Genomic DNA, 72,089 nt, shown 5'->3' with positions numbered 1-72,089 from the left:
AAATCACCATGATAGTAAATGGAGGTGGTGCGACTTGTGTGGAAGCATTTATTGCTACTGATCATCTATTGTACTGAAGCACTGAGAGCCCTGACAATATGCAAAACAACTCCATAAAAAAAAACCAGCTAACCACAATTCCAACATAAAAAGATATTGTATAGGCAGTAGAGATTATTGTAATATTTCATGAACAGAAACATACATATAAGTCAATTTCATGCTGCCCACTTCAATAGGCAGTTCTCAATACAAAAAGGATTTCAGGCATTCTGGCTCATAGGTGCCTTTTGCCAGTATTGTTTCTGCGACTTTATGCAAATGCTGCTACAAGCCCTGCCCTGGTGTAATCCGTGCGTCTGACTATGCGAAGATTGAGACACCTACTTCCAGCTTCTTTAGACATTCGACTACCGCTTGGTGCATCTAGGCGCTATCAGCGGTCACACCATTGAAAGTTTCTAGGTGCAGCTTGCCTGTTAGGGTATGGCTATCCACATAGCCACCTGTCACCTTGCAGGAATGCCCCATACATTTTCAAGACCTTTCTAAACCATGCGTCACAATTGCAACTATGCACACAGGCTCTGAATGCATGCACAGTGCGACTTGGACGCATGCGCAGTAGAAAAAAAACGCTCAGCTGCGTCCAAAATCTGCATTGCATGTGACTCAGAATCAGGCAAATAGTTTTGTTTTTTCTTTTCTGATACTCTATATGCTGTTACAGCTAACGTAGGTTCCAGCTGCATTGACTTTGAAGGCTTAAGGTGGGTGCACACTTAGCAGATACAGTCAGGTGCATAAATATTGGGACATTGACAGAAAATTCATATTTTGGCCTCTATTCACCACCACAATGGCTTTGAAATGAAACAAACAAGATGTGCTTTAACTGCAGACTTTCAGATTTAATTTGAGGGTAATTACATCCAAATCAGTTGAACGGTGTAGGAATTACAATGGTTTCTATATGTGCCTCACACTTTTTAAGGGGCCAAAAGTAATGGGACTAACTAAACAATCCTAAATCTAACTTTCACTTTTTAATACTTTGTTGCAAATCCTTTGCAGGCAATTACAGCCTGAAGTCTGGAACGCATAGACATCACCAGACGCTGGGTTTCATCCCTGGTGATGCTCTGCCAGGCCTCTACTGCAAATGTCTTCAGTTCCTGCTTGTTCTTGGGGCATTTTCCATTCAGTTTTGTCTTCATCAAGTGAAATGCATGCTCAATCGGATTCAGGTCAGGGGATTGACTTGGCCATTACATAACATTCCACTTTTTAGCCTTAAAAAACTCTTACTTGCTTTTGCAGTATGCTTCGGGTCATTGTCCATCTGCACTGTGAAGCGCCGTCCAATGATTTCTGAAGCATTTGACTGAATATGAGCATATAATATTGCCCGAAACACTTCAGCATTCATTCTGCTGCTTTTGTCAGCAGTCACATCATCAATAAATACAAGGGAACCAGTTCCATTGGCAGCCATACATGCCCACGCCATGACACTACCACCACCATGCTTCACTGATGAGGTGGTATGTTTTGGATCATGAGTAGTTCCTTTCCTTATCCATACTCTTCTCTTCCCATCACTCTGGTACAAGTTGATCTTTGTCTCATCTGTCCATAGGATGCTGTTCCAGAACTGTAATGGCTTTTTTAGATGTTGTCTGGCAAACTCTAATCTGGTCTTTCTGTTTTTGAGGCTCACCAATGGTTTACATCTTGTGATGAACCCTCTATATTCACTCTTGTGAAGTCTTCTCTTGATTGTTGACTTTGACACATATACACCTACCTCCTGGAGAGTGTTCTTGATTTGGCCAACTGTTGTGAAGGGGTTTTCTTCACCAGGGAAATAATTCTTCTGTCATCCACCACAGTTGTTTTCCGTGGTCTTCCGGGTCTTTTGGTGTTGCTGAGCTCTCTGTGCGTTCTTTCTTTTTAAGAATGTTCCAAACAGTTGATTTGGCCACACCTAATGTTTTTGCTACCTCTCAGATGGGTTTGTTTTGATTTTTCAATTGATTGATTTGGCTTGCTTCACTGATAGTGACAGCTCTTTGGATCTCATATTGAGAGTCGACAGCAACTGATTCCAAATGCAAATGTCACACCTAGAATCAACTCCAGACCTTTTACCTGCTTAATTGATAATGAAATAACGAGGGAATAGCTCACACCTGTCCATGAAATAGCTTTTGAGTTGATAGTCCCATTACTTTTGGCCCCTTAAAAAGTGGGAGGCACATATAGAAACCGTTGTAATTCCTACACCGTTCACCTGATTTGGATGTAATTACCCTCAAATTAAATCTGAAAGTCTGCAGTTAAAGAACATCTTGTTTGTTTCATTTCAAAGCCATTGTGGTGGTGAATAGAGGCCAAAATATGAACATTCTGTCAATGTCCCAATATTTATGCACCTGACTGTATATCTGTAGATGATGGTCATTCATATACACTGAATGACAATCATCTTCCAGGCAACCATGGGTCCTGCTGGCCGGGCGGTGGGTCATTGTCGTTCACAGACATATCGCTGGTACACACTGGCCAATGGGCACCAGATATATCAATTGATTGGCCAATTTATCTGTCAGTTGTACCCAGCTTTACTCTGCAACTTTATCTGATCCATTAAAAGAAAAACTAGTCCTATAAAAAGTTGTTGGCTTCTATATATAAAATACATCTAACCTTATCACAAATTAGGATATGCACAGCAGACTTTTTGCAAGACTCCATATTGATGGCTAATTTTATTTTTAGCCTTTATTTACGGTGCCACAAGGGGCTTACAAAGTGCACACATCCTGTGGCGGTTCTAGGGGCGGGCTAACAGGGCCGGCGCCCGGAGCGCCAGCCCCTAGAGGGCTCCACTGAGTTCCCAGAAGTAAAAAAAAATAAAAAAATTCCCAGCGCCGGTCCCCCCCGCGTTGCCGGGCGCCCGCTGATATATGTTATCAGCGGGCACCCGGCTCCCTCCCTGCAACGGCAGCCGAAGCTCACTCCAGAGCTCCGGCTCCCGCATAGAGCACTATGGGAGGGATGTCATGGCGTCTAGCCCATAGATCCGTTGAGCCGGAGCTCACTCCAGAGCTCCGGCTCCAGCAGAGAGCACTATGGGAGGGACGTCATGACGTCTCTCCCATAGATCCGTGGTGGAGCTGCAATTGGACCGGATGGCAGCGGATGCAGGAGCGGGGTCTAAGGTAAGCATTGTGTTTGTATTTTTAATTTTTCAGAAGGGAGGCATGGGGGCATTACTACTGGGGGGATGTCTATAAGGGGGCATGTCTATAAGGGGGCATTACTACTGGGGGCATGTCTATAGGGGGCATTACTACTGGGAGCATGTCTATAAGGGGCATTACTACTGGGGGCATGTCTATAAGGGGGCATTACTTCTGGGGGCATGTGTATAAGGGGGCACTACTACTTTGGGCACTACTATAGGGGGCATTATTACTGGGGGCACTACTATAGGGGGCACTACCACTGTGGGCATTGTATTAGGGGCACTACTACTCAGTACTGTGGGCCTTGTGTATAAGGAGCACTAATTTGGGCATTGTGTAAAAGGGGCACCACTGTGTGTCATAACATGAATAAGGGACTAATGTGTGGTGTAATTTGAATTGGGGATACTGTATTATAAAGGGAATTACTGTGTGTGGCACAATGTATTATACAGGGCATTACTGCGTATGGCATAATGTGTTATACAGGGCATTACTGCATGTGGCATAATGTGTTATAAAAGCCATTACTGCATGTGGCATAATGTGTTATACAGGGCATTACTGCATGTGGCATAATGTGTTATACAGGGCATTACTGCGTGTGGCATAATGTGTTATACAGGGCATTACTGCGTGTGGCATAATGTGTTATACAGGGCATTACTGCGTGTGGCATAATGTGTTATACAGGGCATTACTGCGTGTGGCATAATGTGTTATACAGGGCATTACTGCGTGTGGCATAATGTGTTATACAGGGCATTACTGCGTGTGGCATAATGTGTTATACAGGGCATTACTGCGTGTGGCATAATGTGTTATACAGGACATTACTGCATGTGGCATAATGTGTTATAAAGGCCATTACTGTGTGTGGCATAATGTGTTATACAGGACATTACTGCGTGTGGCATAATGTGTTTATAAAGGGCATTACTGCATGTGGCATAATATATTTGTAAAGGGCATTACTGTGCAAGGCGCATTACTGCACATGGCAATTATTCGTCACGAGCGGAGAGCTTGGGGGCAGCCCAGCACCTTCATAAGTGCTGGGCACGTCCCACAGTGTGGTGATTTGGGGGTGTTCCGCAAGGACACGCCCCCTTTCAGCGCGCACAGAGGGGCGTCATCTACAAAAAGTAGTTTGTTTTATTATTTTTTTTGGGCGCAACTGTGAACTTTCGCCCTCAGCTCCACAATGTCTAGAACCGGCCCTGCACACATCATATAGTATACAGAAAGTACAGTAAATACATAAACTTGTAAAGAAAATACATATATCACAGCTAATAATTACACATCTATGCCAATACAGTAAATGTAGCTAGAAAGTCAGTGCTGGTTCAGTCTGTGCCCCAGTTGAGAGCCACTAATAGCGAAAAAACAAACAAATTACTATGGGGGAAGAGATGATGGCGTAGGTAAGGAAAGGAAGAGTACATGAAGGAAGAGGCCCTGCTCATGTAAGCTTACAATCTATAGCGTGCACAAGGGCAAATCATACATAGATGACACAGATGAGTGAATTAGTTTGCTGGGACAAAAAGGGTGGGTTAGGTGCAGGGGCATTTCTAGAGAGGAGGGGGCCCCTGTGCAGTCTCCGACACAGGCCCCCTCCTCTCCGCCCGGCTGCCAGCAGCGCACTGAGCTGTGCGCGGCCAGCGCCGGAGTTATAGACTCTGGGCACTAGAGTGTGCCCAGAGTCTATAGTGTATGCACAGATCACCGGGAAAATGGCCACGGCTGCCTTTTTCCCTGTACTGCGCATGCGCAAACGATGGGAAAATGGCCACCGTGGCCATTTTCCAGCGCCGGACGCCCGCGCCAACGTGGGACTCTGGAGAGGTAAGTAATATTATGGGTGCAGGGTGTGCGGTGCGGGGCCCCCCTGGACACAGGGGCACGTGTTCCCCGCACACCCTGCACCCATTATAGATACCCATTACCAATTGGCAGGCTGCCTAGCACTGAGCATACAGTATTAGGCCTTTCTAGTAGGAGATCTAGTAAGATAAAACTGTACAGGCTGTTGGACACTACAAATCAGTGTCACAATACAGATAAATCACACTTTTATAGCATTACATTGTTCTGGGCAGCTTCACTCATCAACAGTTCTTCTAATAATACAATTTCACTGTAGAGTGGAAATGGGAAGTTACAAGCCAGGCGGAAATGATGTCATTAATAAGTTTGTATTCCATTACACTGAAACAATAGGTACAAAGGTTAATTAGCTGAGAAGCAGAGTTAAACCCATGGAAGACAAACAAGCCCAAGCCAATTATTTCATCCATAAAACAATTTACTAATGTGCTCAGACACTGAAAAATAACACAAAGCAAATCTAGTTTATTTCTCAGTGTTTAATTAGGAAGACTTATGCAAAGTCAAAGGGCTGCTGGAATTGTTTCACAGATCTCCTGTTGTTTCCAGTGTGCCATTGTGAATAAGCAGCACTGCCTGACCGTTCATACACTGCAGAACTTTATGTCAGACTTAGAGGAATTCAGTCAGAGTTGGACGCTTCTGGGAGAAAAGGTTGCAGTTTGCACCCTTTTCTGATCATTTCTACTTATGTGACAAATCCGCTTCCCTCCCCATGCAGTAGATGCAGGTAGGTCCAAGCAGTGGCGTAACAAAAGGAGGGCATGTGCCCTGAGCGCCATAACAGGCCCGGCAGAGGGCGGTGTCGCTGGCAAGGGCAAAGTACAGTGTGGAGATGTGTGTGATCCAGGTGCCGGAAGTCCTGCAGCCCAGTGAGATATGTCCTCAGCGGGACACAGCAGTGCCGGGACAGTGTGTCTGTTCCTAGCGGCAGTCAAGAAGCAGCGGTGGATGACATTTGGCATCGGCCGCGAGTTGCACTGGCTCAGGAGCGGATCAAAGGTATCATATCAGGCGCTGATCACCGGGAAATTGGCTGCGGCGGCCATTTTTCCTGTACTGCGCATGCGTCTGGAAAATGGCCGCGGCGGACATTTTCCAGTCGTTTATACAGCGCCGGACCCCAGCACCGACGTGGGACTCCAGAGAGGTAAGTAATTCTATGGGTGTGCAGGGTGTGCGGTGTGGGGCCTCCCTGGACCCAGGGGCCCGTGTTCCCCGCACACCCTGCACCCATTATAGATTCGCCCCTGCCTTCTTATTATCGTGACAGATTTTCCAGCATTTATTTCTTATAATATACCAGTTTGCAAAATATAACCAGTGACTTTCTTTCCGTGAATCAGGAACTGGCTGGCAGGATAAGTGCATATAATATTGCCTTTATCAATTTATAAAGGGACAAGTGTCAAATGATTTCAATTATATCATGATCTTATCTCTTTAGATTATATAGTTAGATACTTAGTTATTAAATTGTATGTTACAAATTTTACTAAATTTTTAAGTGGATTTGTATTTGGAGATACAGGGCCGTATTCAATTAGCCGCGATAAGTCAGAATCCGCGGAAAAGTATCGCGGATGATGTCATTTTGCAAGCGGAAACTTATCCCCGTATTCAATTCCAAAAGCTTTTCGCCGGTGCGGAAACTTATCCCCGTATTCAATTCCAAAAGCTTTTCGCCGGTGCGGAAACTCAATGCATTGTAACCGGCGAAAAAGATTAGCCTATGAATAGCAAAATGCAGAATTGGGGTTTTGGGGTGCAAACTTTGGAAAAGCTCCCCTGCACCCTTGACACAGTCCCCCAGAGGTAAACTACGTAAAAAAAAAAAAAGTTTTAAAAAAACTTTATCACCCCAAAAAACTACTTTCATTTTGGGGGCGAAAAAGTCCAAAGCTGGGGGACAAACTGAAAAACTAGCGAAATAGACTCCAGGGGGTCCCCAAGTATACCCCAGGTGTTTTTAAGTTTGCAGGTGGTTGTGGCAGGTGGATTTATTATGTTTTTTAAAACTTCACTTTAGCAACTTTAAAACATGCTAGCACCCATTTTCATGTACCCCAAATTTGCTGGGACTACTTATTTTCACCAAAAAAACTGCTAAATGCTATTCTTCACCACTAATGCAAAGATGCTAAATAGCAGCTATTGAGATCAATTAAGTACCCCAAATACTTTCAGCAGGGCTATTCGGGAGTATCTGTAGTGATCCCCAATGTCAGAGCATCTTTTGGAGAGTGTCAGGCTGATTTCCCCAAATCTGACAGTACTTTTCGCATGTTACAGTTTCGCCGAGTCCCGTTTTCGCAGATTTCTTATTGAATACTGGGATAAGCGGGGACGCGAGCGATACTTTTGAAAACCAGTGATGTCGGCGAAAAGTGCACCATGCGAAAACTACGGGACTTTTTGCGGCTAATTGAATACGGCCCTTAATGTTTGACAGATACTTTAAATGTGTATAATTTGTTTTAAATCGAGTTCTGACTGATTGCTTTCTGCCATTTCACATTAATTGTATAGTTATTAAGCGCAGAGTTTATTGTTGTTGTTTTATATTGTTTTAATATTTATGTAGCTTTTCACAAGCTCATAGAGAGATTCTGCAGCTAGAGTTATACTATTGCTCTATAAATATAAGATCTATAGAGATTAACTACCAAACAGCGCTGAAGCTAATTTTCAGTTTTCATTTATACCATTGAAGAGCACAGCAATTTGAATTTGGAGCTGGCCACATGCCAATCACGGCTCACAGGCCGGTAGCCAATAGAAAGTGGCTGCGGCGTGTCATGGCTGGCCCCCCTCACAGTTTCTGACGTCAGATGCCACTAGGCAGAACAGCCAGTTCGGCAGCAGGCGAAGGAGAAGGACATCACCTGTAGAGCTCTGGCTAGAAGATACCAGGCTCAAGAAGAGCTCCGGCGGTGGCACATCTGGCCAGTTCGGGCCAGCGGCAGAAGAATGCGACTGAGGACCAGAGAGTGCTGCCGTGGTGGGCAGCTCCCCACTGCAGCCTCTCCCATCGGAAAGGTTGGCCTTCTGAGGCTTTTCTGTCATTAACCCCTCCCTAGACCACAAGGCACTAGGCCCGTGGGAGTAATTAGGCCCGTGGCACTGATAGCTGATAGGCAGGCATTAGGCCCGAGCTCTTGTAAGTTACCCTGGGCAATAGGCTCAGGTCACAAATTATGAGGGGGGTGCACAGGATTTCAATTTGCCCTGGGCACCAAAACCCCTACTTATGCCCCTGAGCCCAAGTCCAACCTCCCAGTCTCTCCCCAGAGTACAGGAGGTGGTGCGGCACAAACTTCCTCCAATCCTCAAATAGATCTTGTCCAGAGCTTGACATGGCACTCTGCAAAAGGGCAGGATGGTTTACAAAATGGGCAAGCAATCTAGGATGAACACAGGCCTGATTGCATTAGCAGTTGTTTGGATATCCCTGCTCCGGAGTCTGCAACAGAGTGAACGGTACAAGAAATACCATTCGGGGGAGACTGACTACTAGCAAATCTCGTGTGGAGAGACAATAAGCATACACAAAGTCAGGATTATTTAATTACATGATGCTATGTGCACAATGCAATCAGCAAGTCATTTGGTTTCATTTCCTGAATTGTGCTATGGAACACAAAACAAGGTCATCAATTAAGGTAGACCTAGATAACATGGTGTTCAAGTCTAGATTGAAGAGGACCTCTGATGCCTTATTGTCTGGGTGGAACTTTCTTAAAAGGTTACAGTCCTCAAATTCTACTTTTCTGTTATATATTATAACCCATTTCCCTCTCCTCCCCCATATCTCTCGGCTATGTTACCCCTTCCCATCTCTCTTATTTGAGCCCACAAATTAGAGAAATGGGGGGTGCCACGAGTGTGTGTGTGAGGGTTGCATTGAGAGGGGGACCGCAAGTTGGCAGGAGAGACAGTCCTGTTTATCCAGGCTGAGTCTGTGTGCAGGTTGCAGGACTGCACTGTATGTCAGACATTATGAAGAGATGAATGTACAGCCATTTGTCTAGCGTATTTTACATTAATTCGTTGTTCGCATGCTCAGAAAATAAGCATATGCAGCTCATGTCACTCCCAGAGATCAGCTTAGTAGTGCTCAGGAGGGAACTAGATGCCTGATTCACTACGGATCGCTATTGCGATAGCAGCTGTGATTACGCACGCAGTTCAATTGCGATAGTATGCTAATCCATTGCGATCGCTATGCCGTCACAGCATAACACAAGGACACCCACTTTACCTTACATACTGTACATCCGTAATATTTAGCAAAACTGTGTAACCATTGGTAACATCGAGTGCCATCGCAGCCTCACACACACTTGCACAAGCTCTGACCTTACTTAGAAATTGCTAACTTCAGCACACTCTGGGGCCTATTCATCAACACTAAAATAACGATTTTAAGGACATTTTCCTTAAATAACGTTATTTTGGTATTCATGAACAGACTTAACACAGGAGATATCACAGATATCTCCTTGCTAAGTTCCCCTGCGTTATTTCCACACTCCCCATACATTAGTATGGGGATGTGGAAATTATGGGGGGGGTACAAAACTTAACGCATCTGTAGGCAGTGCTGCGCATGCGCTGGTTTTACAGATGTAACAGAGCATGTGCAGCACTGTTTCCAGATGCGATAAGGTAGTGTAGAGAGGGAAAAGTATCTATTTACCGAAAAGCTGTCATCGCAAAAATGACAGCTTTTCGGAATAGATACTTATGGAGAGGGAATGATGAATTCCACCTATAATTAGGTAGAACTCCATGAGAGTTCTAAAGCTAATTATCTCCATTGAATTTTTACGTTTAATGAATAGGCCCCTCTGAGTCCTCAAGCTGCGTACGGCATTGAAGTGGCTAATTTATGCACGCCCCTGCACGGCATTGAAACGCACTAGCACGCCTGTGTTTCACCGACCACCCACAAATGGCACTTCCTATCAAAAACACTGCGATGTGTCTGCTTAGTCACTGTGATCGCAGTCCCGATCGCAGTGGCAAGTTTGCGAATGTGCACTGCATGCGCAGAACGCAACAATCGGCCGATTGCAAGAGTAATCGCAGTTGTGATCGGTAATGAATCAGGCCCTAAGTTCCTCTTCTTGCACTTTTGGTACAGATGCATGTGCCCCAAAATGCCCTTCATACAGCATTCTGGGGTGCAAATTTGTTATTGAAGTCACCGCTCATAGGGACTTATTCAGATATTTACACTAATGCAATCGCAACTGCAAGCTCTCATGATCGCAATTGCAAAAATATGCTAATGTCTTACCTGAGCATAGGGACACATGCTGCTACCTTCTCATATCTGTCTGACAACATGCAACAGCATAAATATCGGGAACATTGATGCAGATTGGACGTCCACGCAGCTTCAAGTCTAACCAGCTGCAAACACTGCAGCTATCCTGACATGCAGAGAGCTCTCATGCTACATAAGAGATCGCAATGGCTAATTTATGCATGCCCAGGAAAAAGAGTTTAAACGGTCAGACACGTCTGCATTTCCGTAGTCACTTTCCGTTACCTCCCCCAACGCTAACTACCTGTCAGTCACTTTGCGAGTGAATCCTTTGTGTGAGTGTAATCGCAAACCAATCGCTGCACGTGCGCATACGGTTTTCACGCATGCAAAATGGCTAAAAATTGCTCAATCTGCGTAAATATCGGCATTGCGTAAATCTCTGAATCAGGCCCATAGACTGCTGAGAGTGGCGTGAGCAGCAAGCATATATCCATTCTGCACATATGAGATTCCTCACTGACAACCTGGGGATGGATGCGGACGGCACGTGTCACAAAACACTTCCAGCTTCCCTGCCGCAAGACCAGTTACCTGCCTCTCTGCTCTGGTCCTTGGCGCTTCAGCAGACTCTCAGCTCTCCCATTTGCCTCCATTACTTCTGCGGCCTACATAGCACCATTACCTGGGTCCATCCTGGGTCTGACACTGGTAGCTACATGGGTTGGATTCCTGGGTCACTTGACCTGGGTTATTTTTCAGGCACACTTCTCCACTGAGCCATGACCCGGGTAGACCTGGCAATAACCCGGGTTATTGCAGCAGTGGAAAAGGGGTATAAATAGAGGTGCATTTTCCAACCAGTAGTGTACCATAAATCAAATTTATTAGATTGATGATATAGTACAAAGCACAACAATTATAAAATTGAATCCACAATAGGAAACATACATGGATTGGTAATAAATCCAGACCCACCAACATGACCCCTTCCATCAGGAAGAAAGTGCTCTGCTCCTGGACTTCCCACCTACTTTATGATTGCAGTCACCTGTGTTGAACTAGGTAATTGATGAGACAAGTGTTTCAACACAGGTGACTGCAATCATAAATTAGGTGGGAAGTCCAGGAGCATAATATTTTGTACCAGATGAAATGGGTTATGTTGGAGGGTCTTTGAAAGCAACTGTGTGGAAACAAAGTGATTATTAGTAACTAAAGTAGCATGGGCTTAATTTCTGTTGACTGTTCCAAAGTAGCAGAGTTCATGTATCAGATGATGGCCAGATGGCCCACGTCTCTGAAGCTGGCCACACACATAGCGATATTTTACCCGATCTGGCCGATTCCGACACATTGGAACGACAGATCGTGTAAAATATGGTCAAATCCTGAGTAAATCGTGAGTCCCCACTAACGATCAAGATGCGATGCGCGTCCCCGCTGGTCGCACATCGCATCGTCATATCTGCCGTGCAGTAGGGCAGATCTGACAATCTAGGAGGCGATGCACTGTGAGAGTCTGGGTGCAGGAGAGATCGTATGAAGATTGAACACCAGATTGTGTGCAGATCATGTGGAGATCGTGTGCAGAGCTGCCGGGGAGAGTTTCAAGAGAAATCGTACACATAGGCTCATCGTGTGCAGATTGCTGTGTCTGTGGCCAGCTTTAGCAGTGTATAAGCCAAATGCATAAAGGAGATCAGTATACTGTACTGTCATTTTGTGTCTTTGTTAAAGGCTTCGAAATCTTCTGCTGATGTTGAAAACACCCGGCTATTGGACTGTTGTCAGCAGTGGTCACAGCCGTGTTTTGCAAAATATCTCCTGAGGAAGGAAGCCAATTGAGGGTTGCTGACATATGCCACAGTCAGAGACTCTCAGAGATTTGCCGTCAGAAATGTCTCCTATAACCTGTTGCAAAGGTTAGCCGGTGGAGCACTAAATGGTCCTGATTCTCATATGAGGCCAGCTGGCAATAGTGCTTGTTAGAGGGCGGACTAGGTGAAGTGAGGCACAACAGTCAGGTAACCTACAGGAGAGGTCGCAGAGTGGATCCAATGTATGGTGGCAGAGAGCAGCAATTCACAGAGGTTTGAACTGGAAAGAAAGCTGGAGAGATGCAAGAGTACCGTGCTGGAGAGATGCAGAAGGATGGCTCACAGCCATGCATCTCTCCAGATCAAACTTCTACGTCTCTAAGATCACATCCCTGTTTCTCTCCAGCACACACCCCTGTGTCACTTCAGTTCACACCCCTGCGTCTCTCCAGATTACACCACTGCATCTCTCCAGCTCATACCCGTGTCTCTCTAGCTCACACCCATGCATGTCTCCAGCTCAGCCCCCTACATCTCTCCTCTCAGTCCTCAAATCCCCAACGTCTCTTCACTACCTTCAACTCCCTCATCCACCCACCCTCTCCTCGCCTCCCCTCCTCGCTCTCTGCCCTTGACTTTGCTACCTACTTTACATCTAAAATTGACTCCATATGTCAGGACATCATATCCCACCAGTCCCCCTGCTATCCACCTCCTTTCCCAGATCACCCCTCTCCTTCCATTTTACTGACTCTAACTTTCTTCTCCCCTGTATCTGGAGAGGAAGTCATGTCCCTCATTCGGTCCCTCCCCTTCCACCTCCCCCCTTGACCTTATCCCTTCATGTCGCCTCCGCTACCTCTCTCATTCTGCCTGCTCCCATCTTGCCCGACTCCTTAATCTCTCCCTATAATCAGCAGAGTCGGCCCTAGCCAATTTGGTTTCCTAGGCAAAATTTTGAGTGTTTCCCCCTAGCAGATAATCCCACCACCAATCTAAGGCCCCCATTTATCAACGAAGCATAACCCCTTTAGCAATTGTTAAAGGAATTATGCCTTCTTTTCTGGATTTAACAAACAGCGGTAATCAAAGATTAGCGCTGTTTGTCATAGCTCTTGCTTTTAGATGGCGAGTGTAATGCGGTCAGCATTGCCTGCAATGAGACCCAGTGGTGCCTTTACGGTTTCAGCAAAGCCTTTCAGCACTGCCGGGTTCCCATGTTATGCACATGCGCAGACGGAGCATCACACATGTGCATAACACCAGAGCCCTGACGCTGGCAGCGTTAGCCAGCCAGCAGCCCAGAGGAGGAGGACTTCACGGGACCTCGCTGGAGGGTTAAGTATTGGTAAATACAAGTAAATTTTTAGTTTGTATCACAGTGATACTAAATGAAAAATTGCGCTGGTGTTTACAATCGTTGATAAATGGGGGCCTAAGTGTTTATATGTGGATGCCAAAAATATCACAGTGGCATATATATATATATATATATATATATATATATAGTTAGATAGATACAAAAGACGAAAGGTGCAATAAAAAGCATCTGAAACATTGATATAAGCTTTTATTTATGTGAAATCTGAGGAGTGCCACCCATGTCGTATATAAGTATTTTATATATATTTGAGGGAATCATTGGTTCTAAATACCGTTGGTACCTGACACATGCGCACACACACACATATATATATATATATATATATATATATACACACTCCATGGACTTCAAGGAGATGACCACAGCACAATGCATAATATTACCAACAGTAAGCCTTGTGCTGTGGTTAGTTCCTTGAAGTCCACAGACTACTGCCACTCTTCTGCATTTGACATATATTATAGATATTATGTATATATATCTATAAAATATATATAGATATATATACGCATGACACAGCTGCTCAGCCCCCCTCTCTGCCTACAGTGCCTACCTACTTTTCGATGCAGCTAATGCTGCTGCTCTGACGCCTGGTCCAAGGACTGGGCGCTCGGCACTGCAGTGGTGGGTGGCGGGCAGGCGGCTTATATGGAATCAAAGCCTTGAGGTCACTCACGGCTCTGCTCCGCAAAGGCCCATGGGAGGAGTGGCCGCGGCTGGGCATGCGCAGCATGCCCTCCCACAGCCACCTTGTCTCCTACTGTAGCCAATAGCCAGAATGAGCTTCTGTGCAGAAGCTCATTCTGACCTGGCTCACAGGTAGTCAGTGCGTCACCTGGCTGGCTGACTGCTGTACTGCCCAATCGGAGCTAAGTTGACCTCCGATCGTGGCAGCAATGGGAGGGGAGGGGGGAGACACCGGCGCAAAGGGGGGCAGCGTCGCAGAGTGGGTGGGGACATTGTCAGAGCCCTGGAATGCCCCAAGGCATTCCAGTCGCCCCTAGGCATTCGCTTAGAATGCCTATGCCTAGGGCCGACCCTGATCATCAGGCACTGTCCCGTCTGCATTCAAACATGCCCTTGTCTCCCCCATTCTAAAAAAAACCTACCCTTGATTCTAACACACTCTCCAACTACCGTCCCATCTCTCTCCTCCCTTTTGCCTCCAAGCTCCTTGAGCATGTTGTTTACAACTGCCTTACCACCTTTCTTTCCTCTCACTCCCTCCTTGACCCTTCTCAGTTTGGCTTCCGTTCTCTCCACTCCACTGAAACTTCCCTCACAAAAGCCAGCAATGACCTCCGTGCTGCTAAATCCAATGGCCACTACTATCTACTCATTCTCCTTGACCTCTCTGCTATTTTCGACACTGTGGACCACCTTCTCCTTCTGCAAATACTTCACTCCCTTGGTCTACATGACACTGCCCTCTCCTGGCTATCCTCCTACCTCTCTGACTGATCCTTCTCTGTATTCTCTCATGACTCCTCTTCTCCCCCACAGCCTCATGCAGTAGGTGTTCCCCAAGGTTCTGTTCTTGGACCTCTTCTTTTCTCACTCTATACATCCTCACTAGGTGAACCCATTAGGTCTATTGACCTCCAATATCATCTCTATGCTGATGATACTCAGATCTACATTTCCTCCCCTGACCTCTCTCCTCACTCGAGTCTCAAACTGTCTCTCTGCCATCTCTTACTGGATGTCCCAGCGATTTCTTAAACTTAATATGTCTAAGACTGAGTTAATCATCTTCCCACCCCCCTACATAACCTCACTTCACACTATTTCTTTATCAATTGATGGTACAACTATTTCCTCTAGCCCCAAAAGTGCGCTGTCTTGGAGCTATCCTGGACTCCTCCCTCTCCTTCAAACCACATATCCAGAATCTCTCACAGCCCTGTCGTTTTCATCTTAAATATATTTCCAAGATTAGACCCTTTCTCACACAGGATGCCACTAAAACCCTCATACACTCATTGGTCATCTCCAGATTGGACTACTGTAACCTCCTCCTATCTGGCCTCCCCAACTCCCTTCTCTCTCATCTCCAGTCTGTCCTCAATGCTGCTGCTCAGCTCATCTTCCTCTCAAAATGATCTGCATCTGCCTCCCCTCTCCTACAAGCTCTCCACTGACTCCCCTTCCCTTTTAGAACCCAATTTAAGGTTCTCACACTCACTTACAAAACTCTCAGCCATTCCTTTCCCATTTACATCTCTGATCTCATCTCCCTTCACTCTCCTGTCTGCCCTCTTCATTCAATAAATACATGCCGCCTCTCATGCCAATTGATTACTTCCTCGCACTCCCGCCTCCAAGATTATACCCACGCTGCTCCCCACCTTTGGAACTCTCTCCTGCTTCCCATCAGACTCTCCACCTCTCTTCAATCCTTCAAATGGGCTCTCAAGACCCACTATTTCATCAAAGCCTTCCAGCTCTCATCTTATCTTGCTGCTACATACTCCTTCCTTCCCTGCCTACCCCATCTGTGTCACCCCTGTTTGTCTGTCCCTCCCCTTTAGAATGTAAGCTTCTATGAGCAGGGCCCTCTACCCTCTTGTGCTTCTCCTTACTCTACCTTCATCTACTTGTTACTCTCTACCATTGCCCCTAACACTTGGTTGCTTTGCATTGTTGCTTATCTGGGTGTTATGGTCGCGAATGTAGCAATGTATATTATCCATGTCCTGTATTGTATTGTACTGTACTGTAAGTCACTGTAAATCAACCTATTTGTTTATGTACTTTGTAAGGCGCTGCGGAACACTTGTGGTGCCATATAAATAAACGATAATAATATTAATCTCTCCAGCTCATCCCTGCATCTCTGCAGCTCCCCTTCTGTCTCTCTAGTTCACACTCATGTGTACCTTTAGACAAGCTCCCTGGGTTACTCTTCTTCGCCCCCAGTGTTGGTCCAATGCCCCCAACGGTGTCTCTCCAGCCCCCCCTTACCTTCTTTTCTTCGGACCATCACAGTGACAGGTCAGGTGGCCCAAGCTCCCCTTCGCTGCAGTGGCGCGAAGCATCATGATATCATATACGCAACTCTACAAAATAAATCCAAGGAGCTGCCGGACAGTATTATTATTATTACCAGTTATTTATATAGCGCATACATATTCCGCAGCGCTTTACAGAGAATATTTGTCCATTCACATCAGTCCCTGCCCCAGTGGAGCTTACAATCTATGTTCCCTATCACATGCACACACACATACATACTAGGGTTAATTTTGTGTGGGGAGCCAATTAACCTACCAGTATATTTTTGGAGTGTGGGAGGAAACCGGAGTACCCGGAGGAAACCCACGCAAGCACAGGGAGAATATACAAACTCCGCACAGTTAGGGCCATGGTGGGAATCGAACCCATGTGAGGCAGTAATGCTAACCATTACACCGTCTGTGCTGCCCAGTACACTAGCGCTGCCTGCATCATCTACTGATGTGGTAGGTGGGGCAGGCTCTCTGTGAGTCTCCACCTAGAAAAGTAGTCCATAACTCAGCCACTCACTGTGCAGGGCCGTGGCGGAGGCAGAACTAGTTCCTCCCCACTTTAACCCCTGGCTACGCATCTGGCCTGCTATTCTTGACAGCTCCCCTGTCGATAGTCCTGCCACCCCGCCCCTGGACACTCCTCTCCCAAATATAAATTTCTCTGCACATTTAAATCTGACCCATTTGCAGTGCAATATGGTTTTGTTCAAGTGTAAAGTTACTCTTTTTTTTTAGCTTTACTCCCAACTCAGAATTGGCTACATTCTATGAACACTAGATATATGGAAAGTAATGAAAGTGTAACTCATACCATTTAATACTAAAAAAAATAAAAAATCTGAAATCTAGGGCCTGATTCAGAGTTCTACACTTTTAGTATCACTATTGCATCTTTGTATCTGCCTCTGCACACCCAGAAAACAACTCCAGCAGATGCCTGTTTTCTTGGACACTGGCGATTGTCGCCACTTCCCCACCCCTAAACCATAAACACTGGTTGCTCATGCACAGTACAGATCGTGTGTATGCACCTATCGGCCACCATCAGAGTTGTACACAAACCATCGGGTATATACACAACTCTGAATCAGGCCCCTAGGCTATTAGTAGGTGTGGTGAATATCTGATGAACTGGAAATTTAAAAAAATACTTATATAACATCAGGGGAGGATTGCCCATAGGACTCACCAGGAAGATTCCTGGTGGGTCAACACCAGTGGGCCCACCAGTCAATTGTGTGACTTTTTTGATATTTATAAAAAAAAAGAGCATGTAGTGGCTTTGCAGGGTGTTGAGGATGGCTGGGGTTACCCTGTCCGCATGACATACCGGAGACAGGCCACGATCAACATGGGGTGGCCCCTTCCCGAGAACTTGCTTGGTGCCTGTCATACTAAACAGAGCAGCCCGTGGAGATCTCCCATCATGAGATGAGGGCCTGCTATCCTTGTCTTGTGAGTGAGTCAGAGACTGCATAGCACAGTGTCCAGTAAAGTTTCAAGCATGTGCCAAACATGGAGAGTCAGTCTCGCTCCTCCTCCTACTCAGCGGGCTCCAAGCCAGATCACTGCAGCAAGGTACTGGGGATCGAGAGAGTGGGGAGGAGATCAGGGGAGAGGGAGAGAGGACACCTAGGGAGAGCACCCACAGAGAGGAGCACAGCATCGGGAAGAGAGCAGGGAGGGGGGACTGCGGGGCAGCTGCGCAGAGCTCTAATTGCCGGGACCCTGCTGCCACCAACGTACATGGTGCTGGAGTTATTCATGTCACTAAACTGTGAGATTAAATAGGATGTGTGAGCCAAGTAGCAAAATGAATTGTGAAACAGATAATGAAATGAGGAAAGTGCTGCAAATTTAAATGTGGAAAAAATAGTGGTAGATCATTTATTTTGGAAGAGGGCAATTAGGGTAAGTAGATCAAGTGCGGATAACGTATTGGTGAGACAGAAATAGATTGGGAGATGCAAACTGCAGGGCTGATGGGTGCAGGGAGGAGAAATGGGCAAGTGGGAAAGGAAGAAGTCTGCATGGGATACCATGAAGGGATGTACATGGGGAGAGGGTGTACAAGGTGTGGGGTGTTTTAAAGGGATCAAAATGCTGGGAAGTGGTACAAAGAAATGGTACTGCGTAGGAAGGAGGGCAACTGTCTGAAGAAGGGCATAGGGGCTATTGTGCAGAAGGGAGGGTGACGAGTGTGGGTGGAATGGCCATACACATATAAACACTTACATGGTATAACTGTAATGGTACAAGCAGAAAATAAGAAATTAATGGGATGTCTGATGTGGGAACGTTGGAGAGCTCAAAATCTGAAGCAGAACAGATTTCATGTGTTCAAAAAAATGGTAAAATGTCAAGAAAGAAACAACTTGAAATATTGAGGTGATAGTGTAATAAGAGCATGTGTATATAGTGTATACAGAGCTGAGCAGGGTACGTGGGTAAGCAGCATGGGACTGGTGAGAGGTAACATGAGAGATGAGGATGTGAGCAAAGAGAGGACAGCAAGAGATTCACATGAAAGAGAGATGGAAAAATCATAGAGATGAGAGGGAAAGAGGATGAAAGGAGAAGAACAAAATGGAAAGGGAGAGAGAGAAGGGATGGTAATCGGGAAAAGGAGAGTGAGGAATGGATAGAGGGCCTGATTCAGAGCCGCTCGTAAGCGTTCGCTCCGAGCGATGTTCGCACATCTGCGCATGCATATGGGTGGTAATGCGCATGCGCCAACCAGTCATTGTGGTCGGAAATCGTGCGCTCGCAAAACAGCGAGGGCCTGCTAATTTGAGTGACAGAATGAGGCGTTTGTGGGTGGTAACAGGGGAAGGTGCTTGAAAACGGGAGTGGAGATCCGAACGCAGGCGTGCCAAACGGTCAAAACGGGCGTTTAATGGGTGTGCATAATTAACAAAGGAGCATCATCTACCACGTCACTTGGTTGTCTTTTAGCCTGAACTGCTCGCAGTGATTGCGGGAAGTAAAACCTACCACAAGCACTGCGAGCAGTTCAGACGCCTTTCGAGGTACTCGATTAATCTAATAAATAGCGGAGATGACGTATGATGCGAATGGCCAAGGGGCGTCTTTACAAAATAGCGAGCGCGTGTTTCGTTCGCTCACTCAGACATAGAGGCATCAACAGACCGCAAAGAGCAAGCGCTCCATTTAAATAGCCGGCCCCTTTTTCTGAACGACCGTTCGCAAATAGCGTCCGGCTCTGAATCAGGCCCTGACAGTGGACAGGAAAGAGGTCTAAAAATCATAATGTGTCACCCTGTATTTCAGACATTCACTTGTTGCATAGGCAGTGTTATTGTATTGGGTTTGGAATTGGTTAGGCTTCCACTATCTAGACAGTCAAGTGCATGTGTCACACCATTAATATATTTTTAATCCCTCAGTTCAGTTTGTTTTTAAATGTTTTCCCACTTCCTGGTCAGAGTTTTCCATTGGGTATTCATAGTTGCTCCACACATTACGAACATTTTGTGGAATGTTTTGGAATTCATATAGTTGTTAATGGTTGTATATTTACTTTTTGCTTTAGCCTTGCCTATAATTGAATGTCTTCAGGTATAGTAATGTACTAATTCCGCCAACTTTGGTGTTGGTGCCGCCCACCTGAGGACACTTTAGAAAAATCTTCCAGTGCCACTTTTATTTACCAATATGCCCCTGCATAACACAAATAAACAGATGTGAGACAAAATGCATACTGTATAACGAGCTACCAGGTTAAGGTATAGGTATAGGTAAACACCCCAGCCAGCATATCATGACCATAAGAGAATACATTGGTTTATTGCTTCTAACCCTTAACAACCTTGAAATGCTTACTTATTTAACTAATAAATAATGACACAGACTACAACAGCTTGGCTAAAAGGTCACAGCTTTTATTTATAATTAATTAATTAACCTAACCAGGGTGGCAAGAGACGCTGCAGACTCAGTTACAGCTTTCACCTCACTCAAATACTTGGGAAATGACTGAAATGTCCCCCCTCAAGACGCACTAACGATGCGAGGGTCTCACTTCCCCCCTGGGCCAATCCGAGGTGGTTACGCACAGAAAAGCGCCCGGGTCCCCCTGCACGGAGAAGGACAAATTCGCCAGGTTCCTCGGGGGCAAGTGCCCCCACAAAGTTATCTTACGCCACATAAAGCCACTGAGCTGCAGCGTACTCCCGCCATGCTGCGCCTCCCCTATTTGGGAAAGAAAAGGTTAGTGTGACACAACAATATTCATTAACGGGTGGGATGGTGGGTTTCAAAGATCCATAACCAAAGAGGCTGACATCATGCAAACGAGCCAATATATACTGATAAAACCGACCACTCCCTCAAGCAATGTCATTGGCTCTGCCAAACGTCTGACCAGCCAGCACTATAAGCTGCCCAGCAACAAGGCTGTCATAAACATCCAACAGCAAAAACACCAGTAATCTTACATATTCTCACGCTTATCCAGCCTTCGCCTACTATAAGATAATACATTGGTTTATTGCTTCAAACCCTTAACAACCTTGAAATGCTTACTTACTTAACTAATAATTAACGACACAGACAACAACAGCTTGGCTAAAAAGTCACAGCTTTTATTTATAATTAATTAACCTAACCAGGGTGGCAAGAGACGCTGCAGACTCAGTTCCAGCTTTCACCTAACTCAAATACTCGGGGAACGACTGAAATGTCCCCCCTCAAGACGCACTAATGAGGCGAGGGTCTCGCTTCCCCCATGGGCCAATCCAAGGCGCTTACGCACAGAAAAGCGCCCGGGTCCCCTCGCATGGAGAAGGACACATTTGCCAGGTTCCTCGGGGGCAAGTGCCTCCACAAAGTTATCTTAAGCCACATAAAGCCACTGAGCTGCAGCATACTCCTGCCAAAGCTAGACTCCAAAGGTAACTGGCCCGCCACCCAAAACGACCGAGCCCAAGAAACACAAATCCTTATTGCTCACAAAGACCAATTAAGATGCCTTCCAACTAGATGGAGAATTCCAAGTTGAATTGCCAACGAAAAGCTATGACACAAAAACCAAGCTACCCAACATAAGAGGTTACTGACACCTTCACCCTAAACTCATCCTGACCAACACCATATTTGCGCACCACTATCAAAGTCAAAAACTAGGCACCATTTTGACCATACACTCCTCCCATCCACCTTTATTCCAATAATACTCTCATCACGCACAATCGACTCAACACCTTTCAACTCCACCACGACACTGTTCTCGACAGGCAACCCCACTTACCAAGCACACACCCGATGTGACCACCAAGGATCAAGCACGAAACTCGAAACTAAACCTCGCACACTCTTCTACAACCTGTCACCCATAAAACCACAAAACTGCTGCGCACCGAACCATGTCGCTCCGGCACAAATTCATAAGAGTGGCCCTCAAGTCCACCATGCTGTCAACTGCAGCATGGTGAAAAACAAATTCCGTATCATGAGCACCTCACCATACCCAACCATCCTGACACAACTTTGAGAAAAACACATAACAACTACCTAGCAGGGATGCATTAGGGGGGAAACAGGTAACCTCAGTGAAGAGGAAAAACTAAAAAACCTACCCGTGAACCAAATTGGGTCAGATCAAGGCTCCCGGGAGGAAAAATTTTAAAATCCCTTCACAATCCCCCAATTGTCGAATGCTAGACGTTCAACGATTGGCTGGTTAAACAACGTTTCAGGTTGGCGCCAGGTGCGCAACTACTACTTCTCACAACATATAAGTCTCGTAGTCAACTGACTTTCAACGCCCTAAAATCGGCATGTGCCTGGGAGATGCCCCCTTAACGCTGCGCCAAAAAGTTGCCCCAATTTGAAAGAAACGAGTACCAAAAACTGAAGCATACAATCCTCACCCAACCAAACCCTGTCCTAACTGTAGCAACTGAAATTTGTAGAGCAGGATAGGATTGGGATGCAAAACACCTCTTTGCCCCACCAGCGGGGAGCCACCTCTATAATGCACCGAAAGGCATACCGGGCAAATAACACTTCAGTACGGTGAGAAAAAAAAACAATTACCTTTTGCAGGAGACAAACACTGACTGAGTAAATTATATATGTGATATTCAGATGATGTGTGTAATAAGGAGGACCCCATATACCCGTGATCTCTTAAGACATAATCATTAAACAAAAGCCCCGACGGTGAAGATGCCTTATTGACAGTCTTCAACTATATGTAAAAAAGAGGCCTCACTGGTGACAGTTGCCTCGACAATTTGCCACTGAAGGCCAAGGCCAAATGCGATCGCCATTGAATTGAACCAGAAACCTGGCACAAATACGGAGTGCCTCATTGCTCTATGCTGACAAACAAACTTGAATGCAGAGGCTGGCTCTCCCTGTCAGTGGCCCGCCCCCCGACTTAGATATGACTCGAACTTTGGGAAGATATAGAAAGCAAAGTAAAGGAGCCTACCGTGCCAACTGTAAATCAACCCGCAGTGTGACCCAGCAACTAAACAAACTTAAGCGCTAACAAACAACGTCTTGCTATAACGACCAACTAGATCCCCAAACGCCAAAAACAGTAAATGTGACCCATCATCATGTCCTGTGTAACTGGAACCCCCAAACTTAAAAGGTGTCTGCTCCGAAAAGAGGAGGTCCGAAACCGATGTCACCCCTTCTTGAACCTGTGAAGAGAAACAGGACAAAACTCGCAGAGGAGAAACTGAAATCAAGGGGGGAGGAGAAGGGGGGTGATAAAGGCCAGGGGGTGGTGACTGGGGAACAGTTGTGGGGGTGGATGAAGAACTGCCGGGAACAAGAGATAGCATGGGGGGTGCAAAAATTAAAACCAGGGGGGGGTATGTGGGGAAGGGGAAATGAAGTGTGGGAGGAAGTCATCACACCAGACAAAATGCTAAAAAGGGGGAACCGGGGCTGAAGGAGCCATAAGGCCGTGGGATATGCAAAAAGGCGCCTGAGAAGGGCCATAACGGTGGATGGAAAAATTGCTGCAGGCAGCAAGGTGACATAAGGGACGGGGGGAGGGCAAGGTCCCAAGGGCTCCTGATGGGGGAGCAGAAAACTAGAGAGCCTGGGGGAGGGGTATGTGAAATAATGCCAGCAGCATGGCTGAGCTGGCAGGATCCCACAGAGGCAGTGGGATCCAAAATGGCCACCGGGCAGATAATGGCCGCCAGCCCCGGCACGGACGGGGGCACGGCGCGCCTGTGGTGTACTAACTGAATCCCCCAGTGGGAGGGACCCGGCCGGCTGGCGGCGGAGGGGGGGGGAGCTCAAACCCTTAGCCTGGCCGCACTGACGGGCTTGGCAGAGTGCCCAGTGGGAGCCCCAAGAGCAACCTCTCCCGCTGGTACAGCGGAGGTGAACGGAGACGCAGGGCTAGGCATACATACCGAGCCCTGCAAAGAGAAGAGCAACACGATAATGCCGGGCGGGAGGGCAGGGAACACCGCCCGTGCTGACAAGCTAGAAGGGGTCTATTTACTAAGCAGTGTTAGGAGACAGAGTGAAAAGTGATAAGGTGCCAGCCAATCAGCTCCCAACTGTCATCTCACAGGCTGTGTTTGAAAAATGACAGTTGGGAGCTGATGGCTGGCTCCTTATCACTTTCTTATCACTTTTCACTCTGTCTCAACACTGCTTAGTAAATAGACCCCGAAGTGCGGAAAAACACAGTGCAGGTGTGAGGAAGGGGGGTGCGGACCGGGTTTGCAGGGCAGGGAATGAAATGTTGAATATGGGGAAAATAGAATAAAGGAAATAAACATAGCAGGGTGTAAGAATACAAGGGAGGATAAACGATTGTAAAGAAAAAAGGAAAGAACAAAGAGAGAGGGACAGATTGAAAAGTTTGGAAGTGAGGCAGAATTGTCTGATACTTATCACTTCAAAGATCCATAACCAAAGAGGCTGACATCATGCAAACGAGCCAATATATATGGATAAAACCGACCACTCCCTCAAGGTCCCTCAAGCAATGTCATTGGCTCTACCAAACGTCTGACCAGCCAGCACTATAAGCTGCCCAGCAACAAGGCTGTCATAAACATCCAACAGCAAAAACACCAGTAATCTTACATATTCTCACGCTTATCCAGCCTTTCGCCTATCAGACAGCAGTATATAATATGGTTATACTAACGCTACAGCCACATCATGCAGTAGAAGGGGCAGGATGGAGCTGCTGTGAATGCCCAGTGGCAGCAGCTTCTCAATCAAGTCTGCTATATGTGGATATGAGCACTCAGGGCCTGATTCTGCAAGGATTGTAATTGCAAAGCTGCACGCAGATATGGTAATGCAGCAGGAGGCATCACGCCTCCTGTGCATTACTTATCCGAGCTGCGTTGGCCAATGCAGCATCGGATAATCTACGTAACATCGGCCGGCTGCGGTGACCCATGGGGTCCCGCAGCTGGCCACCGCAATTTAGAGGAAGAGGCCAGGAAATCTCCATCAGCCGACAGAGATCCTGGCTTCTTCCCTCCCCCGCAACGGCAGCAACACGCCTCCATTTTGGGAAACGGAGAGCATCGCCGCCCCCAAACGTCAGCAGACTGTCAATCACTGACAGTCTGCTGCCAGTTTACGTGCGGCCTCTCACGCCCGGCAAGATTCCCAAACATCTAGCGAGCACTGCTGAATTAGGCCCTCAGTCAGTGCGCTGGACCAGAGAGAGCAGCTACCTGAAGGAAGACACAGATGTTAGGAAAAATCTTGTGTGCTTAGAAAGCTCAGTTTTGTCTCCTACTGGTTATATTATGTATGTATAATGGGGTAGTTTATCTTTTCTTGACCAATTATGTAATTTATATTAGATGTTTTATACAGAAAGTTCATATTATAGACTCTTTCCCCTAAAGCTTATACTATAGACCAATGGTTCCCAACTTTGGTCCTCAAGGCATCCTAACAATCCAGGTTTTAAGGATATCCATGCTTCAGCACATGTGGCTTAATTAATACCTCAGTCAATTTGATTTAACCATCATGCGTAAATATGGATATCTTAAAACATGGACTGTTAGGCTGCCCTGATGACTGAGTTTGGGAACCACTGCTATAGACCATTTATAGTGTTATTAGTTAAATACACTATGCAGTGTATAAGAAGATCAATGTGTACATATACTGTATGTCCAGGACCAGTGCTAGGTTCTTCTACCACTCCCAAGACTATTGGGAGGAGATGTATGAAACCTTGGAGAGAGATAAAGTACCAATCGATCACCTTCTGACTGTAATTTAAAAAAAAATGCTGGTAATCTCGCCAATGTGTAGAGGGGGCAGGGCCAAGCAACGCCCCCCTCTTCGCCCACAAAACTGTCCGGTCACTCCCCTATGCTGGCTCCGCCCCCCTGCCATGCGGATCTCGCTGCTCCCTTCCGAAAGAGGCAGCCAGAATGTCGGCAATCCTGATTATTATTCCCCTTTCACACCAAAATCCCTGGTCCGACCTGAGATTTTGAAAATGGGGCAGTCCCGAATGAGACCCGGGTCAGACCCCGTTTATACTGCATCTTTGACCTGGATTATTCCTATGGAGGCCCAATTCACACAGAACCCCGGTCTGCCCTGCTAAACTTGTGAGGTCATAAAAAGTGGGTGGTGACTGCTCCACGACCACCAATCAGTTCATTTTAGGCATAACCCGGTTCATTACCATGCCCAACCCTGGCCGTTGGCTGGGTTGGATTACCGAGTCACTCGACCTGTGTTATTTTTCAGGGACCCTTTCACACTAAGCTGCGACCCTAGTTGACCTGGAAATAACCCAGGTTATTTCAGCAGTGTGAAAGGGGTATTAGACAACCGCTTCTACCATGTAAACTGTTTAGCAAAAGGCATTGAATTTTAAATGTGCACTAATAGTCCAAGAACCGTATGAATGAATTTGAGCAGATAAATTATTTAGGAGCGCACAACATATTACATATTAAGAGCTAAATCCTCATGTATGTTGGCTAATTTTACTGATCTAGTTATTTAGGAGCTGTGCCCAGCAACCACATTGTAATTGTATGGGCATATTTACAAATGGGAACTAGTGAGAAAAGGTGGTCACATCTGGACATTGTGCTTGATTTGTGAATGTCCAGGTCTCTGTCCAGTTTTATTACACATGGGTTTGGCTAAACTGGACCAATCTGGTCATTTGGTGGCAAATCTGAAAATCCGAATTCCATAGTTACAATCTAAATTCTCTACCACACAGACTAGGGTTAATTATATTTGTGAGAAGCCAATCAACATGCCAATGTTTTTGGATAGTGGAAGGAAACCAGAGTACCTGGGAGGAATCCATACAAACATGGGGAGCACATACAAACTCTACACTGATAGCACTTTTTTGGGTTCGAAACTCATGACCTCAGTAATCATTTCACTTAACTTTAGTTATCACCCACACATGCACAGCTGTTGGGTCCAAACTATCCACATTGGTGAACAAAATTGTCAGCAAGAGGATGGTATTGTCTGTTGAATGTCACTTACGTGTTTCAAAAACACTATTACTAAAGGAATGATAAAATAAAAAATAAACCCTTGAGGTTAAATTACTGTCTATGTACCTGTTGATAGCATGAACTTAATGACTTATTGTGCTATATTTATGAACTATGTCTGACTCATTTTTAAATGTATGATACACCCATGGATGCATATTAAAGATTGTAACTTTCCCACCGACTGTGATGTGTTAATCCAGTAATAACTGTTCATTAAAAAATAAACACTCATCGAAATTGGATTTATTTGGATAAATAATTGAATGAAAAAGGTCTGGTGTCAAGCAGTAAAATCTGGATTGTATTAACATGTTTGTTCTATTTGTTTCTAAGTATTTTGGTCCATCTTTAAACATTTAAAGAAGTTATTTGTCTGTTGTGTGGGCTACAGAGCTGTTATCTATTAAAGGCGGAAACGTGTATAATATAATATAACCAATAACTGGTGTTATTATAATAAATACATAGTTAACAATATGCAATCAATGAGTTCCTATATGATACTGGCGTAATGCTGACACTTAACACATTAGAGTGTGTTTTGGAAACTGATCCAGAACAATTGTCTTAGATCTCCCCAGAGATGTAAATATATCTTAATGTACAAACGCCTCCAATTGCAAGACAACAACAATATATAGATTAATGGATTAATAGCACACTTATTTTATTTTGTACGTATTAGTTTTATGAGGAGTTTAGATGTAAAATTTGACTTAAAGAAAAGATGATCATATTTCTATTATGTTTGCTTCACCTTAAGTATAGCAGAATAACTTTGTTGGCACTCCACTGGTCAGGACCACCACCCTCCCCCACTTGCAAATGCCAGCCCCACCTCTCCCACTCGCAACCCACACTGCTCACAGCAGAAAAGCAAGAAAAGGATTCCAAAACTAGGCGTGTGGCAGGTTGGCCCCCTAGGTCCTACCGTGCCCTAGGTGCCGCCTTGTCCATAATCCGGCCCTGCTTTGTATCACTACAGATGTCATTTGGCAGCTTCAATGAACAGTTATTCCACTGATTTTGCTTCTAGTTTGTAAATTGATATTGAGTGGCCCATTTATTAATGAACACATTTGGATTAAGGTCTGTGGGGGCCCCTGGGCAACAAACTTGTGGGTGCCCCTATATACCACCATCCCCTGTAGTAATGACCCTTATGCAGTGCCCCCAGTAGTGGTCCCCCTATGCAGTGCCCCCAGACCCAGTAGTGGTCCCCCCTATGCAGTGCCTCTTATATAATGCCCCAGTAGTGGTCCCCCTATACAGTGCCCCCTGACCCAATAGTGGTCCCACCTATGCAGTGCCCCTATATACAGTGCCCCAGTAGTGGTCCCCCCCATGCAGTGCCCCTTATATAGTGCCCCCAGTAGTCCCCCTTATGCATTGCCATCAGAAGTAGTCCCCCCCTATACACTGCCCCTAGTAGTAGCCCACCTCTATTCAGTGCCGCCAGTAGTTGTCCTATGCATTGCCCTTAGTGCCCCCATGAAGCGGCCCCCCCTATGCAGTGCCCCTTACACACACAAAAAAACCCACAACTTACCTGAAACCGCCGCTGTCCGCTCCTCTTCTCCTGCAGTATGGGAGAGACGTCAGCGTCATGACGTCACTCTCATCATCACCCGGGGGGGGGGGGGAGCCGGAAGACGGAGCTCATAAGTGAACTCCAGCCGGCTCCCTCCGTTGAAGCAGCAGCCAATGAGAGTCTGTGTGACTCTCATCGGCTGCTGTAACAAACACACAGCTGCCGCCGGCGGCTGTGTGTTTGTCACTGTGTAGTGTGGCCGCGCTCACTGCGCGGTCTACACTACACTAGCGGTGGGGACACTAACGGCGGGTGAAGCCACCGGCTGCACCGCTGCTAGTGGGGACCCCTCTGTGTGTGGGGGCCCAGGGACGACCGCCCCTGATGCCCCCCCTTAATCTGGCCATTTGCAATGTGATCTTGGCGCAATATTAGCGCCCATAATTGCATTTCAGGATGCGATCATAGTGCTGAGATGTAACAAAATGCACCCGCAGGGGCTCTGGAAGGATCCCGCTCCTGTGATTAGCCTGAAATGAAGTGACTGCATCAGAGGTCTCTTCACTCCTGTGCGAGGGATCCTGCGCATGAGTGGTCTATAGACCACACATGTGCGGTGACCATTGCTGGTTACAGCGGATTACACCATCTTCAGATGACGTAAACTGTGAGAACTAAGTTCCACTTGGTAAATCTGACAGCATCGCATCCCCTATAGAAACCTATGGGGGTTGCGGTGCTGGCGGAAATGGAGGGAGAGTGATATCTGGATCGGTATGGACTACCGCCGGACGCATGTTCTCCCGACAACGGAAGACCGACAGTGAAGATCCCGACACGTAAGTATTTTTACTATTTACTAACCTAACCCTCCCTTAGGGGTGCCTAATCCCCCCCCCCAAGTGCCTTACCCTAACTCCCCCTGTAAGTGCCTAAACCTAACCCCCCCCCTTCCCCACAGCCTAAACCTAACCACATCGGGGGGGGTGCCTAACCCTAAGTCCCCCCTGGAGCCCCTAACCTAACCCTCCCCCCCACGGCTGTACGTGCCCGCCGCCCAGCTTACCTTCGATCGGTATGCCGGGCGTCGGGCTCCCAGAGTAGGTAAAATGACAGGCGTCATTAGACCCCTGCCGGGATTACACCGTCGGAATGCCGACTGTCGGCATTTGGACCGTCGGCATCCCGACTGCCACCCGCGATATCTGCCCCGATACCTCCATAATACATCTGGGAGGTACTTAATATTTGCGTGTGTTTTCAGGGAATACACAGCAAATATAAATGGGCTTCTGGGTGTATCAACCACAGACAGGCTAAGCTGTTGTTGCTCCTAAAAGTTTCTGTTTCACAATTATTGCAGATACATTAGGAATGGCCATAAGTAACCGAATGGTTCAAAGTCATCAATGATTTCTTCCCAATGATGATTGTTTTGTCATTCGATTGCAGGAGTAATGGATGCCACCATCTTGCTTCCTTCTGATGTGTTTTCCTGATGCTCTGGTGATATAATACACCACATGGAGAAACACTGATAGTGGCAGTGTTCTTTTGCACATGTGCTAAATGCACATGCACACGAGCATTTCATTGGGCATTCCTGGAAGGTAACAGAGGGGGTGGCTAAAAAGCATGGCCAGCTTCAGGTGGAGCAGTGTGTTCCTGTATTGGACGGCGCCTCTATCACCTGTGCCCATCGTAGTCCGACAAGGGGGTGTGGCTTATTTTCCACAGACCACACCCTCTATATGATGCTATTTGCAGGCGTGCCATACGTAGTCTGAAAAGGAGGTGTGGCTTATTTTACACATACCACACCCTCTATATGATGCTATTTGCAGGCGTGCCATACGTAGTCTGAAAAGGAGGTGTGGCTTATTTTACACAGACCACACCTCTATATGATGCTATTTGGAGGCTTGCCTGTATGGCACACCTTCCATTTTACGTCAGGCTTTGGGCGAGCCCAGCACTCCGTCAGAAGCTGGGCTGCCCCCAGCCCTCTCCCTGCACTGCATGCGCGCGGCATCCATTCAGCTTCACCAGCACCGCCACCCTCTGCTTAGCAAAGCAGAGCTGCGGCGGTGCGTGTCCCTAACCTCCCGCGTTTTGTACAGTGGGGCAGTGCCCGAAAAACGTGACTGTCCTGCTGAAATTGGGATATTGGGAGGATTGCACCCTCTATGGGGTGGCGCCCCTCTTCAATCGAACTGGTCAAACGCCCCAATAGCCGGCTCTGCTAAGAAAACGCAGGCCTGTTGCTGTAAGTGGCTGCTTAGCCGCTCACACAGGAGGCCATATTCATATAGAGAAGCTACACCTGTCTTAGAGCTGGTGCAAGTTTCGATGGTGCAGCATTAGCATAAAACCCAGATATGACCACGTCTGTGTGCGACTCTGAATCAGGGTCCATTGTGTGTATTCTACAACTATTATTCATTTATTAATTTACAGTACATGATTATTGATCCACTTCAATACATTTAGTAAGTAAATGATGCAGGTAATAGGACCAGTATGTTATACCTGGCTGACTGACAAGGAGCCTTTGATGTGGGAAATGTAATGTAAAGTCAGTCTGTTCTGTTTACACCATTAGAAAACGAGGGGGCGCTAATTCATTTCATGCAATAACATGTACACATATTACACGCAGGGAACACAGCAATGAGGCGCAGAATAAGAATAAAGCCAGCAGTAGCAGCATCAGGCTGTGTGCTTTGCTATACTGTAGGACAGATGTAATAATCACCGCCAGCCAAGCCTGGAGAGGAGTCCCCAGTGCAGCCCTCTCCCCGCCCTGGGCAGTACAACCGCACGGCAGCCCCTCCCCGCCCTGTGCAGTACACCCACACACCGGACCCTCCCCGCACAAGGACATTGGCCCCTGATCTGTACAACCCCTTCTCGCTGGTCCTTCCCCGGAATAAAGTGGGATACACACCCTGCAACAGGTAGCATCTCTGTTCTGCCATCTGTACTTTGCTGCAAGCACCCTGTGCTAACGCCTGGCTGCGCTGCTATTGGCATCTCCCTCTCCTCCCCGGGCTCGGCTATCGGGGTATAGTCTGGAGCTGGGTACAGAGACATGGCCACTACGGTGCTGACCATGAGTGCCAGGCTGGGACGATTGGACGAACCTGTCTTCACTCAGTTGAAACCTGTTGCTGGGAATAGGGGGCAGCTGTCCAGCAGAGGAGACCCCTCGTTTGCGGAGGAGATGAAAGTCTCCAGGCTGCTGCCTGATGACATGGTGCAGGTAAGAGCGCCCACCTCATGCCCAATGCCCTGCGCTGGCAGCCTAACGTCAGCTCACTACAAGGTGTGCGCTGGGAAGCAGAGCAGCATGTATGTAACCGATGTGTAACATGTTCTCCTAATAACTGAGATCTATTAAACCAGGAGTGATTTGGCTGTATTCTTCTGGCAGGGCATTCTGTGTCCTTTAGTTCCACAAGATCTGGAAAGTCGCATTTATCATTCAGATTTATATTGTAGCTGCCTCAGCCTGTGCACAGTAACTATGTCTGTGTGTGATTGTACTGTAACCGGCCAAGTCCTACTATTGCCCGCTGTGGGGGTGTCTGTGATGTGTGCTTCTAGTGCCCGCTGTGGTGGTGATGCCCTGCTAGTGCCCGCTGTGGGTGATGCCCTGCTACTGCCCGCTCTGGTGTAAGCGGCACCATGCTGTCAGGCTGAGTGTCATTGCAGGGCGCTGCTGGTAGCTGGGGAGCAGCTGGCTGTCTGTCGCCCCCACACTCCGGCACATGCAGTATAATAAAGTATACACTGGCCTGGGACAGATCCACATGCAAACAACAGCTGGGCCAGCTATAATCAGAAAGGGCTAACCGCACACTGAGCCGGCCACTTCCAGGTTCTCTATTCATTTTCTCCATTTAGCAGCAGATCATTGCGTTCACTTCATGCCTTACTGTTAATAAAAGCCTGTGTGAAATGCTGGTGGTTTGGTCGTACTTAGTTTTGGGTATATTTGGGGTGTGACTGTCTGTTTACCACTTACAACAGCTTTAAAATCTCTATGAAACTGAGTTCAAGCAGGAATTCTAATGATAACCGTAAATTACTGTTCAAACTGCCCTAACTTCTACTCTCTGGCAGTAATGTTACTCTCCAATGGTTAATAGTTCTATAGCTCAGAATTGTGTAAGTGATGTTGACAATAATGAGCTACAAGTCTTTTCCTGTTAATGTGAAAGCTGCAGGCTCTGGCTCAGGAACAAGTAGCAATATTCCTTTCATTGAGGCTGCTCCCAAGCTCTCCCCATGGTAGCCTGCTGTACAGTACATGCAGCTTGGGAAGTGAATTTAGCTTATGTTTGCTGAAGCTGATTTCATGTGAATTATTACACTTGTTTTCCATTTGTCAGCTGATTCATTTTGGGGAATGCTGAGGGGATTAGGAATGACTGGAGATTTTACAGTGCAAGGGGGAATGTAGCATTTGTCCATTTGAAGACTACATGATAAATGTTTTGCTGATGACTGTGTTGGTAATATCAGCCTCTAGCCACCCACGGCCTACAATGCACCACTTGTAAAATAAGCTTGATATGTATCTGGGTAAGGATTACACATGAGGGTGCCGCATCTGCAGATAAATATGGTTGCTTAAATGACCTATTTATTCATTTCCAATTGAAATTTAAACAGCCACCCTGAACATTTCTGATTAGACATTTGTGACCGCTATCGGCTATCATGATCTGGAATACACATAATACACTGTTTAAAATACAGTTTTGTATTCGTAACCAACAGAAAAATGGGATTAAAAATGAACCAAATTTCAGGGGAATACAGACCTCTTTCATGTTAATTATACTGTGTAGTATATGTACCCACTGATGTGTAGGGGGAATTTATAAAGATTAGGGTGAAAGTCCCTAGGATGTGAGACTCAGAACAACTTTTTTGACAATGGGATTTGTTTTTGTAGTTAAAATGTGATTCTTCTATAGACCATAGTGGTCTCTGTGTTATTGCTATTAGAATAGCTTTTGCTTAATGTTTTTTGTTTATTTTTACATTTAGACTAGGTGTGAAATGGACAAGTATCTCTCACCTAATCCAATTCCTGTGCACATGATGCAAGAGCAGAAGAAATACAGAAGAGATAGTGCATCAGGCATTGATCAGTTCTTTAATGACGGTGATGGACTGCCTTACAGTATCAACATGAATGTCTTCCTCCCGGACATCACTCATCTTAGAACAAACTTGTATAAGGCTCAGAGGCCTACAGTCACCCACATTAAGACAGAGCCTGTTACAGTTTTCAACCATCAGACGGATGCTGCAGCCACCCAGCCTCTTCCCGAATTTACGAGCATCTTCAGTTCGCACCAAAACACAGATCTAAATAACATTTTCATCAAACAAGAGCTGCCTTCACCAGAAATCCAGCTCTCTGTGAATCCTCAGCATGGTCAGCTATACCAGCTATTAAGTTCACCAGATATGGACTTGAACTCCACAAACCAGACCTCAGTGATGGACTCTATTAGCAATGCTTCATTGACCACAGATATATCTGGATTCAACACCATGCCTGTATCGCAGACCACAATGAAGCAGTTTCAAGGCATTTCCCAGTGTTCATATAACATGCATGGTCATGGTCAGTTCATGCAACAAGAAGCCACCTACTTCCCTCCTTCACCACCCAGCTCAGAACCGGGCAGCCCAGATCGACAAGCTGAACTTCTCCAGAGTTTAAACCCACCTCCTTCATATGCAGCCACTATCGCTTCCAAGATGGCAATTCACAATCCAAACTTGCCAACACCAGTGCAAATGACACCTGTGACTGTTCAGCCAGTTCGCTACAATCGCAGAAACAACCCTGACTTGGAGAAAAGGCGAATTCACTATTGTGATTATCCTGGTAAGATGCGTTTGCTAATTTAAACCCTAGTGATATCTCAGTTGGATTCAAAGCTTGTAAGGTTATTATACATTGATTCCCTATATGTTTTTTTTATGGCCTTGACAGAGAGATGACATAAAATGATCTAGCATAATATTTTTTAGTACCTGCATGTCTGAAAGCAGTACACCGTAATGCAAAAGTTCAATGTATTTGCCTTGACTTTTAAAAACATAAGAGAGAGTCAGACAAATGACTCTTTTGGTGTTCCTACAAAGTGTTTATGGCATTAGTATGCTTAATTGGTGACACAATTGCTAATGATATTGTGAAAAAAGGACTAATTGACTCTAGAGCTGGATATGTTAGCACACGTGTATCACATGAGTCTGAGATTATGGTTATCAGAGGAAATGACAGGTGACTGTGGATAGCTGTGGGGTTTTTTATTTTATTATTTAAAAAAATGTTTTTCATTTATTGAATGGTTACACCACTTTCCAAAAGTGTTGAACCAGTGCTACGAATAAATGGATACATTTAAAGATCAACTTCTGCCAACTAGTATAGGTGTGAGGCTCTCCTGCCTAGCACTATGATGGTTTGGTAAATCTTCACCACAAGTTCACTAAACCTGATATTCTCTTTGTCTAATTAAGGGGGAGATTTAATAAAGCTTGGAGAGAGATAAAATTTTAGATAAATAGCACTAAGCAATCTGCTCCTGTCATTTTTCAAACACAGCCTGTAAAGTGACAGTTAGGACCTGATTGGTTGATGCTATTTATCTCCAATTTTATTTCTCTCCAAGCTTTATTAAATCTCCCCCTAATAGCCTAGAGAAAATTGAAAGCCAACTACCTGCATCAAAACGTTTTCAAGCAGTTTATTATACAGCTGTGGCCACTTGGCCAATGATCTTCATCGACAAGCTGTTTTCTTTTCAGCTGCAGGAGTCACAGGCGTAGGCCTCTCGTTGTTTTACTAGTAGGAGAGAAGATTAGAGGAAAAAAAACTATTCCAAAAAAATTGTCTGTTTTTTCTTTGTTTTGTATATTTATCACAAGACGACACAATCGAGAATAACTGATTGCAGTTCATCATTTAAGTCATTTATCCTGAGACTGGAGTGTTAAACTGTGATACTATCTTGAGTTGAGTGCTGATGACTTTAATACATTCATAATTGGGGAGTGTTGCCGTGACTCTGTTGCCAGAACTACAAGTGTTTTTGTTTTTTGTTTTTTTATCCAATAACTAACTTCAGCATTTAAAATGGAGTATATACTGTATTCTAGAGATCCGTTTGTGCTATTGTTTTTACATATGTATCAAAGCTTGATGTGAGATAAAATTGTGAAATATATATCACCAACCAATCAGCTGCAAACTATCATTTCTTAACCACAACCTGCAAAATGTAAGTTAGAGGCTGATTGGTTGGTGATATATATCTCACAATTTTATCTCACATCACGCTTTGATACATATGCCCCTTAATGTGTAGAACTTGAAGTATGGTTCAACATATATGAAAGCTTTCTTATCTAGGCTATCATGAGCTTGAATTCAGTAAATTATCACTAAACAATGGCAAAAGTGTGAACTCTTAAAAGGTAACTCAAGTCAAAATGTAAGTTTTTTTTTTTTTTTTTTTTTCTCTCATTAAATAACTCCCTCTGCCAAACTAATAAAACTGCAGGTTTACCTTCATCTACCACACTGTTAAGCAATTAACCATCCACTCACTCTGTGTAACTGATCTGGGGAATTTGGAAGTGAGTGAGTCTTGCACCTGTTGTCAGGATCCTGCTGATTGGAGGAGCCATGTAATGGCGTGAGTCATCCAGTCAGCTGTGTATAGTGCAGGCCATGTTCACTTTCACAATTCTCCAGGCTAAGTTGCCTGGATAAAACTAGGACTCTTATGGCTTTGCTATGTAAGGTGAGGTATAAAAGTAAACGTATATTTTAAATGGAGATATACTTAAAATACAGAGGGACAATAACATGTCTCCATTGATGGATAAGATAATAAAATAATTAGATTTTTGTATGGTGGCGGTCCTCCCATTAGTCTTTTTTTTTATTGTAAGTCATTATATTAGATCAGCACAGAGCCATATATGTTTAGACCTTGCCACTGCATACACCCCCTCACTTTTCTGTCAGCATCGGCATAGTTACCTCTGTTCTTTCTGCACGGTCATCCATACACTTACCATATGGCTAATATATATATATATATATATAATAAAAAATCAAGGTAGACATACTCCTGAGATTTGATATAAAAATTATTAGAATAATACAAAGAATATATTTCTAACTTATAAACATCTTTGTTTATTGTAATCATTTTTATAGTTAACACTCACCGGCTTTGCGCATCTCCCTGGGGACTCCAGAGAGATGAGGCAGCAGCAGCTCAGCCTCGCTTCTGTATAGAAGAGACACTGCTTGCAGAGCTGGGGGTGGGGCCGCACAATGGGCAGTAAGCTGCACAGAAAGAGAGCTAATAGGGGCATGCCTCTGAATATGGGGGACGACACCTTGGATGTGTCATGTGACCAGGAAGTGCACTGCAGTGTTTAGAGATCGGAGCTGTCAGCAGTAACGAGAGAAGACAGTGATGCAGGTAGGAGAATCAATGATCAATGGACACTGAAGCTTAGTGAGGGGAGAGTTACAGTGAGTAGGGGATGAGGCAGGCTCCCAGCACTCAGACCTCTCCAGCCACTGACCCAACCGAGCATCACATATATATATATAATTATATATATATATGTGTGTGATTATGCGGTTGGGTCAATGACTGGAGAGGCACATATATATAATATATTTTTTGCACCTTTAAAGCAAATGGTGCTTGGCCAAAACATTACTTTTACTTTGTGAATTATCAGTTTAATGAATGGCTAGTACTCTAGCTGTTTGTGATTTCACCATTAATAAAGGTTGGTCTTTTCATTAATTTGGAGAAAGGAATGATAGAGAGGGACACAGCATTTGAAATAATACCCATAATACCAGTATAGCCAAAACGTAAATAAAATGGTTTTAATAGAACATGTTCATGTAGCAATTCAAACTTTCATTTTGGCAATAGCTATGTAACGATGAACTATACTGCACTTTCTGATTCTGGAATCTCCCCAGGTATTTTTAGAATGTAAGAATGCAGATGAATATGTGTGGCTAGGAATAACTCCGATTAAATAAGAATAAATATACATGGGGTCTGACAAGCTACATCTGTGTAACATTAATGAAGGGTAATATATTTTTCCCCCATTCTATTTAGCGGGCAGTAAAAGAATGTTTCCCTGAATGTGTGTGATACACTTCTATGCACACAGAGTTCTTCACATGTACTTTGTTGCTACCAGTGAGGTCTCCAGGGAAATGTATTATAGGAATCTATGAAAGTCAGTGTTTTCGGCAGTTTTTTAACTTTGTGAAACAATTTACCGTTTCCATTGTAACAAGCATTGTTTTTCTATTGCAGGTTGCACAAAAGTGTATACAAAGTCATCCCATTTAAAAGCTCACCTGAGAACACATACTGGTATGTGTATTTATTGTTCATGTTAATGGTTAAGTAAATATTATTCATAGAAACCTTTTCTTTTTGAAGTCTGTGTACTTAGTCCTTTTTTTTTTACTTTAAGTTACTCGTTAATGGCTAATTTTGTCATATGCTTTGTTCACTGTGACGGTTAAATTAAATCACCTGGCCATGTATTTTTCGCTTTACTACTTTAAAATGTACCCGTCACCTGCAGTGGAAGCAAATAGTTTATAGTCTGAAACAGTATTAATAAAAATGCCATCTGTCAATAGGAACTTGACAGTTGAAAAGCTGCATTTTGGTTCAGCCCACAAAATGGTGTCTCCAGTTTGTGTTGGTGACTTAGGTGTCTATGTACTAAGCCTTTCAGAAAGATAAAGTGGACGAAGAAAGTGCCCACCAATCAGCTCCTAACTGTCATTTTTGAAACACAGCTCGTAAAGTGGCAGTTAGGAGTTGATTAATTGGTACTTTTTCTCCGTCCACATTATCTCTCTAAGGTTTAGTACATAGACCCCTTAAACTCTTTGATTCCGTTTAGCCCTTATACGTATACCTTATATTGGAGTAGATTTAAAACAAAAGCAAATACCTCTATTCTAACAATCAGACTTAATCCAGGTTTCCTTTTAGAACTGTTATAGAGATACATTGTACGGTAAGTTTACTAAAACTTCAAAAAAGGAAAGGTAGAGGTATTGCCCATTGCAACAAATTGGGTTATAGCTGTCATTTATATACTGCATTAGACAGAATCTGATTGGTTCTATGGGCACTTTTCCTTTTTAGAAGTTTTAGTAAACTTACCCCATAGTGTCTCAATACCAGTTATAATAGGAAACCTGGAATAAGGATGACTGTTAGATAAAAGTATTTGTTTTAAATACGTTTGGTATGGTATAAGATTTAGTAATAGAGTCATTAACAGGGAGTCCCCGTTTCAAAAAAAGGAATCTCAATTTCATGAAAATGTATTCTTAAAACATGTTAAAGAGATTAAGTAACAGATTAATTAATAAACTCCTATTGAATTGTAAATATATTTCTCAAGGTTTGTCCACTTCATCATTTAACATCCTTTACATTGTGTAAATGTACTTACAAGCATCTACAGTCAGACCGAACGTACAACCTGTAACCTTGGAGACCCTATACGAGCACTTCCTACACAGATGATGAAAGCTGAATCTAGACTTTCCAGAATCTCCTGTAGGGTTACCCTGCTCTAACAGCACAAGCTGGGGAAATTCTACACATAAAATGCTAATAGACTGGATTTGCTACAGGGCCATGATTTAGATGGGTCTTTTATCGCAGGCTCTGTTGAGAAAATTTAGTTTCACATAGTCTGGCATAATAAATTATTTTGATTGTTCATATTAAAAATATCACATATGGGCGGGATGCATTCAATGCTGAACATACAGTCAAACCTACTAAAACGCAGTTCTCAGGTATTTGACCTCATTTTCCATATGCACCAAGTGCTTTCCAGAGTTTGGACCCAATAGACAACACCATCTATATATAGCATTCCCTAACAGGAGCCTATCCAATAGGATCCCCTCCCAGGGACGTCTGCGGCTCATGTATGCGCTGGCCGACGGCTATGTATGCACAGGGGGACTCCCGTGTCCTAAACCCGGAAGTCCTCACATCACAAAGGACAGCTGTTATCGGGAGAGTAGTCCTTTGTAAAAATCATCATGCATACAGCGTTTCTAAATGCCGGTATGCATGCGATCATTGGCGGGGATGCAAAGCGGTTCTTGATGCACCCCTCCCAAATTATTTTAAAGGTATATTTGATCGCTTCCTCAACTGTAAATTCAAACTTAAGTGCATGTTATGGTAAAATTCATTGTTGCACAGCCCTGTATAGATTTTTTCATTGCTTGCTCAGTGTTGCTGAAAATTCCCCCAATGTTAGTAACACTCAGCCGAGTGGATCAAGTTCATGTGTAGCTAAATCACCCTGCTGTTTAATTCAAAATAAAACAATGAAGGCCCACTGAAGCATTGGCCATTTCTTTTTCTTGTCAATGCTGCACTTTCTATTTAACCATCAAAAAGCTGCAACTTTAAAAGAAACAAAAATAGCTGAACTTCTGTAGAATAATTAATTTATTCTGGGTGTTCTTATCATCTTACAATACACTGATGATAAGGATCCACATTCATCATTCAGGACCTGGCTGTAACTCTTCACTTAAAGTAATAATTTTCACATTGTTCTTGGCTATAAGAAATGTAAATTATCGCCATTTTAGAACAATGCGTTTCCACATTGCTATGGACACCACTCTTGTTTTTTTTAATCAGTTTATTTTAAATTGTTTTTTATTTTCATGCCTGTGTATGTGTGTAAAGAAGGTATCTGAAAGCTGGGGGTTACTATGGTTATTCTAGCTTTGATAATTGAAGCAGTTATCTCTAACAGCCACTGTAAAAAAATAAAAGAAGTAGAACAAAGGTCTGTTTAGCAGACTGTTACCATGCTAAACAAAAACTGTTCTAAGCAATATGTGCTTTCATAATCCCAGCTTAAACATATTGCTATACAGTGTCCCACACAGATATTGAGTCACTTCTTTATCTGCTAACCTTGGTTCAGCAGCGATCATGGCTAATTTATGGGATTAGCAAAGACCAATTCTTCCTCTGTCTTTCCGCATTTCTAGAGAAAAAAGCTGATTTGTTTGAGGTTTTTTTGAAACTTCTCACAGAACAAATATTACAGCGGTTTTTTATGTATTTAGTTTTAAGTAATGTCTTCTATATTGATAATGTATTCCTTATTGTGTATATAACCATAAAACAAACTGCAGTTGACATAGGCATCTGAGCATGACCTCTCTTCTAGCATTGAGCTAAGCTGTGAAAAAAGTAATTGATATGCTATGCTAACATTGAATTATTTATGGGACTTGTACACTTCATAACGTCTACTCTAATTAACTTTAACAAGTTAAGGTTTCATTAATCAAGAATTGTTTGAACGGTGCACACAATAGCCCCATGCGCTAATTCTTCCTGTTTGTTTTTCTGTATGCTCACATCTGTAACCAGCTTATTGTCAGTCGTATGGCACTCAAAATATCTGACAATGTATCTTTGGTTTAAAAAAATAAAATAAAAATCTTTTTAATCTTTAAATCACTATTATTAAACTAAGTTACCTTCAAAGCAAATCCTAAATTAATAAGATAGTACTGTGCAATTCAATTTAACAAAGCTTTGTTTAATATGTCTTAAATGGCCTTGGGGTATTCTACAGTCCTGTTTATCTGGCCAAACTCGTTCTATAGTAATCGCTGACTATTCAACCTGCATTTTCTTCCTAATCTTCGTTTCATGACAATGGCTTTAAATCACCTGTGAATGATAACCTCCCTTTACAATCTGTCATTTTAAATAAAATAAAAGCCCGAAGCAAAGTTTGTCTGGTGCAAGGAGTCAAAACACTTTCAGAATTTCTTTTGTATCAAAAACCCCTCAGTCTTTCTTATTATTTATTCAACCTTGTTGGTCCTTTCAATCAGTTTGAATACCTCCTAATAGATTTTGTTTCAGAACAAACACAGACAAGCTCTAATACTCTCTTTTGCTAGGAGAATCCCTGTTCTCTGGAGTCTACAGTTTTAAGTAAGAACTAAGCTGGGCAGTTACTTGGCACAATTTAGATTCTCCGGAACATTCTGTGCATTGCAAAATACGTTTACAACATAGCAGATTAAAAATATGTTATTATAGAACCTCAACACAGAGGCAATTCCTGCAAATAAAATAAATCCCTCTCCAATAAAAGTGCAGCTATAAAAAATAGCAGATTCAGTCAGTTCTTCTATGTAGTGTTTACATGCAGTCCTATTGTTATTATCATTTATTTAGTATTAAATGCTTTGCTGTAATGGCTGCATGCTTCCTCATTACAACAAACTATCCAACATGACCTCTTCCACCCTGTTCGGTCCCCAAACTTCCCACAAAATGCATTGTTGCAGTTATAGATGCTAAATGATTTGATAACTACAAGCACCCTTCCTATCAGTTAATTAAATCAGACCAGATCTCTGCTAAAGTGTATTAAATGGGAGAAGCACACCAGGTGGAAGAGGTCATATTGGAGTGTCTGTACCAGAAACCTAAGTACTGCTTGATTTCAAGTACACTTGTATTATCCCTCAATTAAGTTTTCATTATGAAGTCCACAAATCCTATCAACATATATTTACTAACAGTACAATAACTGCTTTTCTGAGCTATTGCACATACCTCTTACATGTTTTCAGTCTGCCTAGCAAACCCATGGTATGTATGATTATTGTCATGTCTAGCCGGGATATGGATGCTTGGCAACAGCCCTATGCTTATGGCAGCTATATCCTGCAGCTCTGCACAGTATGATACTAAAATCCACCTACATTGATTACAGTGCAGAAACAACCGTAACATAACAAGAGTTTGCTATGTAATAATTTACTTGCTAGTTTTGGATTTTCCACATACAAATGTTGTTGTTTTTACATTCAATATGATTCTCTTGAATAACCTCTATACTAATATCAAACAAGGTTTATTCACTGTACAATGTGACCGTGAAACAAGCTGTTTTATACCTCGGATATCATAATTCCTTTAGTACCCTGCTGAGGTGTAGCTCTGATTGATCTATTGAGGTACAGTAGGTATATATTGGCATTTATATATGATGTCCTAGTGATCTCTCTGCTCGTGGCTACAGCTGCGTGATGTGTAATAATAAAGTCCTGGAGAGTTCACATATGTAGAAATCCAGAAACATTTTTTCTTATGGCTTCATATTCTGGAGGAAAGAACGTTTGTTTTTTCCTAATAGAAATCTGTTATTCCATAGTATTTGTGAATACGCAAGGTAATTTAACTTCCGTAGTATGGTGACTGGAGATGTGAGGCTAGCATGACTTACACTGAGAGATGAGTTGCATCCCTATTGTGTTAAGAACAGGTGATACTTGCTCTGTCTCATGTTGCATGTACAATTGTGTGACCACTCAAATGGAACAGGCAAGTGGGGTGGGGCATTGAGTAGAGTGCCGTGAGCAAGTGTGGTATATTATTACTGACTTGGGGTGCTTTCATTCACAAGGCTACCAACCCTCTCTGTGCAAGGATTTATGCACAAAGGGTTCTCCTTACCTTTTCCTTCAAGATGACAGTATGCAAAACTCTTCTTTCTCCTGAGAAATTATATACCTTATCCAGGCCACACACAAGCCACTCCTGAGCTACAGTATCTGTTTCCAACAGAGCCACATTTCTAGGTGGATCAGTTTTCAGGCCAATTACCTGGATCATGTAGAAATCTATAAGGGTTATAGGCTGAAAACCTGACAATTGTGAATGCTAGCAGCTAGGTTAAGGGAATCCTTACTGGTATATGCACACGCGCGCGTCTGATCTTGACAGTTAGCTTTAACACACACACACGGGCACGCAAGGCTCATTGATGCGTGTGGGGAGCAAAAGCTAGCCCGTTTGGTCCAATTCCACAGAAGGGCTACTGTAGCACAAATTGCTGAAAAAGTTAATGCTGGCTATAAAAGAAAGGTGTCAGAACACACAGTGCATCACAGCTATAAAAGAAAGGTGTCAGAACACACAGTGCATCGCAGCTATAATAGAAAGGTGTCAGAACACAAAGTGCATCGCAGCTATAATAGAAAGGTGTTAGAACACACAGTGCATCGCAGCTATAATAGAAAGGTGTCAGAACACACAGTGCATCGCAGCTATAATAGAAAGGTGTCAGAACACACAGTGCATCGCAGCTATAATAGAAAGGTGTCAGAACACACAGTGCATCACAGCTTGCTGCGTATGGGGCTGCAGAATGACCATACTGAGTCCTGTCCACCGCCAAAACTGTCTACATTGGGCACATGAGTCAGAACTGGAACAAGGAGCAATGGAAGAAGGTGGACTGGTCTGATGAATTACTTTTTTTCTTTTACAACATGTGGATGGCTGGGTGTGTGTGGTTGTTTACCTGGGGAAGAGATGGCAACAGGAAGCACTTTGGGAAGAAAGCAAGCTGAAAGAGGACGTGTGATGCTCTGAACAATGTTGTGCTTGGAAACCTTGGGTCCTGGCATTCATGTGGATGTTCCTTGAACACGTACCATCTACTGTACCTAAACATTGTTGCACATCATGTACATCCCTTCATGGCAACAGTATTCCCTGATGGCAGTGACCCCTTTCACAGTGCTAAAATTGCTCAGGACTGGTTTGAGGAACATGACAAAAAGTTCAAGGTGTTGACTTGGCCTCCAAATTCCAGAGATCTCAATCCAATCGAGCATCTGTAGGATGTGCTGGAAATACAAGTGTGAGCCATTGTAGCCACACCTTGCAACTTAAAGGATCTGCTGCTAACATTTTGGTGCCAGATACCACTGGACATCTTCAGAGGTCTTGTGGAGTCAATGCCTCGACTGGCAAGAGTTGTTTTAGTGACACGATGGGGACCTACACAATATTAGGCAGGTGGTTTTAAAGTTAGGGCTAATGGGATAACATATAGGGTGTAAATGCTTTAACAACACGTATTTTTAAGTTATTTTAGTTTTTGGTAAATCCCATGTAAAAGTATATATTGCAGCTCACCTAGAATGTAATAACAGCTGCATGGAACACACAAACTATAGGTCTGTTTCCTGGCAGCACAGTGCATGATATTTCTGGCTTGGAAAGAAACGACTGGTGTGTACTATTTGGCCGTAAATTGGTACCAGTTCCCTCCATGCTGTTTTACTTGAACAGTGCTGACATTTTAACAAATGCCATAGAAGTTCCTCTGAAGTGGAGGAGTAACTGCATTTTGCTGCACGGTGAAATAACTGTTTTGATACAGTCGTCATGTTCCAGTAACTGAGTATAATCACATTACTCTTTGAAGAATAGTATTTTTGATTTAGCACTCTGGACATTTCATTAGAAAAAAAAGGTTTTCGAAATTGGAACGGAATCAAACCTCTCTTGAACATTATGTGAATCGTGGTTTAGTTAACAGTAATCAAATTAATTTCTTCTCTCAATGAGTACTTGTCTCCAGTCTCTTATATACAAGTTAAATAAGATAAATGAATAAACCCAAAGTGCATTGACCCATTTTTTTAAATGAAAAATGGTACTCTCATGTGACATGATGATCGCTTTAATACTTTATCACCTAAAATTTAGGGGTGAGCGGGTTCGGTTTTACTCGGTTTTACTCGGTTCTTATCGCCACTTTACCGCAAATTTGGCTCGATTTTATTCGCTATCCAAAACACATGTTCGGCGACAGCCAATAAAAAGATCCGGGTAAAACCGAGTAAAACCGAACCCGCTCACCCCTACTAAAATTAAGATACCTGTTTTCTTTTTGGTACAAAATCAGTTTATACAGTTGTAGGAACTAGTCAGACTAAAGCTAAGTACACACTGGTCGATATATCAGCTGTTTAGTTGAACAGCCGATATATATTGCGAGCACGTCGGTGGGTGTGTACCCCCAGTATGTCTGTGAACAACATAGTTCAGACATATCATATCTGCTCAGCAGCACAGCAGATGGCCAATATATATTGGTGCATCTGCTGGTGTGTATGGGCAACTCGCTGATCGCTCGTACACATGCATCAGGGACCCGGCGGTGAGTGACTGCTCAGCTGGGGATATAGTCAGGAAGCCGACAGTCTAAATGCCGGCTTCCTGACTCTCTAATCCCGGCTAGGTAGAAATGGCAGGCATCGAAAACTCGACGCCTGTCATTAGACCTACGCCGGGAGACCGACGCCCGGCATACCGGACGAAGGTAAGCCGGGCGCAGACAGCTGTCGGGGGGGGGAGGGTTAGGTTTTAGGGCTCAAAGGGGGGACCTAGGGTTAGGCACCCCCCCTGGGAGGGTTAGGTTTAGGCTAGGGGAAGGGGGGGTTAGGCACTCCCGGTGGGAGGTTAGTGTTAGGCACCCCCCGCGGGAGACAGAGTTAGGCTGCGAGGAAGGGGTGGTTAGGTTTAGGCACTTGGGGGGGGGTTAGAGTTAGGCACTTGGGAGAAGGTTAGGGTTAGGCACCCCTAAGGGAGGGTTAGGGGGGAAAATAGGGTTAGCGATACCTACCTTTTTAACGATCGGGATCTTCACCCTTGCCGGGCTGCCGCTGTCGGGAATTGAAACGTTGGTCATGCGGCCGGTGGTAATACCTACTGCACCACTCAGCTGGGAGTGCAAATTCATATGCCCACCCAGTTGTAATGTCGATGGAACATGCAACAAGTGGCCAATCAATAAGTCTGTATAGCTTACCTGATCGGCCGTTGCGACAATCGGATCCGCCCATCGTCTGATCTGTCAGCGCAGTGTGTACCCATCTTATAATCATATAGGAGCTTCAAGCGATTTGCTCCATTGTGCATTTCCAGATATTACATAGCAATGTTTTAGCGCCATAACATCCCGCGGAGACTTCTTCCTCCTAATTCTGATCATTCAGATGCATCATTAGAATAAAACAGATTCAATTAAGAATTTACAGTACAAATAGCAGGACTTCCCTGGGATAATGGTGACAGAAGGAGACCCTGCCTAAGCAAAATCTAAATAAACTGAAAGTACCTATTTTATGTAGCCTCCTAACTAGCAGTATTTAAATACATGGTCAGCATTCATTTCCTTTAGGTGGTAGGACTGTCTGGAGAGCTCTCAGCTTTCCTTATGATGATGGTCTAGTAATTACATTCACAAGGCCACTGGACAGGAAACAAATACAAGCAAGTGTAACAATAAGGTAGTGTCTAAATCCCCTTCACGGAGAGGACCCTGATGTCATCAGTTAGTGTCCAGTGTCATTCAAGTGGGCATAGAGGGGGAATATAACCATGTAGCGAGCCACCGAACCCGAAGCGTGGTGAGCGTAGCGAACCCGCAAGGGGACAACAAACTTGTCTAAGTGGGGACAACTTACTTGTTTAGCTGTCCGTCATGGGCATGAACTGCACTTCCCCCCTCACTCACGTCACTTCCAGGTCCCTAGCAAGAAAGGAAAATGAGCTCTACCATAACAATAAAACTAAAACAGAAGTAAACATACTTTACAACATATTTTGTTTGTCAAACTTTAAGTACATATCAACTGAAGTTGAAGCCCTCCTTAAACAAAAATGTAGGACTTATAATGGTTATTTTTTCCCCAGTTTCCTAAAACTCTTAATTTAATAAACAATTGCAATATTTGTTTCAAAAGTCAAATTTATTCATTTCAATATTCTATTGATATAAGTGGTGTAGGCTGAAGCAAAAATGGCACTTTGCAATATGATTATTTACCTCATTTCTTGAGTGACTAATGTTTGTCTATTTTGACCTTTCATGTCTGTGGGAACCCAATCAAAGATCAGATTTTCTGGTAGTGGTTTGGTTCAGAATAGGCCATACTACCTTATGCCTAATCATAAAACTTCAGCATGAGGAAGGGTTACATTACTTTATTTTCTGGCCGTAGGAAGTACTGTAACACAGACAGTGGCAGGTTTTTTATTTTGTATTACAAAGCTGCTTTTTAACCCTTTAATAAACCCTTTAACAGATGATATACACCAGTTCTACTTGACATGATTGTAAACCCAATAGTCAGTTAAAAATATGATGTTATACATATCATCTCATTAGGGGCGGCTCTATCAAGCGTCAAAAATACTTTGTGATACATGCTGCCCTCATTTGCTTACCTGCGGTTTTAATGCCTGTATGGATGAATACTTACCTGCCAGGACAACACTTCTGATATAGAGCTGTCTCAGTGGTGTAATAACTTCCAGGTTTATGACACAGGAGTCCTAATGCACATATGCAGCCATCAGCCAGTGCATGCGTAAGCCACAAGGGATGAAGGTGGATCCTTTGAATCCCTCTCCAGGGACTTCTTACGAAAAGAAGCCAATAAGTTTCAATAGGCAACACCATCCATAGGTGGTGTGGCCTATCCGGCACAAGCTATGGAAAGTTTGACTTTCCAGAGCTTATTGCATATGGTCACATTGCAGCCCCATAAAATTCTATGAGGCCTGCTTTACTGCGGTGATCCATATATATTGCAGTGAATTCTCGGGAGTTTTCTGAGGTTTTAACACATTATTTGGATTGATACATCCCGCCCTAAGGGGTCTATTTACTAAGCACTGTTAGGAGACAGAGTGAAAAGTGATAAGAAAGTGATAAGGTGCCAGCCAATCAGCTCCCAACTGTCATCTCACAGGCTGTGTTTGAAAAATGACAGTTGGGAGCTGATTGGCTGGCACCTTATCACTTTCTTATCACTTTTCACTCTGTCTCCTAACACTGCTTAGTAAATAGACCACTAAGTGTTGTATCCAAATCCTGTAAACATGTATTCTGACTACATTTAGCCATCTTCATATAAGATTCACTGCATTGGGATACTAGTAATGTATGATTGAATTCTTAATTGTTTGTTGTTTTTTAATTAGGACATAAGAATTGATAGCATAAATGAAATTGTATTGGGGGTTTTAGAAGATGGATATCTAGGATAAGTAAACAGAATTTACTGAAATATTTGAATTGACAAACCTGTATTTAGGGGCTATAAATATGCACAAAACAGCAAACCTATTGGCAAATGCATACATGTTTCTAGCACAGATAACTGAATTTGTCTATAAATATATATATATATATAATGTTGCTTCCTTTTCTTGTTATAAAATAAGGGATCAGCCATAGGCTGCAATAGCGGTATCACTCGGTGGTCAGATTATCATGAAAAATACTGCAGTTAGAAAGTTTGTTTGCTATTCAAGCAAAACCTTTAAACATAGCAGGTCGTGTCCTCATTTTACTCAATAAAACTAGCAATACAGAACTTATATTGTTTAAAAGATAAATATGTTTCCCTTGAATGTCCTTTTATGACTTATAATAGCTCTGGAGATCAGCATCTGCTCTGACAACTATATCTGTTGTTGGATTTCTTCCCACAGAGGCTGATTATGAGTCACTGAAGGGAGAACACATTTCATCCCTTTTTGATCTTTGTTTATGTATCTCATGTAATTTTTGAAACATGTCTTCACCTTTTTGGGATGGTATTTATAAGTGTGTTTTGCGGTTATGTTTTGCAGGAGAGAAGCCTTATAAATGTACATGGGAAGGCTGTGACTGGAGATTTGCTCGCTCGGATGAACTTACACGTCACTACAGAAAACACACAGGAGCCAAACCCTTCCAGTGCGCAGTTTGCAACCGCAGCTTCTCCCGCTCCGACCACTTGGCCCTGCACATGAAAAGGCATCAGAACTAACCTGGACTCCGCCTGAGGCTCTTCTTCACTATGCAATTTTCTCCATAATGCCTTATCGCTGAAATATAATGCAGACAGTAATAAGTCACCGGTAAGGTAGTTGCATAGGAAACTTTTTATCACCGTTCTGTTGTGGACTGCACCTGCGCGGGGGAGGGGAGGCTGGCAAGAGAAACTGAAACAAGTTTTTTATATGAGAATACGAGTGTTCTCCTCCATCAAAGAATCTTCGCTACAATTATCCTATTTTCTGTTCCTTTCAGTATACAGTAGTTGGCAGTTGTCATCTCAATACAAGTTATTTACATCTCAACACTCATGGGTTTTTAAGGTTCTTTAGCAATGTTTTGACCAAAGCACTGTCTTTACTGTTACAGTGTTTAGTAAATGAAATGAGGTCACAGATGACTGCACGCAAAGGACAAGCCATAAATTATATATATATATATATATATATATATATAGAAAAAAACTAAAAAAAAAAAAAACACTTATACTTGAGCATGCAAGTACATTTTTTTTTTTCCTGTGTATATGTGTTGTTTTTTGTTTTTACAATGTCACCACAATGTTTCTCTGAATTGTTTCAAATGTGTCTCCCCATCTGCAATTAACATGACTTTAATGTTAAGGTTGTTTTACAGCTAAATAAATAAAAAAAAAGCCTTTTACAGCTAACTACCAAAATATTTCATTACTTTGCCTTAAAAGCTGCACTGATTTTGCTATATATCTTAAAGTTTTTACATTTTTTTTTTATTATTCAAGAGCTGTTTCAATTAATTTGTACTTCGTTTAATAAGCTAAATTTAAATATTGCAAGTCTTCACTGAAGCCCCCAAGTTTGGTTCCTGTTAGTTTATGTGCTTCATTATTCAACAAAATGCAAAACATTGGAATGTCCCCTGGCATAGAGGAGAGACTGGCTTGCCTTGTTCTGTAGCAGTTTTTTCTTATAGAATACATTCATATAGAATTATTTGACTGCAGTGATGTGACATATATTAACAGTCTCCTCGCATCCCATGAGTGCACTGACATTTTTTAACTGGAACATAGATATTTTATTCCTGTGAATTTCAGAAGAAATTTTTGCACTTGATCTGTAATTTTTTTTTTTTTGAGGATTTTTCTTTACCTTTAAAATTAACAAGTAGGTTTTCATTTGATATTAATGCTGAAAGCTAAAGCAAAAATGTTCATCATGATAATTTGTTCCGCAATGTTTAAAAAAACCTATGTTAATGGACACAGTAATTTTCAGAAGTTACTATGCAGTTTACTTACATATACTTTCTTGCAGTATAAAACATAATAAGTGTATAACTAAAAATAGATTCGATGAAGGTTTGATGCAGCAAAAAAGCTTAAATTGAAGGAGAATGCAAAGAAAAAAGAACGGAAAATGGAAAGGTTCTCATTCTTTAAAAGTGCTGTATTTTCTTGTCTATTTATTTTGTGGTACAAGTTGGTGTCCTTATTTTTTCTTTTGTAAGATTGCTACTGTATTTTAGCTACCTTTGATAAATTAACATTATTCTAGTCCTTCAATTGAAACTGTAAATACATTACAAATGTAAATAATTTTGTACAACACTTTAATTGTTTATACAAAAGATGTGCACATTTTTTGTTGCTTTATTGTATTTTTATAATTATGGTTATTAAAAAGGGACAAATTACTGTTTCCAAAAGAAATTGGTAACGTCCTTGTACTTATTGACGACAATAAACTAAAGTGCCTAAAATGATCAAGTACTTGTTTGTTATTTATGTCAGTCATTTAATAATAAAACTAAAATTTCTAATATTATAGTATGTGTATTAAATGTTATTACCATTATTCCATTTTTATGAAGTGCACTGTATATGTTGATGCATAGGCAGTACAGTTGGTGTAATGGTTAGCAATACTGAGCACTGAGGTTTTGGGTTCGATTTCCACCAATGCTCTCCTTGTGTTTGTGTGGGTTTTCTCTGGGTACTTTTGATTTCCTCCCTCAGTCTATACACATAATGGTAGGTTAATTTAGCTTCTGAAAAAAATAAATAAATAAATAACCCAAGCAGGGCCGTAACTAGGGTGGTGCCACCTGTGCCATGGCACCGCAGGGCAGGGGATCATTCTCACTTGTAGCTTCCTATTCTTTTATCCCCAGCATCTCCTGGCCTCCCACATTGCTGTGCGAATAAGACACATTTGAAGGTAAAAAGTTGAACGGAATACGCTCTGCGCTACTGAGTCACACAGCTCTCATGCGTTATGTGTGTAACGTGACTTGTAGCGCACAGAGGATAGATGTATGTGGACACATCTGTATTTGCCAACTCTCCCTGAATGTCAAGAAGATTACCTGATTAGGGGGTGATCTTCCTGCAGTTTTTGTTGTGTTTCTTTAACAATAAAAAAGAAGTCATAACCAATGTGCTATTTTTGGTGTCCATGTATAAACACTAAGTTTGGTGGTGGGATTATCTGCTAGGGGGTACCAGCCAAAATCTTGCATAGGGCACCAAATTGGTTAGGGCCGGCTCTGGCAGTAGATCTCATGCTGCTTAGGTACATGAGTCTGCTTTTAAAGATGACATTTTGTGAGATGTGATTATTTAAATGAAACGGATTAGGTGCCTTATAAATGATTTTGTGAGCTAGGATTTATTTCTTAACATTACCATAAATTTTAGAATAGATTATTGTCATACAGTAGACATCTAGCATATAACTGCCAGGGAAACATTTAAAGCAGAGAGAGGAAAAATTAAATATATAAAAATATTGTCAATGAAAATAATTTATTAAAAAATTATTTAGAACTGGCATTAAGATTCTTAGAGAATGAATATAAAGAAATCCTGAAAAGTTTAAGGGCAGGATTCTATTTTATGACGATAACATTTCACAGATACTTAAAGGGACTCATTTAGAATTTGGAGATAAATTAACTAGAATAAGCTATTACACCTCGGCCAAATAATGTTGCGATGCAGGGGCGTATTGGTGAAATTAAAATGTGCGAACTCAAGGGCTCCTAACTCAACTGTAAATCAGTGAAGGATAAATCTGCCCAGTATTGTGTGCTATGTGCAAAATAGTATACTGTGTTCCATGCATGCAAATAAATGAATCTGCATAACTTGCTTCTCAAAATGGTTTCTTCAGGTTCAGCTTTGCAACCTTTAGCTAATTTGCCCTAACACTAAAATAGTGACCAGTGTCCAGTGTTTCTATAATAGAACAGAGGTAAGCTCAGGTCATTTTTAGAGGCGGGAAAGTTTTGTGAGTTCTCCTCTCCGTATTCGAGCAGCCTGCCAAGTGAACGGTAATGGAAGCCTCGTCTGCTCAAAAGTTAGATTTAGCATGCTGTTTTTTCCAGAAAGTCTTGTCCATCAGGTAGACTTTCTCATCGCAGATAACTATTCACTATAGACCGATCCATCACGCCTATACCCCTGGGGAAGTTCAACTATTCAGATGAGTGTTGGCACTACTGCTACTGCAGGTGGTGCCAGCACTAAGGGTCCCAGAAGCACCAGGCAGGGTTTTACCTCACATGGACCTCCTTATTTTGCCATCTTTTGCAAATGTGAAAGTGGCAATATATATGTTTTGCCCACTGCCCATGCACTGAGGGAAGCACATGGGCACATAAACAGAACAGGGAGCCAGGGCCATGATACACTGTGGTAGGAAGCAAGTAGAGAATTGTCTCTACCAGTATTTCTCCAGTGTCAGTAGGCATCTCCATCTTCAGTTGACATTATGTTTTTTGTTTTGCATTGTTAAACTATTGGGTGCTCTTTGAATTGTGGAAGTGCCTCATTTCCATTGTAAGTTATAGGGCTACAATTCCAATATGGGCGACGCAAAACAGTTTTTTTATAGATCGTAAGAACCTATTTCTCCGATTAAAAAAGCATTGTTACTTTTATACATAGAGCCTGTGGTCTTGTTTCTCTACTTATATCATTGATAACAAACCTGACATATGTCATGGGCTTCAAGGGTGGTCCTTTATACATCAAAAGGGCTGCATATTACCTGTAATTAAGTAAAAAATAAAAGCATTTTGTCATATAAATAAGCACCTACCTATAATAACATGTAACCCTCTGCCACTGTGTAGCTATGTACGCGTCTGAGATGAGAGAGACCCCCTTAGTGGGCCACAGGACCCAGGAAGCAGGATCTGTGTGAAAGCTGAGACAATATTGCAGTATTGAGTCAGTGACTTTACAACCTGTTATAGTGCCTGCAAGTGAAAGACCCGGATAGCTGCACTGAGGAGAAGGCTAAAGAGTTGAGTTTGTGTTGAGCAATCTGGTAAAGAGACTGTACATTGGAGGAAGACAGAGCCTTTGACTGTTTGCCTGCGATTTGTGGTGTCACAGTATCAAGTGGTTCTGTGTAGAGCTGCATCAAGCATCTGGAGAAATAACAGTTCCTGGAAGACACTGTTGATAGTTGAGATGATACCAATTTGTTCTTATTTGCTAGCAACCACTTGCAACAGACATTGCTGCTTTCAGAGTTTTGACAGCACTGCAATGATAGAATGCTGCATATACATGTTTAAGGACCCCAACAGTGCACTTTAAATAGTTCCAAATGACGGCCTTGGTTGCTTACTTTAAGGAATTCACAGAAAGTTCAAATTGCCACAACATCAAGGACTGTTTGGTTACGTAACACTACGCATCTGGATAGCCAGTGTGACAGGGCTGTAGTTTGATGATCAATATGAGTGCAGTCAATATTTGTAGGTAGGTAGATTGAAGTAATAGGTACTGTTATTGAGTAGTTATTTCGGGCCCCATTTATCAATGAGTTTTAAGAGATTTTTTTACTCGTTACATACTGTATGTAAATGCTGCTTCTGGTATTTAATATGCCTTTATAGCACTTTATAGCACTGCTTTTCAGCGGCTCTATTTTGTTTAATGACTCCCATTTAAATCTATGGTAAATTGTATTCAACAATGAGCTGTATTTTGAGCTTACCGCCTGTTGTCTTATTTGGATTTCTCTTTGCTGCAGCTGCTGTTCTCTAGCGCTGACAAGCTCTGTGGTCCCGGCTGGAAGATGCAATATCTGGGTCTTTTCCCACAATTCACTGCTGCAGCTACTTTTCCACTCCTTCCCTTCCACTCTCTGCCCCTTTCAACCCACTCTTCACCTCTTGGTCTCTACCCCTCCCTAATTTTCTTCTCTTATTTATTTTTAATTAATTTTTATAAATATTGCCATAAACAAATACACCAACAAGCCCCATCTGTTAAAACAGAGACCAGTCTAGTGACCCCTACAAAATGCACAAAGCACTCTCCTGAGGATACAATGCAATAACTATTCTAGTGACCGATATGCAAAACAGGGACCATTCTAGTCACTGATATGCAATACAGGGGACATTCTAGTGACTGGTATAGAATGCAGGGACCATTTTAGTGACTGATATACAGTATAATGCAGGGACAATTCTAGTGGCTGATATATAAAACAGGCATAATACTAGTAACGGGTATATACAGTCAGGTCCATAAATATTGGGACATTGACAGAATTTTCAGATTTTGGCCTCTATTCACCACCACAATGGCTTTGAAATGAAACAAACAAGATGTGATTTAACTGGAGACTTTCAGATTTAATTTGAGGGTAATTACATCCAAATCAGGTGAGCGGTGTAGGAATTACAACGGTTTCTATATATGCCTCCCACTTTTTAAGGGGCCAAAAGTAATGGGACAAACTAAACAATCCTAAATCTAACTTTCACTTTTTAATACTTTGTTGCAAATCCTTTGCAGACAATTACAGCCTGAAGTCTGGAACTTATAGACATCAACAGACGCTGGGTTTCATCCCTGGTGATGCTCTGCCAGGCCTCTACTGCAAATGTCTTCAGTTCCTGCTTGTTCTTGTGGCATTTTCCCTTCAGTTTTGTCTTCATCAAGTGAAATGCATGCTCAATCGGATTCAGGTCAGGGGATTGACTTGGCCATTGCATAGCATTCCACTTTTTAGCCTTAAAAAACTCTTTGGTTGCTTTTGCAGTATGCTTCGTGTCATTGTCCATCTGCACTGTGAAGTGCTGTCCAATGAGTTCTGAAGCATTTGACTGAATATGAGCATATAATATTGCCGGAAACACTTCTGAATTAATTCTGCTGCTTTTGTCAGCAGTCACATCATCAATAAATACAAGGGAACCAGTTCCATTGGCAGCCATACATGCCCACGCCATGACACTACCACCACCATGCTTCACTGATGAGGTGGTATGTTTTGGATCATGAGCAGTTCCTTCCATCTCTTCTCTTCCCATCACTCTGGTACAAGTTGATCTTTGTGTCATCTGTCAATAGGATGTTGTTCCAGAACTGTAATGGCTTTTTTAGATGTTGTTTGGCAAACTCTAATCTGGTCTTCCTGTTTTTGTGGCTCACCAATGGTTTGCATCTTGTGGTGAACCCTCTATATTCACTCTTGTGAAGTCTTCTCTTGATTGTTGACTTTGACACATATACATCTACCTCCTGGAGAGTGTTCTTGATTTGGCCAACTGTTATGAAGGGGTTTTTCTTCACCAGGGAAATAATTATTTTGTCATCCACCACAGTTGTTTTCCGTGGTCTTCCGGGTCTTTTGGTGTTGCTGAGCTCTCCGGTGCGTTCTTTCTTTTTAAGAATGTTCCAAACAGTTGATTTGGCACACCTAATGTTTTTGCTATCTCTCTGATGGGTTTGTTTTGATTTTTCAGCCTAATGATGGCTTGCTTCACTTATAGTGACAGCTCTTTGGATCTCATACTGAGAGTTGACAGCAACTGATTCCAAATGCAGATGTCACACCTAGAATCAACTCCAGACCTTTTACCTGCTTAATTGATAATGAAATAATGAGGAAATAGCCCACAGCTGTCCATGAAATAGCTTTTGAGTTGATAGTCCCATTACTTTTGGCCCCTTAAAAAGTGGGAGGCACATATTGAAACTGTTGTAATTCCTACACCATTCACCCAATTTGGATGTAATTACCCTCAAATTAAATCTGAAAGTCTGCAGTTAAAGCACATCTTGTTTATTTCATTTCAAAACCATTGTGGTGGTGAATAGAGGCCTAAATCTGAAAATTCTGTAAATGTCCCAATATTTATGGACCTGACTGTATAACAGGGACTATTCTAGTGACTGGTATATAATACAGGGACCATTCTAGTAATCAGTATACAATGAGCTAGCAGAAAAGTCACCAAACTCTGACAGCAGGAGCCCTCTCACCATATACAGCAAGTGGTGTGGGAGCGGACCAGATACCGAGGTCCAGGCAGGGGTGAAGCTAGGATTTCTGTCACCCAGGGCAAAGACTCAGCTTGGCAAGCCCTTTCTTTGTAGATAGCAGTCAGCCTTGGCTAGCTTGGATACAGCTCTCAACGTTGTAAAGAGTGAAATGTATGTAGGATTAAGGGAAAACACATTTTTAGTCCCATTACATTAAGATGCCGGGACTGCTGCATTTTTTCTACGGTTCTGGGATTTCCACACTTTCCAATGGTGACTGCTCCACTGTCTCCAGATTCAATGGCCAAGTATTGCTACCTGTATTACACTGTCTCACTCATCACAGAACATTACAGCAGGGCTCGAGAAATCCTGGTTCCCATGGTAACAATGATTTTACAATTGGCGACCGGATTTACAAAGACCCTGGCCTGTCAGTGATGACAGTGAGGAAACAAAACTCCTCTCCGTCCACTCCATGCTGTATGACTATTGCATCTAGCGGAAGTAATGCAAATGAGAACCCACCCCTGTGTTGTGATTGGAGGTGCTATTCGCTGTTCTGGTTAGCACTGGCAATCTGTTTAAAAATTTGTGCGGGCCCTGCAGGATGCACTGCAACACAGACAAAAGTATTGGCCAGACTCTATTCACAGCTTTAGCGCCACTTTGATGATGTCCCCAGCTGCCTCTGCCCTCCATTCTTCCATCACAAGTAAGGCTAGCTACCAGGTCCCTGAGCAGAGATGATAGTGTTGGGCTTTCCCTGATCACAGCAGTACAGTGTCCCAGGCAAGCTGGAGCCATGGAGACATGCTGTGTTGGAGGGAGGGCTGCGTGACTGTCATTTAAACCAAATGCTGCTGGCTGCTCTTTCACACTTTTTCAGGAAGATCTCCAGGCTGCTTATGCTGACATGCTTGACAGCAACAGTGGGAACAGAATGAGACCAGCTCCCAGGACTTCATAGACCATGTCTGACATCTTCACCAGGATGAGATGCACATAATCTCCCGATGTTCCTGCAGCTGCCCAGCTACAAGTAAGTCACTTGCCCACCTATAAAGAGTCAGTGAGACCCGTTTCCAGCACGGTGATTGGGTGGTATTCGGAAGCTTTCTGTGTGACAACTGTCACCGGGGAGGGAGTGATTACAGCCTCTCCGTATAGTCCAAACCTTTCCGGTTTTTACCCATCCCCGCTTCATACGGGGAGGCTGTAATCTCTCCCTGCCCATCTCCCCGGTTACAGCTGTGACATCACAACCTCCTGAAGGACCCCCTCCTCTGGTCAATTGTCCGCTCCGGTCTGGCTTTCAGGGGAGAGCTGGAGTTTACAGCGCTTGGTGATGACATCATCTCCAAGCGCCGGCACTGCACCCATGGAACCATGGGCCTGATTCAGAGCCGCACGCACAAAGCGCACGCTCGCACTTAATCAGGGCGGCCGCTTTTTTTAAAAATCCGGCCTCCTGGACACTCGCATAGCTGTGGGTGACCACCCACAGCTTTTACGAGCGGCCAGGTGATGATCGCGACGGTCGCAACCATCGGGCTTGCGACGAGACCCTTGTGGTAGGGTCTCGTTCCCGCAAGCCCCAGTGAGCTTTCGGCTCTGATAGAGCCGGAAGCTCACCGACTGACATCACTCGTGATGTCAGTGGGGCCGCCCCCAAACGGCAGGTGTTCCTTCGGGAACGCCTCCGTGTGGCCAGCCACCCCCCCTGCCCCGCTCCTTTTGGATGCGAGTGCCGGAACGAGTGATTTCTCACTCGATCCGGGGCTCGCGCACGCACAGTGCACACTGCCTAACAATCGACCTGCTTGCGAGTATTCTGAATCAGGCCCCATGTTCCAAATCCTGGGTCAGACCCGGGATTTTGGTGGAAAATGGGTATTAGATTCCAGCCCAGGCAGGAGATGCAGGGACAGCAACCTTGCCTCTATGTACACATTTGTTTAAGTTATACATACACATTTTAGAGGCACTGTGGTGTGGCATACTGGATGGACAGAGGGCCTGATTCAGAGCTGAACGCTCTGACCAGGGCCGTCCCAACTAAATTTGGAGCGGCCTCCTGGCCGCTCGCACAGCTTATGCGAGCGGCCAAAAAGATGGTCGCGATGGTCTTTGACCATCGTGACCATCGGGCTTGCGACGAGACCCTGCGGTAGGGTCTCGCTTCCGCAAGCCCAGGAGTGAGCTAAAATCACTCCCACTGACATCATTACTGATGTCAGTGGGGCCGGACTCAGACGGTAGGCGTTCCCATGGGAACGCCTCCGTCTGGCAGTCACGCCCCCGGCACGCCCACCAAAGGGGGCGTGCTGTCAATCAACATCGACAGCACGCCCCCTTTGGTGCGAGACCCGGAGCTACGGAGAGCCCGTCGCTATCCGGGTCTCGCGCATGCGCACGACGTAGCTCGCTCCGTCGTGCGCATGCGCAGTGGGGCAACATCGACCCGTTTGCGAGCGTCCTTTGCTCGCGAACGGGTCTGAATGACCCCCAGAGGTGCGGCATACTATGTATTGGGGGCAGTGTGGTGTGAAATACTATGTATTGGGGGGGACTATTGAGTGGCATACCAAATGTTGGGGGGAACTGTGCTGTGGCATACCATGTATTGATGGCATACTATGAATTGGGCTCCATAGTTGGGTCTGATGGAATGTGGGGAAGCCTGAAGAGCATTGAAGGGGCATGAGTGGTGTTCTATAGGAGTTTTCATATATTCTGGGTACGGATGCTAGTCTGACTTCTAGGGCCAAATGTAATAGGGTGAAAGTTTAGAAAATGTGAGTGTTTAGTAGTAAACTCTCACACTTTTTAAACTCTGTCAATGTAATAGAGTCCAAGAACATTCAAACTCGCCTGTTTTAGACTCAAAAAACTCTTACAATTTAACTTTCATCGAGATGTTTTCCCATTTTGAAGATAAAACTCGACCAATGTGAGAGTTTACTCCTAAATTCTCACATTTTCTAAACTTTCACCCTATTACATTTGCCCCCTAAACTTTTAAGCTGGCTCCTAGATTTTTAAAAAATTTGTCAAGCTCTGCATTACAGTGACCATCATACTATACAGAGAGTATAGCGCTGATCTCTATATAATACAGGGACCATCAGTGACTGCCATGTAATGCATAGAGAGTCACAGTGCCTGACATATAATGCAGAAAGCATTGCTGTGGCCTCCATATAAACAGAGCATAGCAGTCACTGCCAAGTAATACAGAGAGCATTGCAGTGACTGCCATATAATGCAGATGGAATTGGTATGATATCTCGACAGTTGGGATGCTGAGTCGACAGTGGAGTGTCGGTGCAGCGGGGCATGGCACGATGCGGTGCAGCGTGATGCGGAGTGGCCTGGTGGGGTGGGGCTGCCGGGCTGTCAGTCTCAGGCAGCCGTCTGAACAGAGGCTGCTGAACTGATTGGAGGCGGGGCCTCTCTCCAGCTCAGTGAATATGAGCTAAGGCCGGCCTGTCTCCCGATCAGCGCTAGCCGGGACCCAGTCTTGAAAAAAACAAAACAGGAAAATATTGATTTTAGTGGCCCCAACATGGTCCGGTCCACCGGGGAAAGTCTCGGTGAGGTCTACGGCCAATCCGTCCCTGGACATATGCCATCGCACAGGGCACTGCAGGGCATTGGACGCTGTTTGGGCCTGTAAAGTTTTTTGCTTAGAATCATTCTCATTTGTAGCTTCCTCTACTTTTATCCCCGGCATCTCCTGGAAGCCCCTATCTCCTCCCTGGCCGACTCCCCCTCCATATACTTGCCTACCCTCCCGATTCGGCCGGGAGCCTCCTGAAAATTGGGTGCCGCTCCTGGCCCCCCGGAAAGGCAGGCTAGCCTCCCGGCAATTGCCAACTCGCCCGACCCTCCAACTGTGACAATAGAAACCCCCCCAGCAGGGGGGGGCTGTGACGCGATTTGCGCTGAATCGCTTCATCGTTACCCCACCCCCTGCTTCACAGTGCCATCAATCTCGGCATTGTGAAGAGTTGGCGGGGCCATGATGATGCGATTGCGATGTCACGCCCCCAATGCTGCATCATTACAGCGCCACGCCCCCTTTCTGCTGCGACGTGCCCCCCGCCATGGAAGACTGACAGCTCCCTGGAAGGAGGGAGTTGAAAGTCGACAGGTATGCCCCTCCATCTGACCACCTCCTCAAGGATATACTTGGTGCATATGCAGTACATAGAGCACTCTTTCTATACCTTCAGTTGGTGATCTACACTGCCGGCTCCAGGCTTGTGCACGGCTGCTTTGATGGACAAATCCTGATGCAGGTGGAGCTTCAAAATGGGATTGGTACCCCTTCATTATCGTATGGGACAAATCAGATTTGTCATGCCCCTTCCCTATGAGGCCACACCTCTTTTTTGGGCATGCGTCTTATGTTCCTATTTGATAATTGGAGATGGGGGGAGGCGCCAATGCTCTTTCTGGCCCAGGGCACCAAAAAGTCTATTAGTATATTACACCACAATGTTATATATTTCAGTTTTATAATAGTTGTAATTTTATGCTGTAGGGTAGATTTATCAAAGCTTACAGAGAGATAAAGCATCAACCAATCAGCTCCTAACTGTAATTTTTCAGGATGTGTTTGAAAAATGACAGTTAGGAGCTGATTGGTTGGTACTGTATCTCCTTCCACTTTCTCTCTCTCCAAGGCTTAGTACAGAGACCCCTAATTCCTGTGGGGTTAATGTTGTAGCCCAGCATCTCTAGTGCAGATTGAGTGGTGTTTCGTGGCATCTGGAAGGTGAGCAACATGCAAATGAAAAGAAATGGTCGCTACGCTATACCGCTCGGCGCGGCTTAGTTGCGCTGGGCATCTCACACCGTATGACGTCTTGAGGCTTGGTGTATGAGGACTAGAGATGTGCGCCGACTGCCATGTTTTTGGTTTTGGATCCGGATTCATCTTTGTATTTTGGTTTTGCAAGCTCAGTCATGTGACATTTTCCTGAAGAACTGGATTATAATTCTATGATACTTTCACTGTAATGAGCAATGATTGGCTATGTATGTTATGGTTGGCTTTTTGCACCTTAGGCTAGGCAACAGGTAATACTTGATATACCAAAGATAACACAGTTTGGTTGTTGTCATTCTGAATAGATGGCGTTTCCCATCTTTGGCATCTGTTAGCCACCCAATCCCATTAAAAGCAAAGCAAATGTATTTTGTGTATATGAATATCCTAAAAAGCATTTATTTAAATATTACAGGGTGAAAGTTACATTATAATTTTAGACAAAATTAAAGAAGCAGACTCTTTTGACCATTTCAGTATGTTTCCAATGCTTTTAATACTTTTTTAATACTATTGATGACAAAAAAAACATTTCCAGCTTTCTTTTTTTTTACAAAAACACCCACAATAATTAGAGGCCTATTTATCAATACTCGTATGGCCTGAAAGAAATATGTTTCCATTGCTGCTTGCTAAATCAATAGAAAATCAGTTCATAATTAATGATGCTCAACTCACTGGTGATGTTCACTGGCAAAACCTTACTACTTTGCTGTCCAGCCCTTTATATGCACGTGTGTACTGGCTTTGCCAGATCACACATGCGCACTGCACTGGAAGCCCATTCTTAGGTTTCCAGTAGCAGATCTGTTAAAAAGGAAAAATAGAAAACACCATCTAATTTATATTTACAAGAAAAAAAAGATTTATTTTTAATTTCTACTAGTTCAGAAGACCATGTCTCGGCAATAGCCATCGCCAGTGGTGGCCTTTGTGAAATATAAAATGAAAAACCATATCATACAGGGCTTTTGGGTGATTACCTAATGGACCCTTTAAAATATTTTTGGAAAGCATAAATTCTAACAAGCATGTCCATTAAAGTTCTGTATTATGGCAGATGATGCTAAATATAGCACAGAAAGCCACAAAAACTGCAAAAACTTAAATCACACTCATGCAAATTTTTAATTCACAAAACACATTAAATATATCAGCAAAGAAATCAGGGAATGAATAGGGTAAACTAACAAAAGTAAAGTTTAATTAATATTGAGGCTGAATGTTACAAATGTGCATCATAGGGATACGAGTTCGGTATGGAATTTCGGGAGTTGGGATCACGGCGGTCACAATCCCGAAGCCGGGATCCGACAGGGTTAACATACCAACACTTGTTGGTCAGTATGCATTGCTAACCCACCCCCTGTCCCTACCCTAACCCTTCCTTTTTGATGCCTAACCCAAATCTCCCCCCTAGTGCCTGACCCTAACCTCCCCCTCCCAGCACCCTAAACCGAACACTCCCCCCTTAGTACCTAACACCCACCACCTTCTCCCTAGTGCCTAACCCTAACCCTGCACCCTAAACCTAACCCTCCCCTAACCCCCGATACTTACCTTCGAGATGCCGGTGGTCAGGATTCTGGGCCGGGATCCCGATGCTGTCAAGATTCCGGTGCCGGTATTTTGACCGTTGGCATCCCACAGGCCGGGATGCTGCCTACATCCCGATATGATATAGAATCTATCACTGTTGATGCTGTTAATTACTTATTGATGCTAACTATTGGTTTTTGCTCTTACCAAAATAACAGCAAACAAGACTAATGTTGGCCATGCACTGGCCTATTCACCCAGTGGCAGGATCACTCCTCAGTATGACTATGGTCAGCGGTGAGCAAGTTGGACATAACATTCATTAAATATCATTATGATACAACTTTATCAAAGACATTTATGAAGTTTTCTAAATGTAAGTGTTAGAAAAGAAATAGAGGTTTAAACTAAACAATCTTTTTTTCTGGTCTCCACTTATGAGAGGGTCTTAAGAAGATTTTAGCATGTATCTTTCAGGTGGTAGCTGGAACACGGGCATTGTCTACAGATCTCTTTATAGCATACCTACCAATGCCCCCAGACTCCTGGAAGAATAGACCAGTATACTGAAACATGCCTTAGTCTCCAGTGAAGTGGATGGCCTGGAGATGATTTATGTCGCCATGCCTTCAGCATCTCCCACGTTTACGTCACTCTCTGGGAGTTTAAAATATGGAAAAAGGATGCTCTGCTACCCAGAAACTATGTGGTTCTTCATGATACAAGGAATAATTATTTTATATCTTGTAAGGCACACACTAAAATATTTGTAACATTTTTTACCTTTAAATCCCCATATAATAAAATAATTATCCCAATACTGTATGCTTTTTTGTATATTTATTAAATATTTAAAAATCATATTTTTTACTATATACAAATTGGCCCTAATTGCTAGATTCCTTGGTGGGCTATTTATGCTAGAGTCTGATTGTTTGTGCTATGAGAAAAGCACATAGTAACAGTGGCATGGATGGAAATGGCTACAAAGGTGGCCTATATGGTATACTTTAGGTACAAATCTTAGAGCATGGCAACAACTACAGGCTGAGTGGAGGAGTGATAGGTGGTGCTGTTTCATAAGTTGTGACAGTGTACTGTTATAGAAACTTGTTGGTTAATCCTCCAAGTTATATTAAGAAGTTTACATGTTTTGGTCATAGTCAATTGTATTCCACAATCTTTAATGTGTGTTGGTGTTTGAAAGGTATGCAGTCGGGAAACCGGCGGACCTAATCCCGACAGCTGGCTTCCCGACTGCTTTATCCTGGTGAGGGTTAAATGACAAGTATCTAAATCTAGATGCCTGTCATTTTACCGACGCCGGGAGAGCGGCGCCCGGCATCCCAGTCGAAGTGATGCCGGGCGCCGAGTACGGAAAGCCGCGCATTAGGTTTAGGGCTTCCGGGGGGGACTTAGGGTTAGGCACCCCCCAGGAGGTTAGGGTTAGGCTAGGGGGAGAGAGGTTTAGGGTTAGGCATCCCGGGGGGGACATGGGGTTAGGCACCCCCCTGGGGGACTTAGGTTTAGGCGGCAGGGAAGGGGGGTTAGGTTTAGGCACTTAGAGAGGGGATTAAGGTTAGACACCCGTAAGGAGGGTTAGGGGAGGGAATTAGGTTAGTGAATACTTACCTTAGGGACGATCAGGATTTTCACCCATGTCGGGCAGCCGCCGTCGTGGTTCCAACCACTTGAAAGGAGAAGCATATTGCACAACAGGTTATAGAGCCCAGACACAGAGTACAACAGAACAATGCAATATATTCTGCAAGAAAAAAACACTTTGGAAGCCAAATAAATAAATAGAGTACAGATTAGAGAATGGTGGTAAAGGGTGACAAAAGCCATGTCAGGAGGAATGAGGAATAAACATCTGACCAAGATGCAAGAACTACATACTACATATTGTTCATCATTTACATGTAATCAATAAAATGGCGCCAAACTACAGATTTCTTTCCACTTTTCAATGTTATTTTCATGAGTTCAATCACAAAAACATTTAATAAATCAATAGATTAGCTTCTTATCAGAGAACTACTGATTATGAGGGCCAATTTATCTTTTATTTAGAAGCAACAAAACAGCAAAACCTCCGGAATCATAGCGCGTAATTCAGTTTCTGTATTCAATACAATGAACTTATATTTATCCGCAGTATATTTATCACACAGATTGTAAATTAAGCATTTATGAGTGGACATTGGTTTAAGAATGTTAATGTGAAAATCAGTATTTCAATTCCTAGCAACTGATTGCATACAACAATTGGTGTGACACGGAAAACAATACAAGCTTTACCTACTTAACAAGGTGGCTGCTGTTGATAGCATATCTTCCAATGACTCTGTGAATGATTTACCTAGTTATTGCAATCTAGACATATAATGAAATTAATAAAATGGCTTGCCAACAAAAACATTTAAAATGGTGGAACAAATGTGCTCAATGCTCAATATAAAACTATTCTATACATTTTTGATGTTCCAAATGCAATACAGTACTGATGTTAAACACTTATCTAAACAATCTAATGGGTCTGTTTATCATACTGTAGATAGATGACCCATAAATCCAGCAAGAAAAAATAGGTTTCCTATTTACCAAGTCAGAAAATGCTATTGTTGGGTATCAGGATTGGAATATCAGTAGCAATAGAGGGATTATTTATTTAATTCATAACATTTTTCCATTTAAAGTTATTTTAAAATTATTATAATTTTGTTTTTCATTGAACCTGCTAGTGGAAGGCCAGTACCATTTATTTGTGAACAATGTATACAAAAGTGCATTGTTGCATACACTGGGCCACAGTTAAAAACAAATATGCGACACCCTTGTTGCCATTGTCATGTGACTCGATTTGCACGTATTTATAGATTGGGTTGGGTATGAGATCACGGCTGTCGGCATGTCGCTGGTCAGAATACCAACAGCGGCATCCCGACAGTCAGAATACCGACACTCATAAGGAACAAAAGGTAAGACTAACCCTTATCCCTAACCATAACCTCCCCCTCCCCGCTCCCTAAACTAACCATCCCCCCAGTGCCTAACCCTAACCCTCCCCCTAATGACTAACCCCGCACCCTAACCCTCCCCCTAACACCTGATACTTACTTTCGGGATGCCGGAGGTTGGGATCCTGGTGCCAGAATCACAATGTTGACGGGATTTCGGCACCGGGATTTTGGCCGATGGCATCTCGCACGCCGGAATGCTGACTACATCCCTACTAGATGTCCAGCAGAATACATGAGATTACAAAGAAAGCAGGTGCATTATGGAGGGTGTGTGAACTTTACTCTTATTTACTTTTAATGGTATTTTGTATCGCCCAGTTGTATTTTGGTAGAGAAGAGTATTTATAGTCGCAGTTTGCCAATGTACACAGGGCAGTATCAATGTCCCCTCACTCTGATGATTGAATTATTAAGCCATAAATTAGGCTAAACCAAGTACATTTTAGTAGAAATGGTTCTAATTGGTATGTCTTTTTATGTGACATTTACACTTTTTTAGTTTTATGCTGCACATCAAAAGCTCTTTGTAAATGAGGCTCAAATAAATGTATTCAATAGAAGCATGGGAATAAAATAAATACATTATTGTATTAGTGAATTGTACAAAACTATTCACTTTGATAACTTTCTGAGATTCATTCAAATCAGACTTATAATATGTGATCGTTAAATATACTTAATGAGCACAAAGGTAACTATTACCAACAACAATTTATTAGAAAAACAAAAACAAAAAGCTTTCAGTTTTCAATGTGTAGGTTATGCAAGGTTTCAGTTTGACATAGTGTACAGAATTAGGGCACCTGCTGCCACTGGCCTGGCCAGCTCTGTCTCCATCTTTCCCTGCTGACAGATTTATTAGTGGATCACAGCCTTATTATATACCACATTATATCATAAACAATTAGGATTAGCGAGACTGTATAATTTTTTAAAATATATATTTTTTGTTTATAATACTTATTACATGCTAATCACCATTCAATTAATCCTGTATGTTAGCTATGTAGGCAGATAGTGCAAATATTAGATCATTTACAATCAAAATGGATAAACTGCTACATAATTTACACATGGTGGGCATTTTGCTATAGGACCCCCATAGGTCTTGCTACGCCCCTGCTCCAGGGGATGAATGGGAGAATTATTGATAACAGATTGATGATTTGGGAGAAAAATTGATAACACCAAGGTGATTCTCCATGAAATTAAACTCCTCGGCCTCTTCAGACTTAGGACCTGATTTCGAGTTATACGCAAAAAACAATGGTTTACACTGTCGATCACTCTCTTCAGAGATCAGAGATTCACCAAGGTAGCATCAGCTTTCACAAACATTTACTAATATTATATAAATGTGGCAGGTAGGGCCCAGGGCTGATCTAAGCTACAGCCATCTCTAGCTTCTGTCTGTATGCATTGTGATGTCACAGTGCAGATCACAGCCCTATATAAAGGATGCCCAGTCACTGGCAGCCATTTTGTGGTGACATTCTGTCCTACATTGATACTCTCTGAGTAGTTCCTGCAGTATTAAAGCGACTTTGGATAAGGACTACTGATAAGGATTTTGGATTACATCTTCCAATAAGGTCCTGAACAGCAACATCTTCATAAAAAGAATCTGAGTAACATCTTCAGGTAAGGGCTATATAACAGAGTTTGGCCTGTCACCCTGACCCCTTCAGACACCTCCCTCCATTTTATCTACAGTTTTTGATATAGTAACAATGGATAAAGCTAATTATTCATCTGATATGACGCTGCATGACCTAAGATGGGTACACACTTGTTCAATCATCTATGGATCCAACTCCAGACCAGACGCTCCTACTCCTACTGGAGACCTAGACACAGATTCTACACCCAATATATGCCTACACAGCTGTCCAATTTGCAGCAGATCTCAGATCTGCATCTGCTAAACAATTTGTTGAAAGCATTTTGTCACCGTACACACTCATCCAATCTTTGGCAGACCAGCTGCCACTCACAGACAAGGGCGTAGCTAAGGTAGGTGCAGGGAGTGTGGCTGCTACAAGGCTTGGGCCACCTCTGACACCTGGCCATCTCCCTGCACTGAGTTACACTGCTAACTCCTGAGCCCCGGCTTTTCTGTTCTCACCAGAGTGCTGCTGCAGGACATCTGCAGTCACTGGTCCAGCCAGCTCCACCTCTGTCTCTCTTCACCGACTGACATAAGTTTTTATTGAATCATAGTTTTCGTATATACTACATTAAAAAAATAAACTATTTATTAGATTAGATCATTTACAATCAAAATGGATGAACTGCTAAATAATTTGCACAGGGTGGGCCCTGTGGAACTTTTTCTATGGGGCACCCATAGGTCTTGCTATGCCCCTGTACAAAGGTATGGTACTATATATGTATTTATGCAATGTAATGTAATGTTTGCATGCATGCATGTGAAAATGTGTATCAGGCATTTTCACATACTTGTATATTTACAAAATGTTTATTGGTTATAATAATTATTATCAGAATTCAAGAAACAAGAATTGACCACGTGTGTGCGTGACTCATTCCTGTGTTGGTGCATGCCTTAGTACTCACTCTAATTGCCATATGACCAGACAGTAATCTATTTGGGGATGGCACATGAATTCAGCATGTCATGTTACTTGAATCATAGAGCTCAGACTGTAGCTTCTCTGTGCAGGATATTTCCAGCACTTCTCATTGCTCTGATTTGGGAGCAGTAGTTGTGTGATTGTGCAGTAGAGTTATTACTTTCTGTACTTGTAATGTGCAGTTGGTCAAAATTGAAAAATAGGGACATTTGGAGGGACACATTTTCTCAGATAGATGTTTAAAACCTAATATAAACCTTATAAATTAGGGACGATTGGAAACTATCTCAACCAACAGATACATACTATGAAACTATACATTTTTTATCTATTGAAACCTGCAATTAATACCCATGCTATTTAATATTGCTCCAAAATACAATTACAGGTTGAGTCTCCCATATCCAAATATTCCGAAGTACGGAATATTCCGAAATACGGAATATTTTTAGCATGACTGAGATGGTGAAACTTTTGATTTTTGATGGTTCAATGTACACAAACTTTATTAAGGCACAAAATTATTAAAAATAAAGTATAAAATGACCTATAGGCTGTGTGTATAAGGTGTATATGAAACATAAATGAATTTCATGTATGTACACAAACTTTGTTTGAGCCACAAAATTATTGAAAATATTGTATAAAATGACCTACAGGCTGTGTATATAAGGTGTATATGATTCATAGATGCATTCTGTGTTTAGATTTGGGCTCTATTCCTAAGACATTTCAATATGGTATGCAATTATTCCAAAATACGGAATATTCCGATATCCAAAATACCCTTGGTCCCAAGCATTTTGGATATGGGAGACTCAACCTGTAAAACAAAGTGGATATATGAACTTTTTATTATATAGAGGCACACTTCACACATATCATTTGGGGATGTAATCATATTGCCGGCGGATGGAATGCCCGGCAATATGCCGATGCCGATATCCCGAAGGTGGATAGGATACCGACATCGGCATCTCGAACAGCAGGAATCCCGATCGTCCGGACGGGTAAGTCACTGCTCTGTCCCCGGGGAAGGGGGGTTAGGTTTAGGCACCCCCGGAGGGAGGCTAGGGTTAGGCTTAGGCTAGGGGAAGGGGGTGGGTTAGGCGCCACTGTGGGGAGGTTAGGGTTAGATACCACCAGGGGGAGGTTAGTGTTAGGCACCCCCAAGGGAGGATTAGGGTTGGGGGGAGGAGGGGGAGGTTAGGGTACTTACCTACTGCTGTCGGGATTCTGAGCGAGGAGGCCTTCCACTGTCGGGATTTCAGCTGGCGGCTATTCAGCCACCAGCTTATCATACCGATTCCTATTATTTGTTATTATTTCTTTTACAGTTGGCACTTTGATGCTTTTTACAACACAAAAGACTGTTTGCTATGTACTCTCTTGAGGAATACACAGATTAATGCGGACCTCCTAAGTTTCTGGTCTCTGCCTCCATTCTCTCACATGTGGTCCCAACCTGTTCACACTGATAACTATTTCCTCTCGGATGCTGAAATACTGCTCTTTGCTTTAAGCCAGTTATGCCCTTGATAGTGAATGTAATTCTGTTAGCAATTTAAAGACAAGCTATTGTCTGCAGCTCTTTCCATTTAGACACAGTCATCTGCAAATTCATTCAACAGAAATACAAGCAGAAAAATTTGGAGAGCATAGGAAAAATATTTTCCCTGCAGTCATAACCTATACCCAAACACATGTAGCTCTGTTCCATGCTTCTTAGATATTTGCCAATGCTACCAGACGTGTGTGAATAACGCAGCACGCCTATTAGGTTATGAACCAGGCTAACCTTTTTTTCAATGATTTAACAATAGTCTACATTCCAGTTAAAAATTATAGCTGTGACTTCTAAATGTGTTATGTTTATGTTGAGTTCTTGATTGAGGGAATATTTAGCAAATAATTCAGTTTTGTCCTGTTAAATATGGTCTCTTTTTGGGGCTATTCATGGTTGAAAGAGAGGAAGCTTTGGGGCAATGTATCCAGCCCTTCCTGAAACATTGCATCTGATAAAGCGCTGTCTATGCAAAGAGATAACAGTATAGCAATAGCTATTACTACAGATGTGTCCTCATATACTGTGGCTTCATTCACACCATACTGTACATCCGCTTTCGGTGTGCCAGGTCCTGGTTGACTCGGCCGGACATCTTTCTTGCTTATAATGTGCATCTTATTCACCTAAACAAAACAACTGTATGATACAAAACTACTTATTGCACTGATTAATTTGATATGCAACATTTGTACATCTGTGTGCGAATGAGTCTGAATCTGTATACAAAGTGCTACACCAAGTTCCGTTGTGCTTAATTTGTATGTGTTTAAAACAAATTTTTGTGTGGTTAGAGTCAGGCATCTCTGGTACAGATTGAGTGGTGTTTTGCTGCGTCTGCGATGTGAATTAGATGCAAAAAAAAGAAAGTACGCTATACCTCTTGGAGTGGCTCAGTTACGCCGAGCGTCTCATGCGGTATGGCGTACAGACACTAGGGGGTAAATTTACTACAGTGAGAGTTTTTAGAAGTGAGTTTTAAAAGTGAAGTTGCCCATAGGAACCAATCAGATTATAGTTATTATCTTCTAGAAGGTGCTAGTTAAATGTTAAGTAGAATTTTATTGGTTGCTATGGGAAACATCACTTTTAAAACTCACTTCTGAAAACTCACTTTAGTAAATTTACCCCTAGGTGTATGAGGACACATCTGTATCACTAAACTGCTGGGTTCATATGCACATGGTATAATCTTTGAGACAAGGGAGAGAAGGATCTTCAGCCTGCTGTGGAGGAATCTGAAGATCCCTCTTTGGCTGGGCTTTCACCATAGGGAGAACCTGCTAATGCATCAGATGATAGTGTTAGCTTTCAGAAACAAGTATATTTATTTATTAACAGTTACTTATATAGCGCCCAGGACCAGATTATCAATGGGGCAGATGGAGCTAAAGCTCCAGGCCTCCACATAAAAATAGGCCCATCGTCATGACAGCATGATGTTGACTGACCATCTGCTGTACACACGGTAAGTCATAAATCATAAGTAGTAAAATGTTTTTCTTTTACATATTAAGGGAGACATTGGGGCTGAGAGTATAGGTGGTGTACACACCAGCATGGTACTGGCCACACCCACACAGCACTGATCACATCTCCTCGTCTTCTCATAGTAGGTCCTTGATCATTTCCAGCTCTAGGTCCATGTGGCCTTCAATCTGGGCTTGATAGCGCCAACAAATTCAGTTGTGCTTTATTTTGGAGAACAAACAGTAATAAAACAAAACAGGGTAATAACAGTCACACAAAGAAATAAGAGGGTCCTG

General features: G+C 43.3%; 1 protein-coding gene across 1 annotated transcript; it reads left to right on the top strand.

Annotated features, from left to right (window-relative positions):
- Positions 1-31,626: 31,626 nt before the first annotated feature.
- On the top strand, positions 31,627-51,236 carry KLF5 (KLF transcription factor 5). Its single transcript, XM_088457325.1, has 4 exons — positions 31,627-31,941; positions 33,738-34,590; positions 38,081-38,140; positions 49,307-51,236. Exons 1-4 carry the CDS (start codon positions 31,771-31,773, stop codon positions 49,483-49,485), a joined length of 1,263 nt encoding a protein of 420 aa, XP_088313451.1. The 5' UTR covers positions 31,627-31,770; the 3' UTR covers positions 49,486-51,236.
- Positions 51,237-72,089: the final 20,853 nt, after the last annotated feature.

Source organism: Taudactylus pleione, unplaced genomic scaffold, assembly GCF_031769625.1.
Source record: "Taudactylus pleione unplaced genomic scaffold, aTauple2 ptg000041l, whole genome shotgun sequence".
In the NCBI taxonomy this organism is placed as follows: Eukaryota; Metazoa; Chordata; class Amphibia; order Anura; family Myobatrachidae; genus Taudactylus; species Taudactylus pleione.
The sequence above is the reverse complement of the archived record's forward strand: the minus strand, read 5'-3'. Positions and strand labels throughout refer to the sequence as shown.

Excerpts from the sequence above, each read along its gene's own strand:
- KLF5 (XM_088457325.1), top strand. The coding sequence starts at position 31,771 with ATGGCCACTACGGTGCTGACCATGAGTGCCAGGCTGGGACGATTGGAC. Across the intron at positions 34,591-38,080 it reads TCACTATTGTGATTATCCTG|GTTGCACAAAAGTGTATACA; the intron begins GTAAGATGCGTT and ends TTTCTATTGCAG. Across the intron at positions 38,141-49,306 it reads TCACCTGAGAACACATACTG|GAGAGAAGCCTTATAAATGT; the intron begins GTATGTGTATTT and ends TATGTTTTGCAG.